Source organism: Artemia franciscana, chromosome 5, assembly GCF_032884065.1.
Source record: "Artemia franciscana chromosome 5, ASM3288406v1, whole genome shotgun sequence".
NCBI lineage: Eukaryota > Metazoa > Arthropoda > Branchiopoda > Anostraca > Artemiidae > Artemia > Artemia franciscana.
This window is the reverse complement of record NC_088867.1, coordinates 33,168,851-33,240,939: the sequence shown is the minus strand read 5'-3', so window position 1 is coordinate 33,240,939 and position 72,089 is coordinate 33,168,851. Positions and strand designations below refer to the sequence as shown.

Below are 72,089 nucleotides of genomic sequence, written 5' to 3'. Positions count from 1 at the left end.
TCTCCGCAAATGAATAATCCGCAAATATATAATGAATCTCCACAAATGAATAATTAAAACAAAATTTGCATATTAATTTTTTTTGTCAATTGCCTGAAATATGGAAGTGCAAAATGAAGTGAGAGAAAAATGGGATGGGGGAGGAGGCCTAGTTGTCCGCCAACTTTTCGGCTACCTGGAAAGGCAACCAGAACTTTTGATTTTTAACGAACGTTTTTATTAGTAAAAATATAAGTAACTTACGAATTAACTTACGTAACGAACTTCTATATTCGTATATTTTATCATGTACACGAGGGGGTTTGCCTTCTCGTTACTACATCGCTCTTTACACTAAAGCTGAAATTGTGTCCCAATTCTTTAAGAATGACCCCTGAATCACAAAGGCCGTAGAATAAATAATTGAAGTTACTAAAAATGCTTTAGCGTAAAGAGTGAGGTATTTAAGAGGAAATGAACCCCTCGTATGTGAAATAACCTCTGTTCGTTTTGAGTTTTAATGCTGCTTCTTACTTTCAGTTGAAAAAACTTCTTCATATTTGTTTTTTCATTGTTTTTTTTTTAAATAATGATAAATAATCCTGCGCCCCCTTCATGAAAAATCTTTTTCCCTATGACAAATTCCTCCAAAGAAAGATCCCCTCACTTAACCCCCTCCCCTCAACTCCCCCCCCCACTAAAAAAATCACCCTGAAACGTCTGTACACTTCTCAATAACCATTACTGTATGTAAACACTGGTCAAAGTTTGTAACTTGCAGCCCCTCCCCCGGGGAGGCGGGTAGTAAGTCATCTCCAAAGACATAGGTATTAAGTTTTTGACTATGCTGAACAAAATGGCTATCTCAAAATTTTGATCCGTTGACTTTGGGTAAAAACAAGCGTGGGAGGGGGCTTAGGTGCCCTCCAATCTTTTTGATCACTTAAAAAGAACACTAGAACTTTTAATTTCCGTTAGAATGAGCCGTCTCAAGACATTCTAGGACGACTTGGTCGATACGATCGCCCCTGGTCTTCTGTCAAATCGGTCTTCTGGCAAAAATCGGTCTTCTGGCAAAAATACGAAGTTCCACATGTTCGTCGATAGGAGCTTGAAACTTCTACAATAGGGTTCTCTCATACGCTGAATACGATGGTGTGATTTTTGTTAAGATTCTATGACTTTAGGGGGTGTTTTCCCCTACTTTCTATAATGAGGCAAATTTTCTCAGGCTCGTAACTTTTGATTAGTGAGACTTAGTTTGATGAAACTTATATATTTCAAATCAGTATAAAAATCTGATTCTTTTGATGCATCTATTAGTATAGAAATTCGTTCTTTTAGAGTTTCTTTTACCATTGAGCCGGGTCGCTCTTTACTACTGTTCGTTACCACGAACTGTTTGATTAAGAAAGAAATATCTCGCAGTTCCAAATTAATCTTCAGTTGAGTTTGAATGAAAATTCGTATTTCTAAAATAATGTTACATAGAAAATATTTTCATGTAACTGTTTATTCAGAAATTTGTTTTGAATATAGGCTATCTGGGTCTATACTGGGTTGCAGTTACTGCTGTAACCGTGATATCATTTATGAAGTCTTCACACAAAAAGCAACTGGAAGTTTTACAAGTACCATCTTTCTATGAATTTACAGGGTTTAAACCCTATTTTGTTTTTCATATCTCCCCATAACACAAGAATAGAGATAATACTTTTTATTCACGAATACAATTCACAAGCAGCACTCAAACTTTTGAATTTTTTTATGGATCCCTGTAGATAAATAAAATTAAGTAAATTGGTCACTTCGCTACAAGCAATGATTTAGATTTTATTTGTGTAAATAGGCCTGCATGAAGTAAAAACCTTAAAACATGTTCTTTTTATTTGTGATTTCCACAAGTTTATACCGCACCCTGGCAAGTGATGATGACCAGACCACAGACACGCACGCAGGGGAGGGATTCGCCCCCCCCTAAAAAACTTTGCAAAATGCTTAATTTTCTCTGCAAATGTTTAATTTTCCCATGTTTTCCTGGTATTTCTTGCGTAAGAGTTGAACCCCCCCCCGCGAAAAACATTCTCGAATAATAATTTCTCTAATTTTCTTGTCGTATAACAGTTCTTTTGCAAATAAATCTTTCTATTTACTTGCCAAATTACGAAATGCAATAATCGCATTTTTGACTGAGAAACCCCTTAAGTTCAACCCTTTCATGTTTGTGTAGTTGAAGCGACGAAGAAAACTAACACCTTTGTCTAACGCCCCAGAAAAAGAACTGACTAGAGAGTAAAATGCTTGGACTTCGGCTAGGCCTTAACGCAAAAATTTAAAATTGTCTGGAATTGGAAGTCTGGCGTATTCCTCCCACACGTAAGTCCCAGTTGGGCGTAAGTCCCTCCTGGAAGTGTACTCCTGGGCAAGTTATCTCCCCTCTTCGCAAAATTCCCTGCAGAAAATTCCTACCTGGAAAATTCTCTCTGCATGTTAAATTAATTGAGCAGCCAAATGGAAATTAAGACACATAGAAGGAATTACGGATAGAAGGGATCCAAGAGAACAACGAATAGAAGGGATATTCCAAAATACATGCAGAACATATGGGGTAGATTCAAACATTTTTGTATCAAACTGTAAATAAGGAGCAACATGGACAAATAGTAAACAACACTCTAAAAAAAGAAGTTTTGGTAACAATTATTACATCTAAAATAATTGACGTTTTATGCTGACTCTGAATATATAAAGCTGAAAAAGTTTAATATTACACATCAACGGCTATGGCAAGTTATCTTAACGAGTGATCCAACACTGACTTCTAGCTTCTATCTACGAAAACGTGGAAATTCACATTTTTTCTCCCAGACGAAAGAACACAGATGCGTTTTTATTTATTTTTTCCCTAGTTAAATCATATCGAAACCATGATGCTAGAAGATCAGAGAGGCTCATTTGAACGCAAATTAAAAGTTCTAGAGTCCCTTATAGTGATGGACAAAATTGTGCCACAGAAAGCGGCATTTTTTACCATTTTGTGGCACCAATCTACGATTTTGGTCCCATGGAGGACCAAGTAGCTATTGATAAAAAACAAAAACAAAAAAGCTCTGAAATAGCAGTTCGACTTAAAAATATTAAAAACCACATATTGAGCTTCCTACTTGCGGAGGAAGTAACGCCTCAAGATTACACATTTGCTCCTGAAAATTCACATAGTCAAAACAAGTAAAATGACTTCAGACGGGAAAATCTTCTGATATACGCCTGGTGGATGATACCCAAAACTTTTTTATGCGCAGGGATTGATGGAGTTTTGAAAACTTGTCTACTTAAACTGGTGCTTTCTTATTTGGAATAAGGATCTCTTTCAGCAAAATTACTTTATCTTCTTTAAATTTTTTTGTCAATTTTGTCGAAAATACATTCTAAGACCATACTGGCTATACATGGCGTGTAAAACCAAGAAAGGAAAGGATGCAATAAATGAAAAATAAAATCAAATAGGTGAGAAAGGATTTTGTCAGCTAGTAGCAAAAATCCTCGTTTTCTCATCTATTTGATTTTTCATTTATTATAAAATTTTCTTTCTTGGTTTCAAATTTTCCGAAGGAAAGAAATGAATAATTTAACTCAATGAGGTAAAAAATCGAAAGTGGGGCTTAAAAGCTGCGGAAGAAACTAAAACAAAATAATCAAACAACTACTGACAGCCTTTCCCGGAAGCACTTTAAGTAAGAAGCGGAAGCCAAGTTTTCTTTGCATTTAGCCACCCATTTCCACACAGTAGTTCATCTGAGCATGACAAGGTGTATTAAAACTGTTTATTCACTTTCAATATCACATAATGTAGTGTTTACACTTCCTGGTTGCCTGTCCATTATGACACAATATAATCACTAATTGTAGAGCTCTTTTAAGATTTCAGAGAATAAAACCCCGACAATCCGGTGTTGACAAATTGGTTATGATTCTGCTAAAAAAAAAAAGATTATTTCCTCTTTTATTCGTCGATAGCATGTACCTATTCAGAGCAGATACGATATACAATTAATTGAAAATAAATGATAACGTGCTACATGATAGATTAAATAAAAAAAAAACAGTATAATCTCTATACCCCTCTGGGCTAGAAACAAAAGACTAGTGTTTGTCTACGGGTTAACTGAGCCACTAACCGTGGCTGAGGAGCTCCCGGTCACTATTTTTCTAAGCTTGATAGGAAAGACAGCTTCCATCCTGTAATGTGTTCGTAAAAATAAAGTGAATATATTCTTTGTCTTAGATATTTCTTTGTGAGTGTGTTCTTCTTCCATTTGTTTTGTTTTTTGCTTTTTGTGTCTTCTCATCCACTCTATATTGAACCCTTGTTTGGTTTTTGGGCAATAAAGATATTGATTGATTGATTACCAAAATCTTGTCAGATATTATCAAACAACTTACGCTGTGTTTTCAAAATCTCGCCTCATATAAGGAGAATCCTCTATTGCATTATCGAAACCATACGTGGCATTATCAAAATCACCACACATACACACAAAGACATACATAACAAGCAAGCGCCCTTTCAAACAAATACACACAAAGTAAGAGAGACAAGCAGAAATGGGGACTAGCAAATGCCTGCTCAGACACATAGACAGAGGTAGAGAGAGGGAGGGAGAGAGAAAGAGAGAGAGAGAGAGAGAGAGAGAGAGAGAGAGAGAGAGAGAGAGAGAGAGAGAGAGAGAGAGAGAGAGAGAGAGAGAGAGAGAGAGAGAGGGGGAGAGAGAGAGAGAGAGAAGAGAGAGAGAGAGAGAGAGAGAGAGAGAGAGAGAGAGAGAGAGAGAGAGAGAGAGAGAGACGTTTGCTTGTCTCTCCTATTCTCTGAGCTAGCGACATTGAAACTTAAAGGGGGCTGTTCCCTCCTCAAAGCCCCGCTCTTTGCGCCAAAGTTTGACTCTTTCTCTCAAATCTACTTTTTAAAACAGTGAAAAGCTTTAGCGTAAAGAGCGGGGCATTGAAGAGGAAACAGCCCCTTTCATATACGGAGTAATTTCTATTCGTTTTAAGTTTCAATGTCACTCCTTACTTTCAGTTAAAAAAAACTTGTTTTTTTATCTAATTTCTGAACGCTTTTTTATTAATGCATGTTTTGATTTTGGCTCTCCGCACATGAATATTTAGAACGAAATTTGCATATTTTTTTTGGCTAAATGACTTTTTCTTAGTTTTGATCGGACGATTTTGAGAAAAAAGGAGTGGGGGAGGAGGCTTAGTTACCCTTCACTCTTTTGGTTACTTAAATTACAACTAGGACTTTTAACTTTTACAAACGTTTTTATTAATAAAAAATATGCATAACTTTCGAATTAACTTTCGTAACGAACTTCTATATTCGTATATTTTTATTACGTATATGAAAGGGTTTGCCTCCTATTTAATACCTTGCTCTTAACACTAAAGCTTAAATTTTGTCCCAATTCTTTAAGAATAACCCCTGGATCACAAAGGCCGTAGAAGAAATAGTTGAAGTTACTAAAAATACTTTAGTGTAAAGAGTAGGTAATTAGGAGGAGATGAACCCTTCTTATGCTTAATAATTTTGTTCGTTTTGTTTTAATGCTTTTAATGTTTCGTTTTGTTTTAGTACTCCTTACTTTCAGTTGAAATTTTTTTTCATATTTATCTTTTCATTGTTTTTTGTTTTAAATAATTAGAAAATCCTGCACCCCCTTCATGGAAATTCTATCCTCCCATGATAAATTCCTCCATGGAAAGATCCTCCCACGTAACTCCCTCCCTATCCAAGAAAGAAATTCCCCAGAAAACGTCTTTACACTTCCCAATAACCATTACTGTATGTAAACACTGGTCTAAGTTTGTAACTTGTAGCCCCTCCCCCGGGGACTGATAGGGAGTAAGTCGTCCCCAAAGACATACTTATTAGGTTTTTCGATTATGCTGAACAAAATGGCTGTCTCAGAATTTTGACCCGTTGACTTTGGGAAAAAATGAGTATGGGAGGGGGTCTAGGTGCCCTCCAATATTTTTGGTCACTTAAAAAGGGCACTACAACTTTTATTTCCCATTAGAATGAGCCCTCTCGCTACAATCTAGGACCATTGGGTCGATACGATTACCTATGAAAAAAAAAAAAAAAAAAAAAAACACGCACCCGTGATCGGTCTTCTGGCAAAAAATATGAAATTCCACAATTTTATAGATAAGAACTTGAAAATTCTACAGTAGTGTTCTCTGATACGCTAAATGCAATGGTGTGGTTTTTGCCAAAATAAGGCAAATTTTCTCAGGCTCGAAACTTTTGATAAGTAAGACTAAATCCGATGAAACTTATCCATTTTAAATCAACATAAAAATCCGATTCTTTTGATATATCTATTAGTATCAAAATCCAATTTTTTAAAGTTTCGTTTACTATTGAGCCGGGTTGCTCCTTACTACAGTTCGTTACCACGAACTGTTTGATGCTGCCTATATGTGAACAATGGATATGTATTTTTCATTATTGTTTCTGGGGTCGTGGGGGTGATGTTTGCCCTAAAAGCATTTTCATTAGACTTTTCAACTTTTTAACTAAGTAGCTACGGCAAAATTGCGACCTGATACTATAGGGGCTAACAAGGTAGGTTAGCAGAAAAGATCACGAAAGGTGGCCCTGCAATTGGACTAGGCTAAAAAAAAAGGAACCAGGACTTTCAATTTCCAACTGAGTGTTCTCCTACGACAGCCCTTCCCCTACTAAGTATCCGACAAAAATAATCCTACATTGAAGGCACGTGGTTCTTTACGATTGGCAAAGCCGTTACCTCTGATATCATGTATGTGTTGTCTGAATTAAATAAGAAAGTTTGCTCTGTAAATAACTATGGAATTTGTGGAGAGACCAACCGTGGAGCCAAAGGAATAAAAGAAATGATTCTATTCCGCTTTGGAACGTATCTGAATCCCATTTGCTCCCAGTAACGCTTGGCCCCATTATTCTTCACAGCAGGAATCAACAATCTTCATGTCATTTCCCAGCCAAGATATCAAACTGATTTCTGATCAACAAAGAGAATACACGGCATTCCACTCATCTCCGGTTTCGAACTGTAATCAAGGAACCTTAAGCTAGCCCACTGACCGTTGTCTATATTTACAAAAGACTATACAATAAGCAATGAACAAACCAAAATTTGAGTCCTCCTTGACTTGTAAATTCCATTGAAAATTCCTGGGCCTAAATTAGATTTTTATGGGCCTTGAAAAGCAGTCTGTCTTTTGTCAAATCTCTAAATGAGGATTTTTATACACTTTTTAGCAATATTCTCAAAACAGCCTTTATTTCAACAAAGAATGAGATACAATAATATATAATAGATACTACTAAAAATGAAACATTTTCTTAAAAGTAACATTTTAAGTTTATTTTCTAATGGTAATTGTTATGTGTTTAACTTACGTTTTTATTCTAGGAATTTGAAGTCTGAACTTCACTTTTTGTACAGAAATATTACAACAATTGTGAACTGTAAAAATTTTCGGTAGTTTTCCAGAAAAAAATCGTTATTTCCGACAGGCTGTACATGGCGCCAAAACCAAGTAAACTTTTTCAGAACAATTTTATGTCTCAATCCTGCACACCATTTAATTATTTCTCTTTGAACAACATAATAAAATTCTGTATCTCTTCTAGATTTTTTTGTAAATAATTTTGGAGAAGTCACTCGAATGTCAAATTCTTAGTTTAGGGTTATTTTCAGAGTTGTTTTTTTAATTGATGCGCTTTTGTATTTTAATCAGGTAATACTATGAAAAGTCCACAAGACGACATGAACTTTCCTACATACGTTTTTGCTTCGTTCACTAGTAAATACTTTCTAAAGTTGTCATGACGCACCAAATTTTTTGATAACCTAGAAGTAACTTTTTTTCTAAACACGGTAGAATTTTTTTCGACGGGGATTGACAAATCTTAATCAAACAGTTTGTGGTAATGAAATTCAAGCAAGAAGCGACGCGAGACCTAAACTCTGTAACATAGAATTTTGACTTCAACAGATATATCGGAAGATTCGGCTAATTATGCCAATTCCAAACATATAGGATTCATTGATTTTAGCGCTACCCATCAAAGCTACAGGCCTAGGATTATTAGACTGATTTTTGGAAAAGGGGGAAACACCCCCTAAGTCAAGGAATCTTAATGAAAATCCTACCGTCAGACTTGGCGTATCCATGAATCCTATTGTAGAAATTTCAAACTCCCATCTACGAAAATACATCGGGAAAAAGGCTCATTGGAAGGGCCGACTGAAGCAGCGTACTTGAAAAGTCTAGTAACTATGCCTTTGGGGATAACTTGACCCCCCATAGCCACTAGAGAAAGGTCTATAAGTGATGAAATTTACCTATTGCTTACGTATAGTATTTGTTATCGGGAAGTATACACACATTTATGGGGGAAGGGCTGATTTCCCTTTGCTGGTGGTATTTTTCACAGACAGAATATTCCATGGGGAGTTACGTTTCCGGGAGGTGATTTTTCCAAGGGAAATTTTACACTTGGGGAATTCGCCAGAATTCGTATACAAAATTATTTTTATTTGTCTTGCTCTCTCTTTCCCGGTTCAATTTAATTTTACAAGTGGAGATGCTAAGGGAATTGTCCCGGGAAAATTTCTAACGGGTTGGAATTGCTAAAGTATCTCCCAATATGGGTGGAGGGGGTTCAAGGCAAAATTTTTCCGTTGGAGAGTTTTCCACGGGATACATTTTCCAGAGAGAATTTGTCTCTGGGAGTAAATAGTAAATTTTTAGTAAGGGGGGGGGGGGGGTAATAGCGTAAAAACTTTTCCACGTGGTAGAGGATTTCCGGCATAATTTAAAAATAATCAGAAGTTGAAGTTATTTCCAAATGAAACTGAGCTAAGAGAAATCTTTCATCCTGAATCATCCGCAAAAAAATTTCCGGCTGTAATTTTCAGCTAGAACAGCTTAAAATTACTAACTGAATTGGGGAATTATCCTGGCAGGGGGGTATTTTAATTGGGAAGAAATTTACACGGCGGTATTTTCCGCAGGGGAAGGAATTTTCCATGGAGGGGGCCGGATTTCCCAGCCTAATTTAAAAATGAACCGAAATCATTATATATTTGTGAGGGGTTTCCCCCTCCTAATTATCTCGTTCTTTACGCTAAAGTTTGACTTTTTGTCCCGTTTTTTTTTTAGAACGACTCATAGGTTTTGATGTTACTCCTTACTTTCAGTTGAAAAAAAATTGTTTTCTAATTTAATATTCTAAGAACTGGACCTTATGTTGTTTTAAAACTATAAAAATAAAACTTATCCTGAGACAATTCTATTTTGAAGTTTTGATTGAACGAATTCCCTTCATTTTGTCTAAGTATGTAATGCCGTAGCTTCGAAGCAAAGCGTTTGAGAAATTTAATAACTCTGAATACTAGTTTAACTTCATTTTATCTCTTCGAAAGAGTAAGCAAAATTTCTAAGTCTCTCACAAATTTTTGGGAAACAACACCGTTAATACTGACTTTTATACACAGAAGTTCTCTGCACTAAGTTGTTATCACGCATCGGTTTCCTTGTCATCCTTGAGGTAGCCTTTTTTTTGATAAGACAGGGTTTTTTTCCCCAGCGCATATAGTCAGATCTTGCTCTTTTAAGAACTAGAGCATACATTGATTTTGCGTAAATATAATCCCTTTTAAGCATAATTCCCCACGTTTTGTTCCAGTAAAACACCAAAGCTTAGCTTCTTAGAAAACAAATAACTTTCAATATAGAGCTTTATATTATATCTTTTGCAACCTAAGCAAATTTTTTGCTAACTTTTAGGAAATAATACCAGAAATCGGTTCTCATTAAAAATCCGGCCACCGGCACCCAGTCGGTTCTATATTTGATCTAAAATCGCGACCTAAACTTGCTTGCAAATTCTGGTGCCCTAGGAAAAGGAAAAAAAAAATTAAATATATTTCGTCTCTCTTTATGTAGCTCATTCAAAAAACGTTTTCCACAAAGCAAGTTTTTCAAGGAGCCAAAAATGAGCGGAAATAAAGTCAAATAATCTTCCAAGCGTAAAACTACCACAAATTACTATCAATAAATAAATGAAACTCAAAACGAACAGAAATTACAATAAATAGCCAATTCAAACCCAAAACAAGCAAAAATTAACATTAGCAGGGCTGATAACCCCTATGCCTTCTCAAGACCAGAACATAATATTGCGCTTTAGTGAAAGAAGAAAAAAAAAGAATGACCATGGAATGTCAGTTTAATTGACATACACTAGCCTAATATTTATTCCTTATAGTTTTGATAATTTTTTATTTGTGAAGGTAAAAAAAGTGAAAAGATTTAAAACTTGTTTTGTTTTCAGTAAAGCGCAGACTGTTTTCAGTTATCAGTTTTTTGTCTGATGCATTTGTGGAAAATACGGCGTAGGGGGTGGGGGCTGCCCCCGATCACCTTGACTCTTAAACAAGGAACTAGAACCTCTGATTTCCCATCCAATGAGCCCTCTAACAGAGTTTATGCAATCATCCTTTCTATAAGAACCTAATGTACCCTCGGGGCATAACTTACACCCATTGTGCTGAGGGCTGAGGAGGTGAGCGTGTGATTCTCAAAGACATAATTTCCAGAACTACGCTGAACAAACTGGCTATTAAAAATTTTGATTAGATATGACCTGGGAATTGCTGGATGTGTTTGTGGGGGGCTCAATGACCTCCAATCACTTTTGACAACCGAAAAAGGCCCTTCAAAGTTTCTACTACAACAAACAGCCATCTCAAAATTTCTAGCATGCATTTAGGGAAAATACGGGCTGTGGAGGAGGGTATCCGACCTCCGATCACTTTGAAAATTAAAAAGAGTGTTAGGAAATCTGATTACTAATTCAATGAGCCCCCTGTGAAATTTATACGACCGCCTTTTCCATAAAAACCTTATATGCCTCTAGGGCATAACTTATAACCCTTGCCTTGGAGGCTCTGGGGGGGAGGAGGGTTCAACCCCAAAGACATAATTTCCGGACCTTTTAACTACACTGAACAAAATGGCTCTCTCAAAATTTTGGTTGGATGTGTTTGGGGAAATGGTGGGGATGAGAGGGTGATTAGTTGCCCTCTGATCCCTTTCGACACCTAAAAGGGGCACTTGCACCTTCAATTTCCAATCAAATAAGCCTTTTTCAAAGTTACTACGACAACAAATGGCCGTCTCAGAATATCTATCTAACGAATTAGCACCAATAACCACTAACCACTAGAACCAATTACCAATAGGCACTGATTGCCAATCCAGAGCCCCCTCCGAGCCCCCTCCAAATTTTGTACGATCACTATCTCTATATGAGCCTTATGTGTCCCCAGGGCATAGCTTAAAACCCTTACTCTGAGGGTTGTTTGGTGGGGGGGTTGTCATTCTCAAATATATAATTTTCAGACCTTTCAAATATCGTGAACCAAATGGCTATCTAAAAGTTTGATTGGATGTGTTTGGGGAATGCTGGACTTGGGAGGGGGGTTAGTTGACCTCCGATCACTGTCGACTATTAAAAAGAGCACTAGCTATTTCAATGTCCATTTGAATGAGCTCTTCAATGTCGAAAAAACATTGTGCCCACATTGCTCTTTACTTATGCAGATTTGTTATTGGGGGCAAACTTTGTTGTTTCTGAATGAATACCCACAAACTGCAAAAGATCGAGATTTATACGTGAAAACTGTATGTTACTCACTATTAGTATTAAAGCTGGCAAGACCAAAATTTCACCTAGTAAATCAGTCCAATATATCTGTATGGTGTTCAATGGCTACGGTTAATAAAAAAAATCAATTATTTTTATGCTTATATTTTTAAGATAATTTTAATTGTGTACTGTAGCAACTGATATCATAACTAATGTATGACTATGAAAAGCTTTTAAGACTAGATTGTTGTTGTCAGGCTAAGTACTCACTTTTGACTCCTAAATTAATATTCTTGTTTTTTATACTTGGCTTTTGTCTTTTCAATAAAGCACTAGTTTTTCCTTATCCTACAAGCATCGGTAAATTTAATTGTTGGTTTATTTGTACTAGTTTTATTGATACATCTTAGATAGACTGTGAAGCAATAATTTTTGTTCGTTTTAAGTTTCAATTTCTCTCTTTATTTCCCTCAGAAAAACTCGTTTTTTTTAATTAATAAGGCTCAGAATACATACCTTTCTCAATAGCATATACTGTATATAAGCAATGAACGAACTGCCCTTAGAACTGTGAAGGGGTGGAAATCCGGCGGAGGGGACAACCCCTTTCATTTATGGAGTAATTTCCGTTCGTTTTAAGTTTTATTGTCGCTCCTTACTTGCAGTTAAAAAAAAACATGTTTTTTTTTTTATTTAATTCGCTAGCAAAGACCACAGTACGACTTAAGCAGTGTTTATAACTCAGTTCATTACAGCAAGTTGTTTCTCAAAAGTTTTTTGGCATAAGCGACAGAATATTTCAGACGTAACAAAACTTTACCAACCAAGAAACGAAATTGGATTTCGGATTAGAAATTATAGCGAAAATAACGCTCACAGTTAAAATAACAAATGAAAAATTGCGTCACGAATACAAATTAACTTATAAATTGGCTCTTTGCACCACTGGAATGCATAACAAGCTTAATGGTAAGTAATAAGGCTTATATCATGCAAAGAAATTGTGTATACGGGGAAATCCAACAAGTCGAGCCCATTTTCAAAGTTAATTTGAACTTTTCTCATAGAAGCAATGGGCTATAATTATCCATTGTATGAAGTAGCCGAACGGTTGACAAACCCACAACATCCGACCCTTTTTGTTTTACAAACGTGTGTACAAGCACGTACGCAGCTTTTTTTTAGTTTCGTCTGAGCAGTAAATGAAATGTGATGACTCTAAGAATTTAAAATAAAATAATATTTTTGCTTATGATAAAAAGTAAGGAGCACAACAAAACAGTATAAATATAATTATTTGGGCATTGACATGATTTTGAAGTTCCAACTTAATACCCTTAGTCATTCCTTAGATGTTGCTATTGTACCCTTTTGACAGCCCACCTGCTAGTAGTGTGTTTTGATTTTGTTTGAAAAGAAATTTGCGTATTAATTTTTTTGCTAAATGGCTTTCTCTTAGTTTTGATCAGACGATTTTGAGAAAAAAGGTGGGAGAGGAGGTCTAGTTGCCCTCCAATTTTTCGGTTAGTTAAAAACGCAACTAGAATTTATAATTTTTAACGAACGTTTTTATTAGTAAAAAATATACGTAAATTACAATGTAACGTACGTAACGAATTTCTATATTTGAATATTTTGATTAGGTATATGAGGGGTTCGCCCCCTCGTTAATACCTCGCTCTTTACACCAAAGCATTAATTTTGTCCCAATTCTTTAAGAATGACCCCTGAGTCACAAAGGCTGTAGAATAAATAGTTTAAATTACTAAAAATACTTTAGCGTAAAGATCGAGGTATTTAGGAGGAGATGGACCTCCCCCATATGCGTAATAATCTCTGTTCGTTCTAAGTTTTAATGCTAGTCCTTACTTTCAGTTGAAAAAACTTTTTCATATTTATTTTTTCATTGTTTTTTCCAAAAAATAATGCTAGAAAATCCTGCACCCCCCTTTATGGAATTTCTCTTCTCCCATGACAAATTCCTCCAAGGGAAGATCCTCCCACGTAGACCCCTCCCCATCCAAAATTTTCCCTGAAAAGGTCTGTGCACTTCCCAATAACCAGTACTGTATGTAAACACTGGTCAAAGTGTGTAACTTGCAGCCCCTCCCCCAGGGACTGTGTGGAGTAAGTCAGCCCCAAAGACGTAGTTATTATGTTTTTCGACTATGTTGAACAAAATGGTTGTCTCAAAATTTTGATCCGTTGTCTTTGGGATAAAAATGAGTGTGGGAAGGGGCCTAGGTGCCCTTCAATTTTATGGTCACTTAAATGGGCACTAGAACTTTTATTTTCCGTTAGAATGAGCCCTCTGGCGACATTCTAGGACCACTTGGTCGATAAGATCAGCCCTGGGGAAAAAACAAAACAAACAACAAACAAGTAAACACATACCCGTGATCGGTCTTCTGGCAAAAAATACTAAGTTTCACATTTTTGTAGATAGGAGCTATAAAATTCTAGAGCAGGGTTCTCTGATACGCTGAATGCAATTGTGTGATTTTCGTTAAGATTCTATATATTTTTTTTTTTTTTTTGGGGGGGGTTGTTTCTCCCTATTTTCTAAAATTAGGCAAATTTTCTCAGGCTCGTAACTTTTGATGAGCAAGACTAAATTTGACGAAACTTATATTTTTAAAATCAGCATAAGAATACAATTCTTTTGATGTATCTATTAGTATCAAAATCCTGTTTTTTAGAGTTTCGTTTACTATTGAGCAGGGTCGCTCCTTACTACAGTCTATTACCCCAAACTGTTTAAAAAAAATGCCCAAAAAGAGAAATTTTTCAAAGAAAAGCAAGGGCCATATTAAACTTGAATCAGTAGATCAGTATAAATATCATTAGAAATAACAACCTATAGTAAATCAAATTAAAAATGACAGGTATTGCTATTCAAGAATAAATGAAACCCAAAACAAACAGAAATTAAATAAATAACCATTAAAAAAAACAAGTCAACAACAGATACTTACATAAATGAATAAAGAAGTAAAAATTAAATTGAATATACGAATCAAGCTAAAAACGAACAAAAGTCCTTTGGCATGGTAGCATAAATGAAACCCAATACGAACAGATTTAAAAAAAAACAGTCATAGCGAACAAATAAACAACAGTTACTAATATAAATGAATAAATATATCTTATAATGAGTAAAACTTAACTTAAATATTCAAACCGAGCTGAAAACGAACAAAAATCACTACAAAGAGAAATTAAGTACTGCCTTTTCCCCTAATTGTAAAAGTATAAAACATGCTACGTCATTGGCGCTTTACTGAAAATCAATCATATTACAATTATTTTCTTTTACACTTTTTACAGCATTGAAAATAAAGATAAAAATTACATCAAAATTAAAATTAGAACTGACGAGCTTTCAGCAATTAATATTATTATCTATCACATGTTCGGTTTAATTAATTATTTCTTTCCAAGATCAAAAGACCTGAAGTTTTCAGTAAAGCGCCAGTATGACATAGTGGGTTTTAGAATTTAACAGTTAGGAAAGGCGGTACACAAACTCTTGTTTGTAGTGATTTTGTTTGTTTTAACATTGATTGGTATATTTAAATTAAATTTTACTCATTCTAAGATTTATTTATTCATTAATGTTAATATATGTTGTATGTTTGTTTGCTATGATTGTTTATTTAATTACTGCTTGTTTCGGATTTCATTTATGCTTCAATAGCAAGGATTTTGTTTACTTTTAGATTGATTTGCATATCCAATTTAATTTTACTCGTTTATTCATTTATATAAGTAGCTGTTGTGTGTTAGTTTTATATAATTGTTTATTTGATTTCTGTTCGTTTCAGATTTCATTTATTCTTAAATAGTAATTTCTGGTCTTTTTAAGTTTGAAATATAATGGGTTTTTATTTCTTGCCATAGTTTCAAGTTTTTCAACATTCCCCATTTCAAAATATATTTTTTTTAACGTCAAAGTTTCATCAAATTATCAAAACTAGTATCACAATAACAGTACCAAAGTAATTAGGTATCAAGGTAAACAAAGTATCAAAGTAAAATAATTATCAAACTTATATAGCTTACAATGTTTACCTCTGGAACTTGAAGGGGGGCTTTAATCCCGGAAAAATAATTATTTAGCCTTTGGACTATTTCAACAAAGATAAGATAAGATAAGGTTTATTCATCATGAAATACAAATACAATGTTACATTTTACTATTCACCCAAAGGCTCTTTGGTCTCTAAAGATGGCTATCTTTACAGATAGCCATGGTTATCTTTACAAAATGGCTATCTAAAAATTTTAACCGGGAATACTTAAGGAAACGGGGAGGGGCTGGAGACTCTTTGATCACTTGACTCTTGCAAAAAGATCTGGAACCTTGAGTCTAGTATGGAATGAGCCCCCTCCAAAGTGAATACGACCACCCTTTCCAAAAAGACCTTACATATTAAGAATGAACAACTTGAATCACTTCTAACCCTTTCTTCGGGGCGAAAAAGGCATGGGTTGGGGACTGGTTACTCTCTGATCATTTTCGACTCTTAAAGGGAGCACACAAGTTTCAATTTCCAATCAAATGAGCCTCCTCCAAAGTTTATACGATTAGGCCTTCCATGTGAACCTCATATGTAAATGATGGGAAACTAGCATGACCTATGACGCTTTCCCAGATGGCTGGAGGCTTCCAAACCAGGAACCATAGTTGTTTAACATTTTGTCAAACATAGTTGTCAAACATATGTGTTTAACATTTGGACTATTTTAAACAAATTTTATTTGAAAACTAATCATAAGAAGGGACAAATCGTGATTAAAAAAAAAAAATCCAAGCTGGAATCGAACGTAAGATAATCTAATTTGAAGTACAGTGTTGTACTAACAGAACCACGCATCTAATAATCATTAAATAAAAAACAATTTTTTTTTAACTGAAAGTAAGGAGCGACATCAAAACTTAAAACGAACAGAAACTATTTCGTATATGAAAGGGGCTGTTCCCTCCTCAACGCCCCGCTCTTTACGCTAAAGTTTGACTCTTTCTCTCAACTCTACTTTTAAAACAATAAAAAACTTTAGCGTAAAGAGCGGGGCTTTAAGAAGGGAAAAGCCTCTTTCATATACGGAATAATTTCTGTTCGTTTTGAGTTTTGATGTCGCTCCTTACTTTCAGTTAAAAAAAACTTGTTTTTTATATTTAATTTCTGAATTTTTTGAATTAAGCATGTTTTGATTTTGGCTCTCTGCACATGAATAATTAAAAGAAAATTTACATATTAGTTTATTTTTTTTGGCTAAATGGCTTTCTCATAGTTTTGGTCGGATGATTTTGAGAGAAAAAGGAGCAGGAGAGTAGGCCTAGTTACCCTCCGATGTTTTGGCTACTTAAAAAGGCAACTAGAACTTTTAATTTTACGAACGTTTTTATTATTAAAAATATGAGTAACTTACGAATTAACTTACTTTACAAACATCTTAATTCGTATGTTTTTATTACGTATATGAGGGGGTTCACCCCCCCGTCAATATCTCGCTCTTTACACTAAAGCTTGAATTTTCTCCCAATTCGTTAAGAATGGCCCCTGAATCACAAAGGCCGTAGAATAAATAATTGAAAGTAATAAAATTACTTTAGCGTAAAGAGTGAGGTATTAGGAGGTGAACCCATCATGTACATAATAATTTCTATTCGTTTCTGGTTTTGATGCTGCTCCTTACTTTCAGTCGAAGAAACTTTTTCATATTTGTTTTTTCATTGCTCCTTAAAAAAATGCTAAAAATCCTGCGCCCCATTCATGGAAATTCTCCTTCCCCATGACAAATTCCTCGATAGAAAGTTTTCCCCACATAACTCCCTATCCTAAACTCATCCCCCCAACCAAAGAAACCCCCTGAAAGTGTCTGTATAATTCCCAATAACCATGGTCAAAGTTTGTAACTTCCAGCCCCTCCCACGGGGACTGTGGTGTATTATTTCGTCCCCAAAGACATAGTTTTTAGATTTTATGACTATGCTGAATTAAATGGCTATCTCAGAATTTTGATCCAGTGATTTTGGGAAAAAATGAGCGTGGGAGGGTGCCTAGGTGCCCTCTAACTTTTTATGTCACTTAAAAAGGGCACTAGGACTTTTAATTTCAGTTAGAATTAGCCCTCTTGCGACATTCTAGGACCACTTGGTCGATACGATCACCCCAAGGGGTAAAAAAAACAAAAAAAAACAAAAAAAAACAAATAAACACGTATCCATGATCTGTCTTTTGGCAAAAAATACAAAATTCTACTTTTTTGTTGATAGGAGCTTGAAGCTTCTACAATGGGGTTCTCTGATACGTCGAATGCGATGGTGTGGTTTTCGTTTAGATTCTATGACTTTTAAGGGGTGTTTCTTCCTATTTTCTAAAATAAAGCAAATTTTCTCAGGTTCGTAACTTTTGATGGGTAAGACTAAACTTGATTAAACTTGTATATTTCAAATCAGCATTAAAATGCGATTCTTTTGATGTAACTATTGGTATCAAAATTTCGTCTTTAAGAGTTTCGGTTACTCTTGAGCCGGGTTGCTCCTTACTACAGTTCGTTACCACGAACTGTTTGATATATAATATACTAGCTGTTGGGGTGGCGCTTCGCGCCACCCCAACACCTAGTTGGTGGGGGCGCTTCGCACCCCCCCAAGCCCCCCCGCGCGCGTAAGTCGTTACGCGCCATATTAGTTACGCGCCATTGTAGTTGTGTCCCTATGTCCCACCTGTGAATATAGATATATATATATATATATATATATATATATATATATATATATATATATATATATATGTTTTTAACTACGTAAAACTTGCGAATATACAACATTCTTTGATGTCCCATTGTCTGTGCATATAAATAGATTGTCAGGTTTACCGACTCTTGAACATGCAACATATAATGGTCCATGGGAAAACAATCCGTATTCAGATCTATACCTCATGATTCTAATGATTGCCCTTGAGCTTTGTTGATGGTGATTGCTAATCGACCATTCCCTGAGTCGCCATCGTCATTTATATATCCCCCTGTGCACCCCGGCGTCCCCTTTGTAGTTATGTCCCTGTGTCCCGGTCGTCATTTATATTCCCTGTGTCCCGGTCGTCATTTGTGTCCCGGTGTTCCAGTCTGTGATTTCTCTTTGAGTGTCCCGGGCGTCATTTATATTCCTTGTGTCCCGGTGTCCCGGTCGTCATTTATATCCCCCTGTGCCCCCCGGCGTCCCCATTGTAGTTGTGTCCCTGTGTCCCGGTCGTCATTTATATTCCCTGTGTCCCGGTCGTCATTTGTATCCCGGTGTCCCGGTCTGTATATACATTCGTTTTTTAGTTTTGTTTTTCTCCTTTATTTTTTTCCTTTTTTCTTTTTTTTCTTTTTTAGTTTATTTAGATTTTTAGATTTTTTAGTTTTTTTATTAGTTTTTAGTTTTTTTGTAGTTTTTACCATTTTTTTAGTTTTTTTAGTTTTTTTTTTTACTTATGTCCTGGTCGTCATTTATACTCCCTGTGTCCCGGTCGTCATTTGTGTCTCGGTGCTTTGTTGATTCCTAATTTATATTATATTTATATTTATATTTTTCATATTTATTAATATTTTTTTAGTTTTCTTTTTCTCTTATTTTTCAGTTTTTTCCTTTTTTTTAGTTTTTTCTTTTTTAGTTTTTAGTTTTTTTTTGTTTTTTACCTTTTTTTAGTTTTTTTAGTTTTTTTAGTTTTTTTAGTTTTTTAGCTTTTTTAGTTTTTTTATTAGTTTTTGGTTTTTTTTCAGTTTTTGCCTTTTTTTAGTTTTTTCAGTTTTTTTAGTTTTTATTTTTTTACCTTTTTTTAGTTTTTTTTAGTTTTTTAGCTTTTTTAGTTTTTTTTTATAGTTTTTTTTTGTAGTTTTTACCTTTTTTAGTTTTTTTTCTTCTTTTGTATTAGTGTGAAATAATTCAGACGTCATATGCGGACAAACACGACGTCACTCGACAGACAGACAGACAGACATAACCCACAAACAACTTATTTTTATATATATTTATTCATATTTTTTTAGTTTTCTTTTTCTCTTTTATTTTTCAGTTTTTTCCTTTTTTTTAGTTTTTTTCTTTTTTAGTTTTTAGTTTTTTTTAGTTTTTTACCTTTTTTTAGTTTTTTTTAGTTTTTTTAGTTTTTTAGCTTTTTTAGTTTTTTTATTAGTTTTTATTTTTTTTTGTAGTTTTTGCCTTTTTTTATTTTTTTCAGTTTTTTTTTTAGTTATTAGATTTTTACCTTTTTTTAGTTTTTTTTTAGTTTTTTAGCTTTTTTAGTTTTTTTTTTCTTTTTAGTTTTTTTTGTAGTTTTTACCTTTTTTAGTTTTTTTCTTCTTTTGTATTAGTGTGAAATAATTCAGACGTCATATTCGAACAAACATGACGTCACTTGATCCACAGATCCACACACAGACAACTTATTTTTATATATATAGATTGGTGTTTGTAGGACTTTAATTGCGTAGCTTATTAGGAGGGTCCCGAGGAAAAACATGTGGGAGTTGTTCTTTCAAGCCTCCAGTTAAGGGTTTTGGACCATAATTAATACAATGATACAGTTTTTTACCTCCGAGATTTTCTAATTAGGAAGTACCACCAAAAATGTTTTTTTTCAGGGCTGTATTTTACTTGCGAATGGTGGAATTGATAAAAAGCTCGTAGATAAGAGGTGAAATTTTCAAATTAGCCATTAAATATCACTCTAAAAAGTTCAGGTGGCCCAATAACTCCAGCTTTTTTACTTGAGACATGGCACCAAAAGTACCATTTTTAGTGCCATTTAAAACTTGCAGATGGTGGAATTTATAAGGAGAACGTAGAAATGAGCAATATTTTTTATGATCTATCAAAAATCTATCCAAGTCTTTCTGGTAGCCTGCTATCCCACCTATTACGAAACGGCATGAAAAGTCCCTTTTTCGTGCCATATGACACTTAAAGATTGCTGGATTTATATACACCACGTATACATGAAAAATAGCTTTTGAATGAACTCTTAAGCATCTCTTTATGATGTTCTAGTAACCCGTTAGGCCTATAAAAAAGAAGAAAAAAAAGACCGCTTTAACGTTTTTTAACTTTTAGTTAGTATAGGCTGTGGCTCGCTCTTTACTAGACTGCAGGTAAAGCTTCAACCATGACAAAAAGTTCATTGCAAATTCTCCACAGAATCTAGTTCACATTAAAATCTATGAAATCTAATGGATGATAGATTTGTACAAACCTAGTAAATGTAAGCAAAAGCTTTTAATTGAACCATCAAACATCTATCTACGACGGTGTAGTAGCCTGCTAATGTTTCAGTAGCTTACTGATGAGCCTACGATTTATTAAATTTATTAAGGGGGCTCGGAAGGGGAATTTACGAGAAGGACTCTTGACTCCAGTTAAGGGTTCTGAAACATAAGAATTACATTAGTGCCTGTTTTGTAATTCAGAGCTTTTCCACTTAAGAAGTGGCACCAAAAGTGTGGTTTTCAGTGCTATATCACACTTATGAATGGTAGGATTGAAAAAAAAAAATATGCACGTAAATATGAGGAATAGCTTTCAAATCAGCTGATAAACATAACTCTTTTAAGTTCTGCTAGCCCAACAGCCCCAGATTTTCCACTTCAGACATGGTACCAAAAGTGTCGTTTTTAGTGCCACTTTGAACTCGCAGATTGTAAAGTTACAGGAGGTAGGTAGGTAGGTAGGTAGGTATGCGTTTATTTCATCAAAAAAATTACTAAAATTTCACTTACAATCAATAATATACTGCTCAATTTAGGGACCTAAAATGTCCCTGTTCAGCAGCAAAACTGCAACAAATAAATGATAACTATTCATTCTAAATCAAAGAAATACGCAAAAAAGAAAAAAAAAGAAAAAGACGAAACACTATACAATCTCTAAACAGCCATCTCTCATCATAAAAAAAAGAGAAAAAAAGGGATAAAAATCTTAATTTATAATTTATTCAAAAAATAATTTTTTATTCTTACTTTAAATAACATAAGGTTTTCAGAACACCTAACACTCTCTGGAATTGAGTTCCAAAAAACAACACCTACATGTTTAATCATAAACCCAGATCGCGTTGTATGCCTGATTTCACTAGTCAGCTGATCAGAGCTCCTAGTAGAATAATCGTGATAATTTGAATTATATCGATAAAAACTTCTAAAATATTGAGGAGACAATCCTCAATATTGGATTTGAGCATTCGTCAAAAATATGAATAATATTTTTTGTATGAGCTGTACAAAATCTGTCTATAATGTTCTGGCAGCCTGCTAGTACCACTCCCTGAGAAATAGCACAAAAAGTGCCATTTTAGTGCCATGTAGCTCTTGCAAGTGGCGGAATTTATAAAAAGCACATAGATATTAGAAATAGCTGTTGAAAGGGCCATTAAGGATATCTCTATGGTGTTCTGGTAGTCCTTTAGGCCTGGAAAAAAAAGGGGAGGGGGCAGATCAGTGCTACCGATGCAAAAAAGGGATTTTACTTGTTTTTGAAGGAAAGGGACTGTAATTTCCTGTGCAAGGTTTTCTAAGATGGTGATTCTGATTTTACGCTTTTCATTTTGATCTGACGCCATTTTCAAGGGGTTTCAGGCTTGTTTTTCGAAATCACCATAAATCTCTTTTCGCAAAAAACTTTTAGTTTTTAAACGAATAAAAATATTAGTTACTATACCTGGATCAGTGTCTAACGGCATTTTTTTTCACTAGGCAGTTTTTTTTTTTCACAACGCGTTTTTTCAACTTTTGGTTACTATGGTTTTTTTTTCGCTCTTTACTAGGTTGCAGCTACCACTGGAAAAATGAAACACAAGCAAATTTTAGTTTTTTACTGTTTTAAAAAGTAGAGTTGAGAGAAAGTGTCAAACTTTAGCGTAAAGAGTTGGGCATTGAGGAGGGAGCAGCCCCTTTTATATACGAAGCAATTTCTGTTCGTTTTAAGTTTTAATGTCCCTCCTTACTTTCAGTTAAAAAACTTGTTTTTAAATTTAATTTTACTAGAATCGAAATCCCGTGAAAAGCGAGCAAAAGTTCTGGAAAACCTTGAAAATAGTTTATTTCAGTTTAACTTATTCTGTATCATCGTACGCTAGAGAAGTTTTTATGCAAAATTAAGAAAATTAAGTTTTTCTGATGAAAGTAAAGAACGAACTTAAAACTTTAGCGAACTAATTGCTTCCTAGTTTTCTCTACACGTATATAAAAACTAGCATATACAAACTGAATCATGAATTTCACTTTATTTGTAGAATTGTGAATTTAGTATGCTACTTAAACACTAAAAGAAATCAAGTAATGTCAGTTATTGCAAATATACTAGTTTAAAAAAATACAAAATTTAGTAAAATTTGTTTGAGTTGATTTTGTATATAAATCTATATATATAAAAATAAGTTGTTTGTCTGTGTGTCTGTCGAGTGACGTCATGTCATCAGGTCGTCATGAAGTAAGTTGTCGTCATGTTTGTTATGACGATGACGTCATTAAAGGTATTTAAGAAAATTGTTCAGAGACAAATTTTTAATTGTAAGAAGATCGTGGACGGAAAAATGTTTAATTGTAAAATGACTGAAGAACCTACAATGGCAACAGCCGAGGAAGCTGCTCAAAGAGTCTATGCCAAAAAACTTGCGGCTGATAGAGAAAGTAAGAAAAGAAAGCGTGCCGAGGAAAAACTACAAAAAAAAACTAAAAAGAAAATACTAAAAAACTAAAAAAAAAGACGTCATTAAAGGTATTTAAGAAAATTGTTCAAAGACAAATTTTTAATTGTAAGAAGATCGTGGACGGAAAAATGTTTAATTGTAAAATGACTGAAGAACCTACAATGGCAACAGCCGAGGAAGCTGACGACCGGGACACTCAAAGAGAAATTACAGACTGGGACTCTGGGACACAAATAACGACCGGGAGATATAAATGACGACCGGGACACTCAAAGATAAGTTACAGACCGGGACACTGGGACACAAATGACGACCAGGACAACGGGACACAGGGAATATAAATGACGACTGGGACGCTCAAACAGAAATTACAGACTGGGACACTGGGACACAAATGACGACCGGGATACTGGGAATATAAATGACGACCGGTACACAGGGACACAACTACAAGGGGGATGCCGGGCGCACAGGGAGATATATAAATGACGACGGGGACACAGGGAATGTTCGATTAGCAATCACCATCAAAAAGCTCAAGGGCAATTCATTAGAATAATCAGGTATAGATCTGAATACGGATTGTTTTTCCCATGGACAATTTTATGTTGCATGTTCAAGAGTCGGTAAACCTGACAATCTATTTATATGCACAGACAATGGGACATCGAAGAATGTTATATATTCGCAAGTTTTACGTAGTTAAAAACATATATATACTTACGCGCGCGGGGGGGGCTGGGGGGAGGCGTTTGCATATGACATCATTATAAGTACATAAGGCTTTGTATATGCACAGACAATGGAAAAACCAAGAATGTTGTTTATTCGCAAGTTTTATGTAGTTCAAAACACATATATAAATCTATCTATATTCATAGGTGGTACACAGGGACACAACTACAATGGCGCGTAACTAATATGGCGCATAACGACTTACGCGCGCGGGGGGGGGGCTTGGGGGGTGCGAAGCGCCCGCACCAACTAGGTGTTGGGGTGGCGCGAAGTGCCACCCCAACAGCTAGTGTTCCATAAAATGCAAGTACATAATCTTTGTTGGTTTTAGTCTTTAACTTCGCTCTTTATTTCTAGCTGAAAAACTGCGGCTATTTAGATTAATTTTTGTTCATTTTTAGTTTTTGGAGTTGGCGAAATTAAATAATTCAAAATAACTTTTGGTCAAAATATAGCAGTAAATAAAGATTTTGCTTTGTAACTCTCCGACAAAATAGTTGCATCTTTGTCACATTAGATAAGATTAACAAGGGGTATATTGGCGCCATTGTCTTTGAAAAGTTGTGGATCAAATTCGGTTTTCTACGAAGTTTTACATTTTAGTAACATTGAATTTTCTGCAGCGTTTAAGTATTACTTAGTTAATGTATAGTATTAGTAATTTGCACAAAAAGTGGTGCTTATGCTTATGTTTGCGTTATTGAATTCTGCATAGGGACTCTAATTAAAATTTGTACTTCAGTTCTTTTAAAAAGTAGTCTAATTTCGTTCTTTAGGGCTATGAAATAAAATAAACAAGTTTTTTAAAACTGAAAATAAGGAGCGAGATTAAAACTTAAAATGAACAGAAATTATTCCGTATATGAAAGGGGCTGTTCCCTCCTTAACGTCCCGCTCCTTACGCAAAAGTTTGACTCTTTCTCTCAACTGGGGCATTGAGGGGGGAACATCCCCGTTCATCTACGGAATAATTTCTGTTCATTTTAAGTTTTAATTTCGCTCCTTACTTTCAGTTAAAAAAACCTTTTTTTTTTATTTAATTTCTGAACGTTTTTGAAATAATGCATGTTTTGATTTTGGCTCACCCCACATGAATAATTAAAACGAAATTTGCATGTTAATTTATTTTTATGGCTAAATGGCTTTCTCATATTTTTGATCGGACGATTTAGAGGAAAAAGTAGCGGGAGAGTAGGCCTAGTTACCCTCCAATTTTTTGGTTATTTAAAAAGACAACTAGAACTTTTAATTTTTTACGAATGTTTTTATTAGTAAAAATATTCGTGACTTCCGAATTAACTTTTGCAACAAACTTCTATATTCGTATGTTTTAATTACGTATATGAGGGGGTTCACCCCCTCGTCAATACCTTGCTGTTTACACTAAAGTTTAAAATTTTGTCCCAATTCCATAAGAATGACCCCTGAATCACAAAGGCCGTAGAATAAATGGTTGAAATTAATAAAATTACTTTAGCGTAAAGAGCGAGGTATTAGGAGGAGGTAAACCCCTTATATGCGTAATAATTTCTGTCCACTTTAAGTTCTAGTGGTGCTCCTTACTTTCAGTAGAAAAAACTTTCAGTAGTAGGGGTCATAAAAATGACCCCTGAATCACAAAGGCCGTAGAATAAATAGTTGAAATTAATAAAATTACTTTAGCGTAAAGAGCGACGTATTAGGAGGAGGTAAACCCCTTATATGCGAAATAATTTCTGTCCACTTTAAGTTTTAGTGGTGCTCCTTACTTTCAGTAGAAAAAACTTTTTCATGCTGAATAAAATGGTTATCTCAGAATTTTGATCCGGTGACTTTGGGAAAAAATGAGCGTGGGAGGGGGCCTAGATGCCCTTCAATTTTCGGTCACTAAAAAGGGCACTAGAACTTTTAATTTTCTTTAGAATGAGCCCTCATATGACATTCTAGGACCACTGGATCGATACGATCGCCCCTGGAAAAAAAAAACAACAAATAAACACGCATCCGTGATCTGTCTTGTGGCAAAAAATGCAAAATCCCACATTTTTGCTGATAGGATCCTAAAACTTCTAGTGTCAGGTTCTCTGATACGCTGAATCTGATGGTGTGATTTTCGTTAAGATCCTATGACTCTTAAGGGGTGTTTCCCCTATTTTCTAAAACAAGGCAAATTTTCTCCGGTTCGTAACTTCTGATGGGTAAGTCTAAATTTAATTAAGCTTATATATTTAAAATCAGCATTACAATTCTTTTTATGTAACTATTGTTATAAAAATTCCGTTTTCAGAGTTTCGGTTACTATTGAGCCGGGTCGCTCCTTACTACAGTTCGTTACCACGAACTGTTTGAAGAGATGTCTTTTTGTCAGAGACACGTACATTGAAAGCGGGAAGAAAATCTGTCAAAATGGAAAAAAAGCATAGTTGATAAAAAAAAGAGTGAAAAAAAGATATTTTGCTCCCTGTATGTGAAGTATATGCCCGTTATTTAAGCAATTGTTTCTCAGAAAAGCTTCCTTCTGCATTTTAAATAAGGTAATGGAGAATTCTTGGGATGAAGGAAAATTTTGGGAGGAACTAATCCAAGTATCAAATACCGAAAATTTCTGAAAGTTTTAGTTACCTAGCTCAACGGCTTTTCCTGAAGCTAAAAAAAGGTTTGTCCGGAAAGCGATTTATTTACCCTATTTATTTATACAAAGCGTTTATTTTGAATAAATAATATTTTCATTCATTTTATCAGAGAAGTATTCGGCCCAGACTTAGCCATTGACAGTTGTGACAAAAAGGAGTGTTATCTTTAGATAGAGGATCAAATGGCTAACGAAACGGAGTATTTATTTCTTGGTTGTCTCTTCGCCGAACTTTACCATCTAACAGCCTCTCCCAAGAGCTGCATCTTGGTGTACATAGATTATTACTAAAAGGAATCTAATTTATTAAACATGAAAATTTATGAAGCACGTGAAGCTTGTCGAATTTTCTCGAAAGATCAGTACCGTTTCGAGGTTGAGATAGGTACTTTAGGATACTTTTGGAGGATTGTCTTCAGCGGACATAGGAGGAAAAATAATTGGAATAGCTGTGAACAAAATCTGATATTCCAGCTGTATATAGCGGACTAGTGGATTTGATAAATAACTTAAGATATTTTTTGATCGATAATTTTGGATTGTTTTTCCTTACTAGTATTTCGGCCCTGTTTCGCCGAATTGCTGTTGAATGTTTGTTTAACGGCTAAATTGCACTGGAAAGCCATTAGATCGACTGTTTCGCAATATATCCTCTTGTTTGTGCGTTGGAAGCTGATTCACAAGATGAACTATAAACATAAGAAAAAGTTAAAGTCAATTATCTTTAAGCTAAAAGATATTAAGCCATGTTTTTTTACTTTATCTATTGAGCTGGAAATCAAGAATTTAAAGATTTATGCCTGAAATGCATTTACAACGGTCTGATTTTCAAAGTCATTGACTGTTAGCGACCCCTCTTGTTTGCTGTCTGTCTCACAGATGGGGCCAAAATCGGCACAATCAGGATTCGTGGAAGTTCTTAAAAGTTTTTTATCTTAAAATAATTACAAGTTAAAATACAAATTAAAGTGAGGAAAAAACAAATTAAAAACTTCGTAGAGGACTCATAAAATTAACTCATTAGATTAAAAAATACTGGAAGCTGTAGTGTCCTATTATAAGGGCCAAATATGGTTTGAGGGCACCATCTATCTTTGCCCTTGGGTGTATCGTATCACATTTTAATGTATCGCATCAAATTTCTAGATTAGCATTTTTCCCAAAAAAAACTTCGAATAAATATAATTCTGGGGATGACACGTAGAATGATATAAAGAACTGACTTAAGATTCAAAAAAGGCGGGTGTGTTTGATCTCGGCTATCCGATAGACTTAAAACTTTGAGAGATCGTGTCCTAAGCCAAGTCGGTATCAAATTTGGTGGGATCTGAAGGATGTTAGGGGGCCAGAAAACATGCCAATGTATGTAAGTCCAAGGGCCCTGTAAATTTTAATGCGAAAAAATAATAGATTGGGACACGTGTCTCTCTAAATTGGTCCTAAACGGGCAAAAACTTCTATTTTGTATTGCTCGAAACTTATATCCTTTCCCTCTCTTGCCAAAGAAGCCCTAACGCATAGGAAATATCTATCTGGGTTGGTCTGGTTCAACGAAGTATTGGTTTGGTAGACAAAAAAGGACCAACAGATTACGCCTTTCTCAAGCGGATTAGCACTTGATTCTGGAAGCCTTTGCGCCAAGAACGCCCTAATACACCAAAAGTGTAGGCTTGGGGCGTGCCCCCTTAAAAAGAAGTGCAAAGTGGGCAAAATAACTGTTACTTCTTTATCTGATTGAAACTTATATCTGTCAAACCTTGGGCCAAGGGAAACTCGGTGCAAAAGGAAAGAAAAAAATTGGTTTCAAACAGTGCGTAGCAACAAACTGTAGTAAGGAGCGAACCGGCTCGATAGTAAATGAAACTCTAAAAAACGGAATTTCGATACTAATATATACATCAAAAGAACTGGATTTTTATGGTGATTTTCAATATATAAGTTTAATCAAATTCAATCTCGCCCATCAAAAGTTACGGGCCTCAGAAAATTTGGCTTATTTTGGAAAATACGGGGAAACACCTTCCAAAAGTAACGAATCACACCAGTGCATTCAGCGTACCAGAGAACTCTACAGCAGAAGTTCCAAACTTCTATCTACAAAAATGTGGAATTTCGTATTTTTTGCAAGAAGACCGATCACGGGTGCATGTTTATTTCTTTTTTTTCCAGAGGTGATCGTGTCGACCCAGTGGTGCTAATATGTCGCGAGGGGGGCTCGATTCTAACGCAAATTAAAAGGTCTAGCGTCCTTAATAAGTGACTGAAAAAATTGGAGGGCACCTAGGCCCCCTCCCACGCTCAATTTTTTCCTAAAGTCAACGGATCAAAATTTTGAGATAGCCATATAGTAAAAAACAAGAGCTAAGAGCTCATGTGGCACTTGTGACGAGGCGAGAAGAGCTAAAACCCAAGAGATCATATGGTATGAGCTCTAACAAAATTCTATGAATCAATAGATTGATTTAAAAAGGAAAATATGAGGCTTAATGCCGGTCAGGATTTAAAATAAGAGCTCTGAATCACGATGTCCTAAATATCAAAATTCATTAAGATCCGATCACCCAATCGTAAGTTATAAATTCCTAATTTTTTTCTAATTTTTCCTCTCTCTTTAGCCCCTCAGATGGTCGAATCTGGGAAAACGACTTTATCAAGTCAAATTGTGCAGCTCCCTGACACGCCTATCAATTTTCATCGTCCTAGCACGTCCAGAAGCACCAAACTAGCCAAATCACTGAATCCCTCCCCCCAACTCCCCCAAAGAGAGCAAATCCAGTACGATTCTGTCAATCACGTATCAAGAACATTTGTTTATTCTATCCACCAAGCTTCATCCCGATTCCTACACTCCAAGTATTTTTCCAAGATTTCCCCCTCCAACTCCCCCCAATGTCAAACGATCTGGTCGGGATTTGAAATAAGAGCTCTGAGACATGAATTCTTTCTAAAAAACAAATTTCATTAAGATCCGATCATCTATTCGTAAGATAAAAATACCCCAATTTTCAAATTTTCGAAGAATTCCGGTTTCCCCCTCCAACTCCCCCCAACGTCACAGGATATGGTCGAAATTTAAAATAAGAACTTTGAAGCACAAGGTCCTTTTAAATATCAAATTTCATTAAGATCTGGTCACCCTTTCGTAAGTTACAAATACCTCAATTTTCAAAATTACCCCCCCCCCTCCAATTCCACCAAAGAGAGCAGATCCGGTCCAGTTATGTCAGTCACGTATCTTAGACAGGTTTTTATTCTTCCCATCCAGTTTCATCCTGATCTCACCGCTTTAAGTATTTTCTAAGATTTCCGGTCCCCCAACTGCCCCCCCCCAATTACGCTTGATCCGGTTGAGATTTAAAATAAGAGATCTGAGTTATGAGGTCCTTCTAAATATGAAGTTTCTTGAAGATCCGATCACTTTTTTCTTGTTTTTCAGAATTAACCCCCCCCCCCCAATAGATCGGATCCGTTCCAATTATGTAAATCACGTATGTAAGACTTCTGCTTATTTTTCCCACCAAGTTTCATCCCGATCCCTCCAATCTAAGCGTTTTCCATGATTTTAGGTTCCCCCACCCCAAACTTCCCCCAACGTCACCAGATCCAGTCAGGATCTAAAATAAGAGCTTTGAGACACAATATCCTTCTAAATATCAAATTTCATTGAGATCCGATCACCCGTTCGTAAGTTAAAAATACCTCATTTTTTCTAATTTTTCAGAAATAACCCCCCCCCCCCAACTATCCCAAAGAGAGCGGATCCGTTCCGTTTATGTCAATCATGTATCTAGCACTTGTGTTAATTTTTCCCACCAAGTTTCATCCCGATCCCTCCACTCTAAGTGTTTTCCAAGTTTTAGGTTTTCCCCTCGCAACTCCCCCCCCCCCAATGTCATCAGATCTGGTCAGGATTTAAAATAAGAGCTCTAAGACACGATATCCTTCTAAACATCAAATTTCATTGAGATCCGATCACTTCTTCATAAGTTAAAAATACCTCAATTTTTCTAATTTTTCAGAATTACCCCCCCCCCCCCAACTACCCCAAAGAGAGCGGATCCTTTCCGATTATGTCAATCATGTATCTGGGACTTATGCTTATTTTTCCCATCAAGTTTCATCCCAATCCCTCCACTCTAAGTGTTTTCCAAGATTTTAGGTTTCCCCCCTCCAACTCCCCCCAATGTCATCAGATCCAGTCGGAATTTAAAATAAGAGCTTTGAGACACAATATCATTCCAAACATCAAATTTCATTAAGATCCCATCACCTATTCATAAGTTAAAAATACTTCATTTTTTCTATTTTTTCCGAATTAACCGGCCCCCCACTCCCTCCAGATGATCAAATTGGGGAAACAACTATTTTTAATTTAAGCTGGTCCTGTCCCTGATACGCCTGCCAAATTTCATCGTCCTAGCTTACCTGGAAGCGCCTAAAGTAGCAAAACCGGGACCGACAGACAGACCGACAGACAGACCGACAGAATTGGCGATTACTATATGTCACTTGGTTAATACCAAGTGCTATAAAAACTGGATAACAATGTCTTTGGGGACGACTTACTCCCTGACAGTCCAAGGGGGAGGGGCTCAAAGTTACAAAATTTGACCAGTGCTTACGCATAGTAATGGTTATTGGGAAGTGTACAGACGTTTCCAGGGGGATTTTTCGGCAATGAGGGGGGGGGTTAGGGGAGAGGGTTACGTGGGAGGATCTTTCCATGGAGGAATTTGCCATGGGAGAAGATAATTTCCATGAAAGGGGCGCAGGATATTCTAGCACTATTAAAAAAAACAATGAAAAAATAAATATGGAAAAGTTTTTTAACTCAAAGTAAGGAGTAGCATTAAGACTTAAAACGAATAGGATTTATTACGCTTATGTGGGACTCATCTCCTCCTAAATACCTCGCTTTTTAAGCTAAAGTATTTTTTGTAATTTCAACTATCTATTCTACGGCCTTTGTGATTCAGGGGTCATTCTTAGAGAATATGGACAAAATTTAGACTTTCTTGTAAAGAGCGAGGCATTAACAAGGGGGAAAACACCCTCATATTACGTAATAAAAATATACAAATATAGAAGTTCGTTACGTAAGTTATGTATATTTTCTACTTACAAAAACGTTCGTAAAAAATTAGAAGTTCTAGTTGCCTTTTTGTGTAACCAAAAGATTGGAGGGCAACAAGGCCTCCTCCCTCATCCCTTCTTTCCTCAAAATCTTCCGATCAAAACTAAGAGAAAGCCATTTAGCAAAAAAAATAATTAACATGCAAATTTTATTTTAATTATTCATTTTGCGAACGACCAAAATCAAAAAAATGTATTAATTCAAAAATATTCAGAAATAAAATGAAAAAACTAGTTTTTTAGGTGAAAGTAAGGAGCGACATTAAAACTTGAAACGAACAGAAATTAGGCCTATTCCGTATATTCAAGGGCTTTTCCCTCCTCAACGTCCCGCTCTTTACACTAAAGTTTTTTACTGTTTCAAAAAGTAAAGTTGAGAGAAGAGTCAAACTTTAGCGTAAAGAGCGGGGCCTTTTGGAGGGAAAAACCCTTTCAATATTCGGAGTAATTTCTGTTCGTTTTAAGTTTTAATGTCGCTCCTTACTTTCAGTTAAAAAACTTGTTTTTTTTTCATTTTATCCCGAAAAGGGACTAAAAACTTTTTTCTGGATGGCTTGAAACTCGTATAAATAGTTTCCAGGGCCAAAAGAACGCTAATATGCAAAAAAAAAAAAAAAAAAAAAATCACGAGAAAATTGAAACAATGCCGCGATGCTCCACACACTAGAATTCGAATGCTTCGGTTTTTATAAGATTTGGCACAAGGGGTCAGACACATTGGTCACTAATTTGAGCTTCCAACAGAGGCACCATTTGGACCAAATCTTGGGGTGGGCATAAACTCCATCTTGGGCCCCCCGACTCACTTCGTGTCGCGTAATCATCTAGGAAATGGGCATTTGACAGAACTCGAGAATTTTATTATGTATCTTACCTACTTTCAAAGTTTACAATAATTAATAGCAAATAGCGTAATTACCCCAAGGGTCGTCAAGCAATTACGCTCTTTGGTTAATAGGCATCCAGTAATTTCAAATCAATTGGACAGAATGGATTATGATGACAATAATGGATTATTATGCCGGTAAAGGGCCCTTTATGGTGGAAGCTTGGGCCCCCTGGAAAATTTGGGGTGGGCATTAGCCCACCCCTGACCCCCCCCCCCCCCAAATGGCGCCTCTGGCTTCCAAGTCTATCCTTGGCTTTAAACCTGTGAATTTAAGCCTGTTATGTACAATTAGTAACTTAGGGACGTTCGACATTGATGGGAAATTACTAGAGCACCCTGAAATTGTTGAGGTCTAGCATTTTAAATGAACTAAGGAGTTATTTCTTATAAATAGCTTCACAAGAAAATTCGCTTAATCCTGGCTCCCCAAAGAACACATTTTTCTTTTCAACCTACCCTCCCCCCCTACAAAAAAGAAAGAATGTCTATGTACGGTGCAGTAAGTGACATTAGTTTAGGAGTATTATTGCCTACGTCTTGACTCGGCCGAACAATCTAAAATCTAGATTGTTATTTATTTAATAGTTGTAGCCTACTGGTAAGAATATTATGTTCAAGTTGTTTGGACAAAGAAAAACAGATTAATGCCCTTGCTGTGTTTATTATATATAAAAGACAGGGAAGTGGAGAAGAAGAGGGAACAAATTTCTGGAATATTCTTTTTTTATTTTTTAATAAATTTAAAATTTTCCAAATTTTTGGAATCTTTATCTTAATACATTAAATGGTTTAGAGATAACGTTCGAGGTTCTAAAAAAACAAGCGAGTTTGGTAGGGAGTTTTTGTGAACATCAGGGAGTTGTGTAAGACAAGAGTTTTAAATACTGGAGTATCTCAATACAGATTGGAGATCCTTGATATGACTTGAACCATACGGAACGAATTTTTGTAATAAAATAATCTTTATTTTAATACATTTAAAGGTCTTGAGATAACGTTCAAGATTCTAAAATACAAGCGAGCTTAGTTGGGAATTTTTGTGAACATCAGGGGGTTGTGTGAGCCAGGAGCTTTAGATACTGGAGTATCTCAATACAGATTGGAGATCCTTGATATGACTTGAACCATACTTAGCCCACTCCATGTGGTACTTTTGAAATTCAAAATCTCAAAGAGTAATTTTCACGAATGGATAGTTTCAAGCTATTCGAACTAGCAAAGCTTGTGTATATCATGAGCCCCTTCTTATCTTTTATCTTTAAATTGAAACTGAGTATTGCTTCTATAGGGGTTAGTTTATGGGGAGATTGACAGAGTTCTCTGGACTGAAGCAGCCTAGATAAATAGAGTCGTAGGGGAACCTCTGTCAAAGGGAAGCGATTTAGGTTTACCCCCTGTGGATAGCCAGTTATCTACTGACAAATATGGAAGGGTGGGATGAATTTCCGGATCGGATTCAAACCACTTGGCCAAATATTTAATCTGATACCGTGGAAATCATAATACCTTAAAAAGTTTACACTTTTGGAGACATTGAGACTGGACTTAAGCCACGCTTAAATCAAACCCTCTATTATTAAGCCTTTGGGTGATGCTGATGAAAGCTTCTTAATTCTGATAACGGTAAGGATAATCCTAGAAAATTTCGAATGGTGCATTCAAAATATATTTAGGTTAGGTATTTGGTTCTTACGGCTGTATTTTGAATTGGTGAGTTTAGTAAATGTATATCGCAAGACAGCGTTGCAATTAGCATATCCCACTGAAACAGACACAAAAAAAAATTTTTTATAACTTTTCCAGTCATTTGTGTCACAAAACATATATTATAACCTGTGGCTGGAATAGAGCTCAACTGAGTGAAAATTCTGAAATAGCAAGTCTGTTCCAAATTAACAAAAATGTTTTGTGAAGTATCTCAAATTCTAGGGATATACCATGGTGTACGGGAAGCCACCAGGAAATTTTGTGGGAGGAGGTGGTGCAATTAGTCAATAAATATGTATGATGATCAAACAGTTCGTGGTAACAAACAGTAAAAAGAAGCGACACGGCTCAGTAGTAACCGAAACTCTAAAAAACGGAATTTTTATATTAGTATATATATCAAAATAATTGGTTCGTTTTGCTGATTCCTTAATGAACATATAACACTCATGAAGTTTAGTTTTACCCATTAAAGGCTACGAGCCTGATAAAAACTTGCTGTATTTCTATAGAAGGGGGAAACACCCCCTAAAAGTCAAAAAGCCTTAATGAAAATTCCACCATCAGATTCAGCGTACCAGATAACCCTGGTTTAAAGATTTCAAGCTCCTATTTAGAAAAACTGTAGAATTTTGTAATTTTGCCAGAAGGAAGATTTCGGATCCGTATAAATTTATTACTTTTTTTTGTATGGGTGATCATATTAAACCAATTTTCCTAGAATATCACGAGAAGGCTCATTCGAACGGAAATTAAATGTTCTAGTACCTTTTCTAAGTGACTAAGAAATTGGAGGGCCACTAGCCTTTAGTATAGTTAAAAGGTACAATAACTATGTCTTGGGAGATAACATAACCCCCCACAACCTCCGGAGGAAACACAAGAAGTTATGAAATGTGCCCATTCCTGACATATAGTATTTATCATTGGGAAGTAAGCCAACGTTTTTCAAGGTGGGGGGGGATTTTCTGGGGATAGATTTTATACGGGGAGAAGTTCCATGGGGATGGCAGTTTTCGGGAGTGAAACTTCCAGGGGAAATTTTACACGGGGGTACTTTCCCAGAATTCGTATACACAATTTGCTTTATCTGTCTTAACTTCTGGTTGGCCACCCCATTTTACATGTGGAGATGGTTTGGGGGAAATATCCAGGGAAATTTTCAGCGGAGTTGGATTTCTCTGGGAAATTTTTACGCGGCGGGAAGGATTTGACACGGAAGAAAACCTTTATGGGTGGATAACCACCAGGCTAAATTCTCCATAGGAAACATTTCCACGGGAAAAACTTTGCGTTGGGGGGGATTTCCGCGAAATATTTTCCAAGGAGAGGGGATTCCTCCATGACCATGAAAAGGTTTAGAGATTAAATAAAAACAAGTGTTTCTTCAAATGAAAGTATATTAAGGAGTATTTTTCAGGCGGAATCGTAAGCAAGAAATTTTGTGGGAGGAATTCGCAGCGAGGATGACATTGCCCGGGGGTGATTTCTCGGCGGAAGAATATTACGTCGGAGGAACATTTTACGGATGATTTTTTCGTGGGGGATTTTCCTCGGAGGGGTGGATTTTCTGGGTCTATTTAAAAAACGACCAGAAATTCAGTAAAAATGAGTTTTTCTTCTATTAAAAGTAAGGACCCACATTAAAATTTTAAACGAACTGAGATTATTCTGTATATGAATAGCGCTGCCCCCCCCCCTCAATACCCAACTTTGTACATTAAAGTTCGAGCTTTGTCTTCATTATTTACAATACGATACTTTATTAATAAACACAATTATAACTCTTTACATTACACATCTACTGCACTGATGGAAAAACATACGTTTTTATTGGCGTGCAGTAAGTTTGAAGTTTTAATGGCTCCATAATTTCGAAAGATTTTTTTTTTACTTATTAGTAACTTAAAGCCCTTGATTTTATCTGATGGGTAGTAATATTCTTAATTAAATGAAAATGTCATTATTCTGAATAGATTTGAAGACAAACGGGAATAAATACATCGAATAGGGGCTTATACAGAAGGGAATGCGTGGGGAGAGGTTCGGGGGCTCATCCCAAAAGAGTGCTTAACTTTTTTCAAATTTCTGCGTATTGCGAATTTGTTTTTTTATATTGCCCCTTCTAATGAAAAAATTTTTGTCCAGCATAAGGGTTTAGATTTAAAAGTCAAGTTTAAATAGCGACCGCCTACAACAGCGCAAAGATGGTATCACCAAAGCTCTAAATTATAATATTGCTTCTGTTTCTTTTGATTCTGCTTTAAGCACCCATGTGTTTGAAAATCCTAGCCACGAAATACTTTTAGAAGATTCCGCCCTTATTAGCAATGAACTAAGCATAAAGCAAGTAGTTTGAGAAGCATTGAAATCAGACTTAAGATTAATAATAATATTTCCTTAAATAGGGACTTCGAAGAATATTCACTAAATACTGTATAGACAAATTTAATTAAAAACAATCTTACAAAATATTATAAAAAAAACAATAGATGCTAACACAGAACCTGTCACAAATAGACCTACGAGATCAGCAGCCAAAAAAGCAAGATTAGCATTAAAAACGTTTTTAAATCACTCTCTTTCATTTCAAAGCAATTGCCTCGTCTCATAACAATTCATTTATCAGTCCGAGTTGAACTTCGCTGACGTGAGGATGTCGGGACTGTTTTTAAAAAATTTTCATTTTAGTTGTATTGATTGTATCCTGTTGTAAGTTTTTCTTCTTATATATCTATGTCTTGTTAAGGACGGCCCTTGGACATAGGGCAGAAGTATTCATTCTAATTTGTTTCCACCGTCTTACGAAAAGAATTCCCTATTGTTTTTTGGTGTTTGTGAAAGTAAAGTTTTGTATTTTCTTAGGTTCAGAGGAAGGGATATTTGTCCTCTTCCTGGCTTTTCGCATGTAGTTATTATGTTCGTTTGGATCTACCACAAGTCAGATGATAATATGAATTTTACTTCCATTTTCCTATTACAATTTTATCCTATATTGAACATAAGATAAAATTTATTTCGTAATATTTTCTAGTATGTCACACAATTGAAAAAATAAGCATGTATATTCATATTCCACCTGAATTTACTTATTTGAACCTTTTAAACGTAGGGGTACACATAGTTCAACAGTAGGCTTATTTGTTTTCTGCGTATATTTGCTAATTACCAACTACCATTACTGAACTTATAAGCCCTACCAGTGAATTTACCATTGGAGACAAGTGCTACCAGCAACTTTGATCTGCTACCAGCATTTAAATGAGAGTGTACCTTATATTCTCATTTTGAACTTTTTAATGTTTTCTTGTTTCCTTGGGAGAGAAAGGTTGCATTAATAGCTTTCCTCTTGCTTCAGACACATATTGAACAGAAAATAGAAGATTGCATTCATATGCACGCTTGAAGATAGGAGAGGGATATACAAAATTATAGTCAGCACTGGCAGATCCAGGGGGCGGGGGCGGCCCCCGAGATTTCTTCTGTCACCTTCATATCGTCTTTTTTTCTTATTTTACTCTCTTTTTTAATAAATTTGCCAATTTGGTCAGTTATTAGCACCTTTGTCACATTGACCCCCCCCAGATTTTGCTCATTGGCACCCCTGTCACACTGGGCCTTCCCCAAGATTTTGCTCTAGATTAGATTATCAGATTATCTAGATTATTATCAGAGCAAACTTTGTTAAAAGAACTTCATAGAAAAATTGGAAATAATTACCTGAAAAGTATCTTTCATGAGATTTAAAGTTATTGTGAACAGATTTGTTCTTCCCACTATTTCTCATGCATTTCTACCTCCAATTCGACTCATCCTTCCTTTTCTCTGAGGTTAGTTCATTTTTACTTCTATTCCTCTGATTCTGGTCTTTTAACTTCAGCTAATCCAGTAGCCTTTATAGTCTCTGTGTGTGATCATTTATGAACCCAGAGAACGAATCTCCTAAGAAAAGTTAGGATGTATAGCCTACAATGTTAGATTTAGTCGGGTAAATATTTTTCAGTTAACCGCTTATGATCCTAGCATTGCTCAAACATGCGCTAAAACTACATGAGTGTTCTTCCACTTATTACAATAATAAAATTAATTGAATTTATTATTTTATAATAATTCAGGATTTCACAATTGATAAGCATGCAACATTTTCCCCATAGAAAAGTAAAATTATAGCAAAACTTTGAAGGATAAAAGAATAATGACGAAACTTTCCAGTCCTGCTATAGCGACACCTCGGAAAAAGTACCAGTCTACAGGAATAATGGGACATTGCCTGCAATTACGAGATATATTTAACACACTTACGCTTCAACTGTCACCATCAAGGTATAAAATTAAAATTGTTCCCCCTATTGATGGAATACTTGTTATATAAATTTCTACTGCGATAAGCTGTCAATCAAATTCTTGCCACTCTATTGTCGTGCTCATGTTATATGAAGGGTCTTCATTGTGCGATACAGTTATAATTATCCAAATTGTTCGTTGGAAGGATCACACTCTGCTAGGCTAATAGACTGAAGCATCGTGTTGCCAACTTTGATGAGAATCAAACGCTATTTTGAAATACTATAATACATTATTTTAACATTGAACGACGTCTGTTTAGCAACATTAGCCTCATATTTTTAATCAGCAAGATCAACAATCCTTAGAGACTGCTTTTGGTAGAAATCTAAGATCATTTGTATAATACCTTGTGTATTATATGCATATAATATGCATAATACCTTGTGTTTTTATTTACGGCAACCATATTACGATCTTGAAATAGCAATCACGCGTTGAAAGAGGCAACATTCGTCTATATGTGGACATTTGGCGCGAGGGATGTCGGGGCATAGGGCGTCTGGAATATGGGATGGATATTGCTTGATTTTGGATGTCTATATTTCAATATTACCCTCAGATGTGCAATTTGTGAGACAAGAGAGATATAACCTGTGTGTAGGCTTGAGAAACGGTTCTAATGGAGAGAGCATTGACAAAATGATCGTGGCTATAGTCGTAGATGGAAAATCTTTGCACGAATTGGATTTCAAAATGAAATGACATGATTACCATTTGTGAAATATTCTGTAATTGATGTGCTATGACTTGAACGTCGGTATTTTAATATTAGCTACATTTGTAGTCACTGACATCAGGAATCCTTATAGATCAGTTTTAGTAAAAATAATCCCTTTTATACTCGAAGAATGTTTCTCCTTTGAGTAGTTGTCAAGATAACTCACGTGGGCTAAGCTTATTGTCCTATTTCTTACCAATTTACAAAGTTTCACTCTTTTGGGTTTCATTTATTTATTGATAGGAATGTGCTTTCGTTTTAAGATTGAATTATTACATGCAGTGACATCGTTTAAAGGGGGTGGCAAGGGGGGCAGTCGCCGCTAATAATTTAAAGAAAAAACTAGTATATAGCCCATGCCCCTCGACTCTTCGGGTTTCCCTCTTACACCCACAATAAGAATGCTGGAGCTACATCCCTGATTATATGGTTTTATTTCTGCTCATTTTAGGCTTCAATGAGGCTATGTACTTTTCTACAGGAAGTTCTATTTTTTTGTTATTGTTACTTGTTTTTAATTTAAACTAATAACCAAGCCAAGACAAAGATAAAAAGAAACTACCAAAAATAGGAGTGAGACGTCCGGCCCCTTATACCACTAAGGCTTAAGTTTTATTTTCACTTTTTTGGAAATAATAAATATTTTGAGAAAGGGCAGTACACAGGATTTTTTTTTGGGGGAGGATCCGTTTTCTAATGTTTACATTTTTACGAGTGAGACAAACATTTCCGGGGGAGGTGTCTGAACCCCCTAATCCTAACCCTCCCCCTGCCCTGGACATGGGCTTGATTTTGAGCAGTATTTTTTTTTATCAGAACACACAACTAAAGAAAATAGTAATTGAATCTGTAGGAAAAAACAAACACACTCATAAACTAAAAAATCTGCGGCTTCCAATTTAATTTTACTATTTCAAAAGGATACTTTTTTGTCACTATTGTAAAGGCGCAGAAAACTGTTATATCTAAATAAACCTTACAAATGTTAATATGTCATCTTTGAAGCAATCTCGTTAGGTTGCCGAAGCAATTTTTTGAACTGGTGAGCCAATGAATGATTCAACAACTGACTTTCTATGCATTTTACATTAATGCATTAAAATTTTTTGCATTGCAAACTAAAAGAAATCAATAGACTGTTTATAATATTTTGACGTAAAAAAATAATTCTTTTTGTTCGAACAGTATATAATTTTTCAATACAAAAAATTGTCCAAAACATATTTTGTTTTTAGTCAAGCACAAATAACGCCCTAGCCCGTAAAGGTTTTGAGAGATTGGGAGCCCCCTCTTACCTATGTCAATTTCCGCTATGTCAAGTCAATTAAGTTTGACTTGATTATTCAGTTTGAAATCTAGTCGTTTTAGGTTATTTTATTTTCCGTTCGAAGTAACTTTTGTTTTCTTGTTAATTAGAATACTCAATAAAAACCAAGGCAGGATTTGAATTTTTAGACACAATTTTCGAACAGGTGTAATTTCGCAGAACACTTTTTAAAATTTAAAATAGATTTCGGGTGGATTGGAAAAGAGCTTCTTGATCATCTCCACTCATACGAATAAAGAATCTTTGCATGATTCTGATTGAAACAGGATTTAAATATGCCTTCGGTTTTACAAAAAAAAAGAAAAGCTGGGTGTTGTGGAGGAAGGAGGGATGTCCATCGGTACTTGAGTGTTATTGAGTATTATACAGACAGTAATAGGTACTTTGACTCTAAAAATCTTAGAATTCCCCCTGACTCACCCCTTTGTCATTACGAAAATTCATTGCGGGAGATTGAGGGACTTTTTGAATATTAATGATTTTTAGAATGATCTTGTCCTGCTTGACAGGTTTGTAAGGCTTTTCAATGACCATTTTGTAACTAGAATTTTTTTTCTTACTCAAGAGATTTGTGTAAATACAAACAAAACCGTACTCAAGGCAGAAAGATGATGGTAGTCACTTAATGGTGAACAGATTCAAATAAATTTAAGTAAAATCAAAAGTTAAAATGCATTTAATCCAGTTGGATGTCCCCAGCTCTCCCTCGCATCTGCCGATGATTTTGCATTTTCATTAGATTCGTTGATGTCTATTTGTTGTTAGCAAACAACCTATTAACAATTCTTTCCCATAATAACCCATGTTCCATAAAATTCAAAATTCTATTCGCACATTGTGTTAAACAGGATACGATTCTATTACGGACAGCTGCTTGTAGATGAACATTAATTAACAATGAATAAAATTAGTCAAAATCGTCCCTAAGAATTATAATGTCGTTTCCCCCCAGTTACCTTATGTTTTCTGAAAACTGTCAAAATTTTCGAGATCCCGTTAGGAACACTACTTTGGCATGCTTTTAAAACAGACGGGGATTCCTCAAACCAACTATGATTGAAAATTTTGAAATACACATTTTGCGTGAATTCAAAAATCTGCAGTGTGTGCATGGCAAGAATTAAAGCTTTGACGCTTCTAGGCCCGAGTGTGTGCTTCTTTAAAATCACTTTTCCATGAATAGGCAGCGCAGCAAAGGAGTGGACCTGGCACTTGAACGATAAATCAAAACAGTTCAGTTTTTGTTAAGAAGAAAATCACTCCCATAGGCCCGGGCCTATTGGTCAATCTGGGTCGATGTGTGTGATAAATTTATATGAAGTTGAGGTAATTTTTACAAATCTGTGCAAAGGTGACATTTCAATTTTAGATTTAAACTTAGTGAGAATCAAGCTTCTCTTATTCTTTTAACGTGTGAAAAATGTCTGACAAATATACATTCAATTTCTATGTAGCTCATAAAATGCTTTGTGAGTAAATATGATTGATCTAATGAGATGTTGTGATCTTTCGATAACTAGGTAATAAAATAAAACATAGACTGCGTCACAAAAAATAAAGCATTGCCAAAATTAAATATCAAGATTGGCAGTACTATTACGATAATTCAAAATTTCCTTTTTCCGTTAGGAGTCTTCCATCATCCATTTTGATTAGAAACAATTTTATTCAGTGTCATTTGGTTTCCTGGTTAGAGCAGCGTCAAATGTCAGTTAGGACCGTCTCTTGGGTAATTGCTTCCTCCGTTCCTGACAGTTTTCTAGAATAACATTTGCCGACTACTGGATATGGAATAATCAACTCGCTAAGTTTCCTCTCCGAAATCAATCACCGTCTCCGTGTCAATAGTCTTCCATAATACTCTTCTCTCATTGGCTCGGTCACTCAAGCGTCATAGGTTCTGGCCAATGGGAGTTGAGAAAAGTTAAAATGACTGGAATCGATCATAGATTGAGCCAGGCTTCTGACACCCTGGTGTTTATATGGTGATATGCTGGAAGCGTCCAACTCCGCCCAGTAGGCTAAATTTAATCTATTCGCTATTTGATGCCTATAGCTTGCATTCTAAGACTATGAGATCATTGTTCATCGTGGTTTGATACAAATAGGTGCTAGTTTTGGATATCTATCGATTTGTGTGAAAATAAACTTTGTTAAACTGGACGGCCCGACACGACAGAAGCTGGCCGCGGCCACGTTGTTACAATTAGACAGGGCCGCTGCACTGAATTCTGGAATGGCACTAAGCCTTGGCTCTTTGGCTTTCGGGATGCAAAATCCGGCAACCGGACAATCTCCAAATTTTCCTCTTATTCCTACTTCCGCGTTTGGACTACCGTCGCTTAGTTTTAGTGTGGCCCAAGTGGCAGCTGTTTGTGAAACTCTTGAGGATAGTGGAGATATAGAAAGACTTGGGAGATTTCTTTGGTCCCTACCCGTCGCTCATCCAAACCTAGGAGAATTAAGCTCAAATGAGTCCGTTCTACGAGCTAGGGCCCTTGTTGCTTTTCATATGGGCAGTTACCGTGAATTATACCATATTGTTGAAAGCCACCGGTTTACCAAAGACTCACATTCAAAATTACAAGCCCTGTGGTTAGAAGCTCATTATTTAGAGGCAGAAAAACTGCGAGGAAGGCCGTTAGGTCCTGTTGATAAATATCGCGTACGAAAGAAGTTCCCTCTGCCCCGAACAATATGGGATGGGGAACAAAAGACACATTGTTTTAAAGAAAGGACTCGCTCTCTTTTACGAGAATGGTACCTTCAAGATCCTTATCCTAACCCAACTAAGAAAAGAGAACTTGCCCAAGCAACAGGTTTAACGCCTACCCAGGTTGGGAATTGGTTTAAAAATCGGCGTCAGAGGGATCGTGCAGCTGCAGCGAAAAATCGGTAAGTTAATATCGGATATTAGCAATTGTCCTTTAGATTTAGTACCGTTTAGTTGCATTCTACCACGTAATTACGAATATGTTTGTTTCTTAGTTTTTCATATAGTGTTCCTTATGTCATAGTTTATAGTTCATCATATACAGATTATGGAGTAGATTTTAGTTCTATTAGCCCAAATAATATTCTCGCAGTGGCGCCAATTGGGGAATGGGGTATTGTTCTTCAGGTTTTGTGTCCCTTCTGAATATTGAAAATACCGTTTTTTCCTCTTTTCGCTGAAGATGACTTATTTTTTGGGTATCTTCATTAGAGAAATTTAAAAAAGTCGCTCCCTTCACCGTTGATTAAAAAAAAAAAAATTGTTGCCATCGAGTTCTCTACTTTGAAAGCTAACACTTGGTCGTATTCAATCATTATTGATTTAGCTAATTCAAAATTTGCAGCGAGAAGACTATCAAAATTGGCAATTATTACCTGATTGGATATCTTTTGTTGGTCTAGCGTGAAGGGGCGAATCCCCAGCATTTTTTTGGTGGGGGGGGGGGGAGAAAAAAGGGTCTAATATCTTTCACTCTCCATACCGACGGCAATTTTTACGCACTGTGGGCTTAATAAAATATAAAAATATCACAAACTTAACGCAATTTTCCAGGGGTTATGCTTTTTAAAAAAGAAGACAAATGTTGCATAATATAGAAGGTGTAAAATAATTAGAATATTTGAGGGAACCCCTTCCCTGCTTTGGTTAGACGTCTAGTTGGTTAGACTGTATTAGAACCTCAATAAATATCCAAGCTAACAATAACTTGAACGAGTCTATTTGATATATAGATTTTTATACAATTGAATATATTTTTAGTTGTATTTAATGAAACTGAACTGTATCCAACCCGAGTCTGTAAAACTAAGATTGTTTTTTTCGACTGATATTTAATATTTACTTTTTGCGAAAGTTACATTAAAGATTTAGAACCCCGTAAATAAGGATTTTCCATCAATCTTAACAGTTTGTTTCGAATAGGAGTTTATTGGCTTTACAATAAACATATTCTTATTTGCCTAACCATTATTGTTGATTTGGGGGGGGGGGTGCATCTGAAACAATTAGTATATCAGAAAGAGGATAAAAAGACGCATTGAGCGGTGCTTTCAACTTAAAAAAAAAATTCAACTTTATTTATATCAAACAATCAATATATCAAATAATCAGCCTGTGAACGTAGGGAAAAACACTACAATCGTATCTACCAAAATTCATAACATAAAATAAGGGAAATAAACGCGGAGAGGAGAAAAAGAAAAATGTAAATATTTATTATCAAACCTTTTTTTTATTATTTATACTCAATTGAACTGGCAATGTATAATACCATTATTACTTATAACTAAGAGAGAGAGGATAAAAGAATACGAAAAAAAAAAAACAAATGACAATTAACCCAGTGACGCCTTGTTTTTACCTTAGTAATGTACAAAATTCAACGTTCACTATTACTGTTACTTTATGCATGAGGCCAACACTATTTGCGTGCTCACAAAGGTATTATAAAAAATAATACTTGATATTATTTGCTCAAGTTCTTTTTCTATCAATTTTATTTGTACCTTAAATAATAAGTTCCATAAGTTTATCAAATTACAAAAACAAATAAATACTTCACTATGAACGAGGCAACAATATATCACTCTAAAGTCACACTTGCTGCGGTTCCATATACTGTCTTTTGTAAAAAGAAATTCCAACCAAAGCTGTATTAAAAGCTGCAGTATTATTTGTTGTAACGGCATGGTAAGGCAGCATTTTCCATGATTTAGCGAAACGACTTATAAAAGAACCCTGTCTAACTTTTCTTACAACCCCTAGCTGGTGCAATTTTAATGAGTTATCCGTGTGTAATAGCCGTAATAATAGCTGAACTGAAAGAAATCAATACCTTCAACCAGGAGCGCAGCTAGGGTTTAGATTTTGGACATAAAGAATGTGCCAGCAAACTGTCCACTGTGCCGAAAATTGCGGACCCATCAGCTAAGTTTCCAAAGTGTCGGCGCACAGGGTCGACACCTTAGAACTATGATGGGGAGTCCTCCCTCCTTAGCTGCATCCCTGCCTTTAACGTTTTGAAAATGTTAACCAAATCTAATCTATCCCTTTCTGGATTTTGGAGATGGTAGGCTTAGGTTAGTTAGCCTTTCTAGTGGCTCTAAGATCATCTTCTGAGCTTTTTAGATTTTTATCATCCTAAAACTACTGTCTCACTTTGAAACTGTTTACCAACCAGGGCTAATCTAGGTTATATTATTCTTTTTGTGTGCTTCTTCAAGTCTTTCCCAAGTTGTTGTTTTTTTTCAAATTGTAGCATAGTTCCTTGCATGCGGTCAGTTTGCATATCTCCTGTCTCTCAATATCCTCCTCTTTTTCTTCCAAGCCTTAATATCTTTTTCTCTCCTCTGTAGTTTATTCCATGCCCCCCAATTCTCTTTAGTTTCAATTTCCTAAGTATCTTTTATGACATTAACGGTTTTTGTATTTCTGTCTCCAATTGTTTCTGCAGAGAATTAATATGATTTCCAATTGCAATTAAGCATGTAATTATCATATTAAACAAAAAAGAAAAATTCAAACTGTGACTAAGTGATAAGAGAAAGTGTAAAATTCGGTTATATTTTCCGACTTGGAAATTTTTTTTCTACCTAGCACGGAAACCAGAAAAGAAAACACAGGTTAAATATAAAACCTTTGCTATTAAAAACAAATTAAAGAGGAGCTGGACTTAAAGCGACGCAAAAATTAATCCTTAGTGGAGGAAATGCATTGTACTACTTTCATAATTTTTCTTTAACGCACTCGATTATCTGGGGTTTAAAAATTTTTGGGTTCCATTGTTTTATCATGTGTGGGTCAAAATTGAGCAATTTGCTATCTAAAACTCACATAAAAAGCATGTAGATAATTAAAACAGTTTTTTGTCATCCAAGATTAATTAGGATTGAGTTCACTTTGAATTTGAAATTTATGAATAACTTATTCCACATTGATTTCACATCAACTAAATAGTTTATTCAAATATCTTCAGGAAAGCTGACCATTTCAGGACAATTTTGTGGACTTCTACTAATGACTTATTGATTACATATTAAAATTTATGAATAAACTATGCATCTGCGTTTTTGGATACAAGTGAAGAAGAGCGGCTTTTCAGTAACTCAAAAGTTGCTGGCTTGGGAAGGGTATTACAAGCTATTGCCCCACCTAACCCCCTACAGAATCACTCTATCTCATTAACCCAAATATTTTTGTGTTATGCAAATGAATATCAGAAATGAATCTGCAGCCAATATTAGGGTCCAGGCTGCTTTTTATATGGTTTTACCTATCTCAAGGCCGTATCCAGGTAGAGGGCTAAGGGGTTTGAACCTCCCCGAAATGTTTGTCCGACTCGTAATAAACGTAACAAAAGTGAATATAAACACATTTTTTAGCTGTTTTTTTTGTACCCCCCCCCCCCCCGAAAAAAATATTTTGTAATCTCCCGGGTCAGTGGTGTAGCTCTGTAAAGCTCAGCCGGAGTCGAACTATCTCTAAATGGGTATCTGGAGAAATCTAGGGAAGGTAGACAGTTAGGGTGTGCAAAAACACAAGATGGTGGGCCAATATTCCCCCATGACACTGCCTGGCTGAAGACCCATGAAACGGAGTTCAGTACCGCCATTAGGGACTGTAAATTTCAGCTCGGTATTCCTTACTTTTTTTCTATCGAAATATCATAGCATCTTCATAATAAATTGGCAGACGATTAGCTCGAAGCTGGATGAATGTCATAACGTACTTAATAGGTTACCCCAATTTAAAATAAACTGTTGTCCAAAAATTTCATTTACGAATTCCCTATACGAAGCAATAATCGAAAGTTTGTGCAGAGTTCATTACGATATTTACATTTCTTGGTTCTTCGCGTGCTGAATTTTTGGAGAATGTTTCATGGTCACCTTGTCCTTTTCCAATGTTCCATGAACTAGAAAATCCCTTATCGTCAAATATCCTTTGGTTTGTGCCGTCCGTGAGCTTTTGTTACCATTAAAAGAAGATGTTCATATGAATGGGATAGTATGAATCTGAATGAAAAATGAGCCGAATTAGACACTTCCTTCTCGCAGGTCGGTTAGCGAGATGAAGAAGGTGTAAAATTCCAAATTGTGCGCCCACCTGTTGTATGTGGGATTATAGGACTGAGTTATTTTATAATAGTTACTATGGGTAAGGCTTGTTAGCTCAGGTAGTTGGGGGTTCATTCTAATACTGTTTACCATCAGTGATGTTTCGTAAAAAATAGCAATCAATTAAAAAGTGACGTTCCCCATGTAAATTTGAACTCTTTCTGGGCAGGCTAAATTTAAATTCGACTAACCATGTGGCGAAGTGAGGCTAAATCTCTTACTGGGTCATATAAGTGTCTGGTTATGGTTGGTTTCAATGGTAAAAAGAACAAATAAAGAACGATTTTTCTAGTGAGAGATATTGGCAGGATTCGATGCCTAAACAAAGTATTATCTACATAAAAATTTTTGAAACTTTTCCAACTCAACCCAATGAAACTCGACAGCCCATCGTTTGTCACAGATGTCCTTTGAAATAAATCGCAATTCATTCAATAGCTAATTGTAATGCACATTTTTCACATGTTGCCTTATTTTAATACATTTTTTTCTTTTCTGATAAAATTAAAAACATTTCCTTCGCTATGACAAGCACTTCATGTATCTAAAGCCACTCGCATAAAGCCACTAATACGACCATTATTTTGATGACCCCCCCGGCTTTGTTTGGGGGAGATCCCAAAACTGTTGAAATACATGGATTCGTAGTTTTGTTTGGCCATAAAGAAAGATTGGATTTTTGGAAGTAAGTTTTTTCTTTCTGGCTTATTTTGACTTAGATCTACTGCCGAGCCCTGCTCAGCGTAGAGACTGAGGTATGTCTCCTCCATCCACTCCAGTCCGTGAAAAGTGTTTGGGCTTCGCTTGGTCCGATGTTTGCCATCGTTGGGAACTAAGAAAGTTCGTCAAATCGCCGTTTGCTCGGTCGGCCGCGAAGTCACTTCCAACCGCTTCCAATATATTTCTTTCTTTTTAAACATTTCTTAAACACAGCTGGAATTTTTGAGGGAACATAGAAGATAATTCTTTTGTTCTTAAAAATCACATCCAGAGGAGCAACAACCCATATTGATTATGATATGAGAAGTTCCAAGAATGTTGATAACATTCTTATAGATGCTGAGCTTTTGTAGAATAAACTTAATATATATACGAACTCTCTTTATTAACTACTAAATTAAAAAAAAACAAACTATAAATACACACAACCGCCCTGGGGTTGTGGATGTTTACATGTATATTATATTTATAGATATATCATATATATGGAAAACAAAATGTATCTTTCCGCTTTCATAAAAAAAAAATCAGTAATAGCCTACGGGAAAGTTATCATGGTGAACGATTCTCGGATTCGCAATTCGTACGTATGTACATAGCCATAGTTCAGGGTCTAACGCTCCCAGGAAGGTGTAGTCAGAATTATCTTCGGAAGGATGGCTTAAGTAACGGGGGGGGGGGGAGATATTTAAAGTCCAAAAAACCGCTCTGTTCAGTCAGCCCATCAAGTTAAGCTACCGATTCGTTTCTCGTTTAATGTCTGCCCTTGTTTGACCCGTCCGCGTTATAGTAAGGAATTCGTTGAAGGTGTTATAAATTGTCGTTTGTTTCATTTCTAATTTATTAATGCATTAAAATTGTCATTTCTGAAATGAAAACATTTAATCTAGTACAACACTTCCCGGACGATAAATCGTTGACTGTTTTGCAAGTTCACTTTGAGCCGACGGTAAATGTGAAAAAGTTGTTTTTACGCATAAAATAAATTTATGAGAAAATATTCCATTATCATGTATATATAGTCATCAGAGAAATTGCAAACATTTTGGAATTGGTTTGATTCTGATGTACGATGAGAAGTTTATATGAATGTAACTTCATTTTAGCCTGCAAAAGGTGGCTTTACTATCTTTGCCTGAAATTTGGGGATAATGACATGTGAGCTGTTGAATTTACAAGAGTCGTTTTCTAAAACTAATCCACATAGTACCTTATTTTGAAGAATTCTGAATCATTCTGGGTAGTTTCTTAGACTCAAGCGTGTCTTTAAAAAGTTATTTTGGGTTGACCCAATGTTTCAGAGGAGACTCGGAATAATGTAGGGGGACTTTTTATAGGAAATTATTGGAAAAATCGGTGATATCAAGAGATTTAAAGGGGAAAAGGCAACCACGAATTTTAAAACTACCTTTTGAAGAGTTGAAAGATTATAAAATTTATATGCCAGTGATGATCAACAGCTGTTTTGGTGAAAGTATTTATAACAATTTCTTGCGACACAATTCTGTCTGTGGCCATTACAGTGGTAAGCGGTGTCAGTTACTTAGCTATGTTTACTTTCAAGACCACAACTCCATGAAGAAAAAGGCGATGCTTCTTTCTGCAAGTCAGTTGTGTCACCCTGAAGAAGGGGGCATGTGTGCCATAGAGTTGTTGCCTCTCCCACATTTGAAAATAGGTTTTTGTTCTGGGGGAGGGGTTATCTTCATTGGAAAAAAACTTTTTTTGGTATTTTCATTGAAAAGATAAGCAAATCTAAAAATTTACCCCGTTAATATTTAAAAAATACACTTTAACCCCCTCCCAACTTTCTCAAATTTATGTCACTTCTACAAGTAGGTTTGAAACGGATTCAAAATACCAGTCAAAATACTTGTCAAAAGGTGCCATACCACCTTCCCTAAGGAACTAAATTCGTAAAATATGGGTAAAAAGTGGGGCTCCTAACTAGGAGCCCCACCTATTTGTTGTATTTTGCCTCTGAATAATAAGTCTGAAACTCTGAATAATATTAATGTAAACCATTTCGCTCCTTTATTTTCTATTTATTTAATAAAATAGTAAGCCACACATAAACTATATTCCATATATTTTCAACAGTCATGAACGCACATGGGAAGAAGCTGGTTAAATCTAAAATATAAACCTAAAATAAAATCTAAAAATATCTTCTTTCCTTAGTGGGTTTCAATTTTATTTTCCACGTTACTTACTGTTTTTCAAGTTCTTCATTCTTCAAAAAATTTTATACAAATATCTTTTTTCCCCATGAAATTTCCCAATCCAGAAATGAATTCACGCATGCGCACCTAATCTTTAACGGCCCTTGCTTAGTATTTATGTCTGAACTTAGCTACATATTTATGAATGATTTAATGAAAAAAAAGTATTTTTAAATAAAAGTTAAGAGTGACGTTAAACATTAAAACAAAATGAGTTATTCAATATATAGCATGAATATATGTCGCTCCTAACCCTCCTTTCACTCCGTTCTCTAACGGTTAACTCACAGTTTATTGAAAGTAGAATCAACATCTTTAACGTGTTGAAACTTTCAAACAGTTCGAGATAACCAACTGTAAATAAGTAGCGACTTGGGCCAGTAGTAACCAAAACTCTAAAAAATGAATTTTTATAGGAATTAATATACAAAAAAATATTTTCATGCTGAGTCCAAACCTAGAAAATTCAGTAATTTCAAAGTTACCCATCAAAAATACGAGGCTGAAAAATTTGCCTGATGTTTTAAGGAAAGGGGAAATATCCCCCAAAAAGAAAATTGATCTTTTTGAAACTTACATCATTGGATTCAGAAAATCAGAAAATACTAATGAAGAAGTTTGAAGCTCATGTCTAAGAAAAAAAATACATTCTTTTCCCAGGAGAAATATCATGGATGTGTTGCTTATTTCCCCCTCCAGGGGCTATTGTACCGAACCAATTTTTCTAGAAGATCAGGAGATTGCTCTTTCGAACGATTATTAAAAAGTTTTAGGGCTCTTTTTCAATGACTAAAAAGACTATGCCACAGGAATACGGCTTTTTTGCCATTTTGTGGCACCAAACTACAATTCTGCTCCAAAAAGAACCAAGATGTCATCGATTAACAATTCTGAATTAGTCAATCAATTTAAAATTATCAAAAAGTATACATTAGTATAAGCAGAGGAAGTAATGCTACACGGCGTCGACTCACCTGATTTTTCATGAATTTGAGTTGAGTGAAATAAAATTCCGCATCAGCTGTTATTAAGAAGAAATTGACTTATAATTCCTATCCATTCCCGCAAATATTTTTGGTCTACGCCTTTATAATTGGTGCGAATGGAAGGGGGTGGTGGTGGTGGTAATTGTGCTCCTTGCAACAACCTTTATCTACGTAGGATAAAATATTACATTCACATGCCTACTGGCACAGAGACGGAAAAGGTGAAGCTTGCCAAGAAGTTTCTTAGGGGTGGTGGGAAACACTACATGGAGCTCAATTTTTGCTAATTTTAAATGGTACTATTTTTCATTTCCTATTTTTAAACAACGTCTCATTTTCTCTAAACTCATGTATGCAATGTATTTAAACATCGGAGAACAATATTGTAGAGGTTTGAAACTGTCATCTACACAAATGTGAAATTTTGCATTTTCTTTTTGAGAAGCAAGGTCATGGATTCTTATTTGTTCGTTTGTTTGTTGTTGTTTTTTCCCCAGATGTGATCTTATTGAACCAATAGTCTTGAATGTTTGGGAGACGGCTCCTTCTATTAGGGTTTAAACATTCTAGTGCTCTTTTTAGGCAACCAAGGAGATCGTGCCACTTCAAAGTGACGTTCTATGACATTTCATAGTAGCGAGTTACAATTTTGACCCAAATAAGGCCAAAATCCAATTAATTCTAAGTTAACCTAATGGCTTGAAATTATTGAGGAAAAACTATATAGTCTAATAAGTTTCCCATTTTCAAGGCAGTAAAGCCGCAAGATGGTGCATTAGTTCCTGAAGAGTCATGTTCTTCATACAAAATAAACAGTTAATATACGCTTATTTCAAAGCTTCAGGTAACCAAATTGATTCAGATTGTGTTTTATAAAATTATTTACAGTAAGCTATAATTTGGCATCAAATATTACTTAGGCATAGGCGCCAGCAGGGGGAGGCAGCACCCCCTCTGGAAATTTGGGACTATAAAGTAATTATATAGAAAACCAAAGGAAAGAGAGCAGAATAGGCAAAAAACCATAGGAAATAATTATGTTGCCCTATTGTTGGCTGCCTGCCAATAGATCTTGACCATAAATATGGAAAATAAAAGCTCTAATTTTTGACTGAGTAACCCCTTTCTTGCTTTCCACAATTTTTTTTCTATATGAAATGGTTGGAGCAAAAAAAAGTTCAAATTCTTCATAGCAATGAATGTTAAGTAAATAACGATCCTTGTCAATAACGAAAGTATAAGAGCCTAACTATTGTTAACATTCAATCAAAGAATCAGCTTTTTATGGTGATCTTAAATATGTGTTTATTTATTATTAATCAGTGCAGTTATTAGTATACTAAAAAGTTCATATAATTACAGAAAACACAAGGAAAACAACTTAATAAGGGGCAATTTTGGTAAAAATATGCCGTCAACTTTTGCTTGCATTGCAAGAGTACCCAAGAGCTGATATAATGAAACCACCTTAATTAGAAATGTTTCCCCTGAACAGAATGCTGGGAATTTCAATATTTTCCCCCTGGACAGACACGTTTTTGTGTTTTATTATCATTTTTTTTTTCAGGAGTGAATATATTTATCTAGCTGTCGCATTGGAACAGATTTAATGTTTTACTATTAAGAAGAATAAAGGTGTCCAATATATTGGTTTTGGTATCAAAAATTAAATTGAGAATTTTGAATTAGAACTTTCTAATTGATTTTCTTAATCTTAGCCTTAATATTTTACTTTGAACAACTTTTGATAATATGTATACTACTTTGATAATATGTTACTTTTTACAAACACTAAATCTAAAGGCATTCAATATTTTGGTGTTTGATGGTCAAGTTCAAAACTATCGATGTTGTTAAAAAATATCCGTCCCATGGTTCGGCATTGCTGAACAGAACTGAATGCTGAGAATTTATATCTTAGTTTTTGTAAGTAGGCTATTGTTTTGTCTTTTTTTTGTAATTACTTACTTTTTTCATTTTTATATACTTCCAATTTAACTGACATACTTTTTCTATTGCCTTTAGAAATATGTTAGTCTCTAAACTTTATTAAATAAAAAAATAAGTTTTTTAAACTGAAAATGAGGAGCAACATTAAGACTTAAAACGAACAGAAATTATTACGTATATGACGGAGGTTGCCCCCTCCGCAACACCTCGCTCTTTGCGCTGCAGTTTTTCGGCAATTTTAAAAAAGGTTACTTATTGCTCTAGATAAATCACCCTTGTGTTTCAGGAGTCGTTTTTAAAGAATTGGGACAAAATTTTAAAATTTAGCGTGAAGAGCAAGGTGTTAAGGAGGGGGTAACCCCCTCATATACGTAATAACTTCTGCTCGTTTTAATTTTTAATGTTGCTCCTTGCTTTCAGTTGAAAAAATTCGTTTTTTCTTGTTTAATTTCTCATTGCTTTTTAAATAACGCCAGGATACCTGACTCCATCTTCGCTGAAAAATCCCCCTGCCCATAGAAATATCCTATGGACAATTCAATTCTTGTGAAAATTTACCCCGGACAATTGCCCTTAACATCTCTATGCGTAAAATTGAATCGGTAAAGAGAAATTAATACATAAAAAGAACTTTCGTATAGGATTTTTGGCAAATTCACCCAGTGTAAAATGTCCCCCAGCAGAAGTTCTCCCAGTAGAAAATTCATCCTCCCATCTCATCTGAAAAATATGAACATACTTCCCAATAACAAATAAAACAATGGGCAAATCTTATAACTTAAAAACATCTCCCCAGGGATTTTAAGGGGTCATTTTATGTCCAAAGACATAGTTATTGGGCCTTTCAACTATGCTGAACAAAAAAGCTACCTCAAGATTTTGGTCAGAAGCTTTGGGAAGAAATGGTGTGAGAGAACGCTCAGTTGCCCTCCAGTTTTTTGGTCACTTAAAAAGGGCACTGCAACTAGAATGAGATCACTCCCAGCGTTCTAGGCCCACTGGGTCGATACAATGACCCCTGAGGAAAAAAGAAAAAAAAAAAAATAAACTCGCATCTTTCTTCTGGCAAAAATCACAAAATTCCACATTTTCGCAGTTATGAGCTTGAAACCTCTACAGTAGGGTTCATTGATACGCTGAATCTGATTACGTATTTTTTTATTAGAATTGTATTGCTTCTAGGGGTCTTTACCCCTTTTCTAAAAAATCAGTAAACTTTTCTCAGGATCTTAGCTTTTGATGGGTAAGACTAAACTTAATAAAACTTATTATTTGGAATCAGCATTGTAAGTATATTATATATATATATATATATATATATATATATATATATTTATTGTTGTCAAAATAACAAGCTTTGGCTACTATTGAGCCACGTTGCTCCTTACTTACAGTTCATTACCACTAACTGTTTGATCACCCATCAAAATCCAAATAGAGATCATTGAGATATTGATAATTTTCTCTACGCTACCAAAAGAATTGCATTCACAAAACTTCACAGTTTCACGAAATGCAATTAAACAAATAGAAAAGTTTTATCAACTAAAGTAAGTGGCAAGTTTAAAACTTAAAATAAATATAAATTACTCTGTATATAAGGGACCCTTCTCAATTGCCCCTTCTCAACGCTTTGTTCATTAAACAAAACTTTTAAAGTGCATTAAAAGTCCTTTTTTTCAATTGTTTATTTTCTCGAAAATTTGGAAAAAAGCCAAAGTTCACAGTAAAGAGTAAGAAGCAAAGTATCAAACTCATACAAAGAATACTTTGTTCAAATCTGCTCCTTGTTTTCAGTTGAAAAGCTCTTTTTTTTATTTAATTTCTGATTGTTTTCCAATTCATACCCAGGCCCAACCAAGATATAATTTGTAGTTCCGGTCCCTTAAATCCCTGGTTAATTGCTTTTAAAATGTGTAATTTCAATGCTTGTACGTTATTAGTTCCTTTCTATGTTTAAATTTGCAATTTCAATTTTGGATAAAAATTTGAATATACTTATATCTTCTACGTAACTGAAGCTATTAAAACCTCTACAATAGGTTTTTCTTATCGATAAATACATTACACACATTCGTTTAAATACATTGAAGTAGTTCATACAAATAGAAAAGAAAAATATTACTATTTAAAATTGCTAAAAACTGAGTTCCTAGCAGTACTTGCCACCCCAAAGAAATTTTCTGGCGGGGCTGATGATGACCTGACTTGCCTTTTCCACCTATGTCCTTTTAGATATGGGAATGTGACATTTTATGTGTATAAAGAAACATTTTATTTAATTCCTACTCCCCCTACCTCTTTCAACATTTACATGAAGCCTCAGGAAGAGTAAGCACTTTGTCCATTAAAATGTACTATTGCGGAATCTACCCTACCCCCACCTAAGCAATGACTCACTCTCCCCTCATTAAGCTTAATTTCATTACAAATATGGCGAATCAACTTGGTTGAATCCAGTATATAGCTATTGACACTTTTAATTCAATTAGCTTCTCAGAATTTTAAATTGATTTCAAATTCGTCTTCTTCGGAGTAAAGTCGTAGTTTGGTGCCCTAAACCACCTAAACTGTCACCAAATCACCACTGCTATTTTGGCGTCTGCCCTCTGGAAAATTTTCTGCCGGCACCCCTGTATTTCGGATAGTCGGGGGGCTATTGCAGGAGGAGGGGGGCCTGATGTCTCAAAACCATATATTTAAACCAAAATTGCTTAGCCTCTTACGTGACTTCAGGTAAATTTAGAAGAAGATCTGGGAAGGGGTGAAATGAAACTTAATCTATACCCTCCCATCATTTTGATTAGGCGCTACGGGATGATAGATTTCTTTATATTTCAGAAAGTGTCTTTTTTCTTGAAGTGTTGCTGTGAAAAAGTTAAATTTTAATTTGATGAGTCGGGTTTGAGGAGTGGCGCCACTCTTCGCCCTTAAAGTAACACTGGGTATACTGGGTATACTTTTGATAGTTCTAAATCAGCTGACCATCACATGATTTTAAATTGATATCATTATTGCCCTCGACCGAATTATTTGTTTTACACCACAAAATGTCTTAAATAACCCCTTTACTGTGACATGATCCGTTTTATCAGTTGAAAAGGGCTCTTAAAATTTAATTTCCTTTTTAATTCACCCTTTCTAATATTGTAAAGCAGCTTCTCTGATACGACCACCGTTGAGAGAAAACCTCCAGAATCTTAAGATTAAAAATTTGTATTATATTTGGAATAAGGATGAAGAAAGGACTCTTTTGATTCATTTATTATTATTATTGAATTCTCCTTGATTTGAGTCTCAGGTTCTATTGATAACATTCACTCGCAGTTTGCTACCAAAAGGTGTTTGTTCTATTTCAACAAAATGTATGATATTGAAGAAGCAAAGCTGCCGGAATTAATTTCAAAACTCATGCATTATTCTATCACAAGTTCTCATTCTAGTTTCATAACATTAAATTCAGCTTTGAAGTCAATTTGTCCCCACTGCATAATTGGATAGTCGATTGATAATAACATGATAATTACCAATTTATAATCAAAAAGCCACACATCACCCCTTCTCCCTTGGGATGCAACAATTTTCAAATCGAAACAAACCACCTCTGTCGCATGGCTGCACCCCGATTGTAGCCTGTATTCAATTACGAGGTCCCCGTTCAGTTTTCTAGAACGAGGGAACCGTTCCCATGTAATAGCAATCCCAAGATTATTGAGAGCAAGTAATTTGATATTGATAATCTTTTTGCCAACGTACCAATCTGATAGGAGCAACAAGCATTAGATTTTCATTAGATGGAAAAAGACAGAGCAAAGCCTTTTTTCTGGAAGAGCTTCTAGGGGATTCACTGGAAGATTAGTTGAGCCTTCCTTTTTATGCTTGTCAATTTAGTCATTTATCAATAGAGTCTTTATCTTCGTGGATCAATAAATTTTAGTTTTTCAAAAGTTTATGGGACAGGTCTATCCACATTTACAATCCAATAGAATCCAAATAGATATTTGCCATTTATCAATAGAGTCTTTATTTTGGACAGTAAATAAGTTTTAGTTAGGTTTTTAAAATTATGTGGGAGAGGTCTATCTACATTTACACCAAGTCACAAAAAAAGAAAGAAAAAAGGAATAAAAGTCCACAAAAAACCCGACACTTAATTAATTAAGAAAAATGCAAATTTGCAATGTATGGACATTTTCTTTGCCAAAAATCGAAAGAGATATTTGCCATTTATCAATAGAGAATTTTAGAGTCTTTATCTTGGTAATATAATTTTAGTCTTCAAAAGTGTACGGGTGAAGTCCATCTACAGTTACAACTAGTCACCAAAAAAAAAAAAAAAAAAAAAAAAAAAAAAAAAAAAAAAAAAAAAAACCGTACAAAAGACCAGTATATATTAAGTTAAGGATTAATTACAGGATTAATAAATTAATTAAGAAAAATTAGAATTTGCAATTTATGGATATTTCTTTTGCACAAAATCGAAATGGATATTTGTCACTTATCAATTGAGTCTTTATCTTGGTAAATAAATAAATTCCGGGTTTTTCAAAAGTTTATGGGAGAGGTCTATCTACATTTACAACGAGTCACAAAAAAAGCAAGAAAATTAAAAGTGCTTAATTAATAAAGAAAAATACGAATTTGCAATTTATGAACATTTTCGGCCAAAAATCAAAATGGATATTTGCCATTTATCAATGGTCTTTATCTTGGTGAATAAATAAATTTTAGCTTTTCGAAAGTTTATGGGAGAGGCCTATCTACATTTACACTAAGTCACAAAAAAAGAATAAAAAGCACACAGACCCAGCACTGAATTAATATAAGAAAATACGAATTTGTAATGCATGGACATTTTCTTTGCCAAAAATCAAAATGGATATTTGCCATTTATCAATAGTCTTTATCTTGGCAAATAAATAGATTTTAGTTTTTCGAAAGTTTATGGGAGAGGTCTATCTACATTTACACCAAGTCACCAGAAAAAAAGAAAAGAAAGAATAAAAAAGTGTACAAAAGCCGCACTAAATTATAAAAGAAAACACAAATTTGCAGTGCATGGACATTTTCTTTCCCAAAAATTTAAATGGATAGTTGCCATTTATCAATAGAGTCTGTCTACATTTTAGTTTTTTCTAAAGTTTATGGGGAGGTTTATCTACATTTTAACAAGTTAAGAAAAAAGGACAAAAAAGGAAGAAAAGCCTACGAAAGATTAAACACTTAATTAATTAAGAAAAATGCGAATATGCAATTTATGGATATTTAATTGGCCAAAAATCGGAATTGATGTTTGCCATTTATCAATAGAGTTTTTATCTTCGTGAATACATAAATATTAGTTTTTTAGAAGTTTATGGTAGAGTTCTATCTACATTTACACCAAGTCACAAAAAAAGAAAGAAAAACCTGCAAAAGACCCAAGATTTGAGTAATTAAGAAAAATGTGAATTTGCAATTTATGGGCATTTTCTTTGCCAAAAATACAAATGTATATTAGTAATACCAACTTTTTAGGACTCCGGCCTGCGGCAAAAGGTATCTCTGAGTGTAATGTCCTTAAATATAATCCCTATGTCATGGGCGCACACAGGATGGCCTCTGAATATGGCCCAACCTCCTGAAATTCTGGCTTTTCCCGAATTTCCTTGGAATTCCTATTCAAATTATCATAAAAATGTTTTTTCTTGTTTGTGCCTCCGGCCCCCCTCTAGAAAAAATCACTCTTGCGTGCGCATATGCCATAAACATGAAGCTAATAATTTACACGAACATCTTTCAGAAATTAAAACACATGTGGGAAACCCGTCACCTAACTTTGTACATCGCTCTGCATGTCCTTAATAACACCGATAATGGGACTTTTGAATACGAGTTCTTAAAAAAAATTACACGTTGTGAAAACATAGTTCTAGTGAAATAGTTCCGATGTCCCCCCCACCATAAAGTATGTGCCAAAATTTACATACTTGCCACAGCATTAAGATGCCGGAAGTCAACACATTGGTGATTTTTTTTTCTAGGCCAACCATCACGTGTCATATGACTAAATTGAAGGTTTAGACTGACACACTGACAGACTTCTGACTTGGATTAGCACTGTTCCGGTTGTATGCACTTGTTTCAGGATTAACCTTAAATATAAAATATTGTTTGCAGTACACCTGACAGTCCCCAACAATCTTTAAGATCCGTTTAATGCCCAAATACATAGAACAGTCTTTTTGACTAGAACTGTTATTTAAAGAAATTCTAATTGTTGCAACCATGGCATCATTTTATTGGATCGTTAAACCCAATTAGTTGTTTCTCCGGTTGGATCATATGAGATACTTTAAATAACTGACAAATTTTATTACCAACAAAACCGAAAAGGTGTGAAAACCCACAGTTGCAACAAATAGCCGTTAGAAGATAAAAAAGCAACTCACATATATTTTTACTTTTTTAAACCGCAGACATGTGTATTTGAACGTCTGTGCATGGAAAAATAACTTGTTTGATTGATGTGTTAACACACAACATAAGTATTCTGTTACTTATGAACTAAGTCGAATGTTGTAATTAGAGGTGATATTTTCTTTTAAAAAACTTGTTTTACAAAATTAGACTAGACATGGAGTGTGTGCTCTATAATTAAACTTACAAGTTCTTTTATGTTACTTTTTCTTATCATGAGATTATTAATTGAACCGCAAACCCTTACGACCACTCTCTGCTATTATATTATTTAGACGAGCTGGGTTACTTGATGGATAAGGTTTCATGATTTGGAGGTTTCAAATTCTGATAGTTAAATGGATAAATTTGTATTTTTAGTTTAGAGGTTATCTTTTCAACAATCATACTCTAAATAATTCAGCTTGTTGGCCGATCTTACCTTACGAAATCAAATTTGCTTAGGCACCTCATGAACATTTAATACCAAATTTGCTTGAAAGAAATTATAACTGACCCCCATCACGTATCCAAGATTTTTTTAGGGGGGGGGGAGGCTACAAAAAACTTTTAAAATGTATCGAAATTTTGTTTATATTCATTGTTACGTTTTTATGGGTCGGACGAACCCATTGTCCCCTCCTGGATATGGCCTTGGCTGAACCCAATACGACCAGGAATCATACCTTATGCATGTTTTTGTGTGTCTGCATTAATCTAAAGCTTTACTTGAAAAAGAGGTTTGCTACGACAGGAATAATTGCACACAGGAACGTTAATTTAAGACTTTTCATCTTTTCTTTTTGTCTAGCTTTATGCGATAACTAGTTTTATTCGCCTTTGTTTACTATAATCTCCTTACAGTTTAACAGTACCGTGCTGTAGGCCTTTCGCTCATACCCTTGAAGGAAAAATGCAAACGTATCGTCTTGACTCCTAACTGCAATTAAATAAAAAAAAAACAAGTTTTTTCAACTGAAAGTAAGGAGTGACATCAAAACTTAAAACGCACAGAAATTACTTCGTATATGAAAGAGGCTGCTTCCTCATCAACGCCCCGCTCTTTACGCTAAAGTTTGACTCTTTCTCTCAATTCTTCTTTTTAAAACAGTAAAAAACTTTAGCGTAAAGAGCGGGGCGTTGATGAGGAAGCAGCCTCTTTCATATACGAAGTAATTTCTGTGCGTTTTAAGTTTTGATGTCACTCCTTACTTTCAGTTGAAAAAACTTGTTTTTTTTATTTAATTTCTGAACGTTTTTGAATCAATGCATGTTTTGATTTTGGCTCTCCGCAGAGGAATAATCAAAACGAAATTTGCAGATTTTTTTTTTTGGCTCAGTGGCTTTCTCATAATTTTGATCGAATGATTTTGAGAAAAAAAGAGCGGGGGACGAAGCCTAGTTGCCCCCCGATTTTTTGGTTAATTAAAAAGGCAACTAGAACTTTTAATTTTTTACGAATCTTTTCATTGGTAAAAGATTTACGTAACTTATAAATTAGCTTACGTAAAGAACTTTTGTATTCTCATGTTTTTATTACATACTAGCTGTTGGGGTGGCGCTTCGCGCCACCCCAACACCTAGTTGGTGGGGGCGCTTCGCGCCCCCCCAAGCCCCCCCGCGCGCGTAAGTCGTTACGCGCCATATTAGTTACGCGCCATTGTAGTTGTGTCCCTATGTCCCACCTGTGAATATAGATATATATATATATGTTTTTAACTACGTAAAACTTGCGAATATACAACATTCTTTGCTGTCCCATTGTCTGTGCATATAAATAGATTGTTTACCGACTCTTGAAAATGCAACATATAATGGTCCATGGGAAAACAATCCGTATTCAGATCTATACCTCATGATTCTAATGATTGCCCTTGAGCTTTGTTGATGGTGATTGCTAATCTACCATTCCCTGTGTCGCCATCGTCATTTATATATCCCCTTGTGCCCCCCGGCATCCCCTTTGTAGTTTTGTCCCTGTGTCCCGGTCGTCATTTGTGTCCCGGTGTCCCAGTCTGTGATTTCTCTTTGAGTGTCCCGGGCGTCATTTATATTCCATGTGTCCCGGTGTCTCGGTCGTCATTTATATCCCCCTGTGCCCCCCCGGCGTCCCCGTTGTAGTTGTGTCCCTGTGTCCCGGTCGTCATTTATATTCCCTGTGTCCCGGTCGTCATTTGTATCCCGGTGTCCCGGTCTGTATATACATTCGTTTTTTAGTTTTGTTTTTCTCCTTTATTTTTTTCCTTTTTTATTTGTGTCCCGATGTCCCGGTCTGTAATTTCGTCAGTTGAAAACTTATGATGAAATAAATTTTTAATTTTTTCCCTTTTTATGTTTTTAGTTTTTTTTATTGGTTTTTACCTTTTTTTAGGTTTTTTAGTTTTTTTCTTTTTTCTTTTTAGTTTTTTTGAAGTTTTATCTTTTTAGTTTTTTTATTTTTATTTATATTTTTTTAGTTTTCTTTTTCTCCTTTATTTTTCAGTTTTTTCCTTTTTTTAGTTTTTTTTCTTTTTTAGTTCTTTTAGTTTTTACCTTTTTTAGTTTTTTTTAGTTTTTTTAGTTTTTTAGCTTTTTTTATTTTTGTTATTAGTTTTTAGTTTATTTTATGGTTTTTTCCTTTTTTTAGTTTTTTTTTTAGTTTTTATCTTTTTTTAGTTTTTTTTTAGTTTTTAAGCTTTTTTAGATTTTTTTATTTTTTCTTTTTTTTTTGTAGTTTTTACCTTCTTTAGATTTTTGCTTCTTTTATTTTTTTAGCTTTTTTAGTTTTTTTTCGTTTTTTCTTTTTAGTTTTTTTGTAGTTTTTATCTTTTTTATTTTTTTGTATTTTTATTCATATTTTTTTAGTTTTCTTTTTCTCTTTTATTTTTCAGTCTTTTCCTTTTTTTAGTTTTTTTCTTTTTTAGTTTTTAGTTTTTTTTTAGTTTTTTACCTTTTTTAGTTTTTTTAGTTTTTTTAGTTTTTTAGATTTTTTAGTTTTTTTATTAGTTTTTAGTTTTTTTTTGTAGTTTTTGCCTTTTTTTAGTTTTTTCAGTTTTTTTAGTTTTTAGTTTTTTACCTTTTTTTAGTTTTTTTAGTTTTTTAGCTTTTTTAGTTTTTTTTTCTTTTTAGTTTTTTTTGTAGTTTTTACCTTTTTTAGTTTTTTTTCTTATTTTGTATTAGTGTGAAATAATTCAGACGTCATATGCGGACAAACATGACGTCACCTGATCCACAGATCCACAGATCCACACACAGACAACTTATTTTTATATATATAGATATGAGGGGATTCGCCCCATCGTCAGTACCTCGCTCTTTACACTAAAGCTTAAATTTTATCCCAATTCATTAAGAATGATCCCCTGAATCACAAAAGCCGTAGAATAAGTAGTTGAAATTACCGAAAATACTTTAGCGTAAAGAGCAAGGTATTAGAAGGAGGTGAGCCCCTCATATGGGTAATAATTTCTGTTTGTTTTAAGTTTTATTGCTGTTCCTTACTTCCAGCTGAAAAAGCTTTTTCACTTTTATTTTTTAATTGTTTTTTTTTTTTTAAATAATGCTAGTAAATCCTGCTCTCCCTTCATGGAAATTTTCTTCTCCCATTACAAATTCTCGAAGGAAAGTTCCCCCAGCATATCCCCCTCTTCTCAACCCCTCCCCCAAACCAAAAAAATCCTCCTGAAAACGCCTGTATACTTCCTAATAACCATTACTATATGTAAGCACAGGTCAAAGTTTGTAACTTGTTGCCCCTCCCACGGGGACTGTGGAGGAGTAAGTCGTCCCCAAAGACATAGTTATAAGGTTTTTCGACTACGCTGAATAAAATGGCTATCTCAGAATTTTGATCAGTTGACTTTGGGAAAATAATTAGCGTGGGAGGGGGCCTAGGTGCCCTCCAATTTTTTTGGTCACTTAAAAAGGGCACTAGAACTTTTCATTTCCGTTAGAATGAGCCCTCTTGCAACATTCTAGGACAACTGGGTCGATACGATCACCCCTGGGAAAAAAAAACAAAAAAAAAAACAAAAAAAAAAATAAACACGCATCCGTGATCTGCCTTCTGGCAAAAAATGCAAAATTCCATATTTTTGTAGATAGGAGCTCGAAACTTCTACAGTAGGGTTCTCTGATACGCTGAATCTGATGGTGTGATTTTCGTTAAGATTCTATGACTTTTAGGGGGCGTTTCCCCCTATTTTATAAAATAACGCAAATTTTCTCAGGCTTGTAACTTTTGATGGGTAAGACTAAACTTGATGAAACTTATATATTTAAAACCAGCATTAAAATGCGATTCTTTTGATGTAGCTATTGGTATCAAAATTCCATTTTTTAGAGTTTTGGTTACTATTGAGCCGGGTCGCTCCTTACTACAGTTCGTTACCACGAACTGTTTGATTAAAATAAACTGAATAGCGGAGACGCAATTTAATTTCTTTTTCGTTTGGAGGGGATTGTGAATTTCATAGGGAGAGGGGACTGAAAGATAGGACTGTTGCCCATGTTATTATGAAAATTTCCTTGTTGGTCTACCTTTCGGAATGTTTGAAAATTGGGTTTTTCTACCAGTGTGAAAAGACACTGTTATTCTTACAACTATATTAGCTTATAATCATTCCTTTAATTTACCTGTTAAAACTATCACAATAAAAAACAGAGTGCCTCAAGACATCCTAATTTGCTACACTAAAGGATATTTCTACAGGTTACTACTTTCAAGGTTGAAAACAACAGCACAAAAAACATATAAAAAGAGCTGTTAACTTTTATAAAGTCGTAAATTCAGGCTAATACGGAAATTAGCAAATGCTTCTTGAAAAAAATGGCCAGTCATATATTGAGACTAAGTACTATGTCTCCGTCAGTTTAATAAATTATAGGTTAGTTATAGTATATGAACAAGCTTCTACATCAAGATTCCGTTTTCCTAGGATAAAATTTACTGAATACTTTTGCTTAAAACTCATCAATGCAAAAAGAGTTTAGCAAACAACATCAACATTAACCAAAAGAGTCGTAACAAAAGAATTCCTTTAACTAGCACCAAAGAATTAAAAAATTGCCAAATTTCATCCTCATAAGTATGAACCTTTTGTTAGGACTGGCTGCACTCTTCTTATAGGATTATAAGTCTCTTTGGATCTTCTTTGGTCGGGAAAGAATTCACTGAATCACTTCTATTTCAAATTTTGCAAATGGCGTATCAGACCCTTGATTGGATACGATTACCCTTTTAGGGGGTGGCGGGAGAGCAGATATTTTTTGTCTCCACTCAAGCATCGTGTACATTAAAGTTTGTCTTTAGGGTATCAAATTTTCTATTAATAAGCGTCTTGGCGTTGTAGCTATGTACCGATATAGCCATTCTGTTATCCTCCTTCTGAGGAATATCTCAATGGGATCCATCCTAGAGTTATGTAACTCATCACACGTACACTGATTAAATGCGCCGGGGAGTTGACAGCTCACGATCAGTTGACCCGTGAGTGAAGCTCCAAGAAGAAACAATCCCTGGAGGCTACCTGAAATTTTCTCAAGGAGTTTCATCCATGGAAAATAATAAATATCAAAACCAGTGGTTTATCTTTGTTATTTCAGGTGTTGCACATCTTGCATAATAAGCACCTGATATTTAATAAAAAGCAATAGAAATTGAGTTTTCATGTTTGAATATGAAAGCGTGATGAAGCTGCAAGTGTTCTGCTTTGAGTGCATTTGTGGCTAATGTTGATAGTGAATGCTTTTCTAAAAAAAGACTTTAAACCGATGCTATACAATATCATAGAGAGATTACGAATTCGATCTCAAATGGCTGATTGTGCAGTTTTGTTTATGCACATAAACAGGTACACTTCAAGGGCGTAGCCAAGATTTACTTTTTACAAATGCTGCCCTACCAATTACGGCTGAGTATGTCCGACTATAAGAAAGATCTAATGTAGCCATTACAAGAGCAGAAACTACATGTCTCCGCAAAACTATGGATTTTTGGGGATGGGAGTCTAAACACACTGGATCCTATGGTTATACCACTGAAAACACACAACTCGGTCTTTGCTTCTTTATTTGAAATTCACCGGGACATATTTCTAATTTTCTGACTTTCCAAACATAAGAAAAGAAAGAGCAATCCGCTTTCCTGTTGTTTCTTATATCTTCAGCACGTGTTCTGCCTCGGCAATATAGTTTTAACTTATTACATTACAATTCTAAGATATACTACATTTGAAAATAAACCATAATGGCGTGGATGTATTCCTTAGAAATTTTAATAGTTTTTATTAATACAAAAAAGCAAAAAAAACAACCAAGCAATCTAATTTTTCAGTTAATACCGCAATTGCGGTAAATACTTCGATTCGAGATTCAGGCAAACATAAAATTGTCATACTTAATGAGGGAATTATTATAGAATATATAAGTAATAAATTTTTGATTATTCTTCGTTGCAAGGTTTGGGTACAAATTTCAACGTACGCTGTGTAAAATGTAATTCGATTTCTCCATTTGAAGGAGCTTAGAACTTTAGCTTTTATTCTCCATTGGATAAAGGGAAGCAAGTCTTAAGTTCTTGTTTAAACATGAGAGACTTTGGCCTAATATTTCTTAATCAGATAAGCCAAGGGGAGTGAAAGACAGGCATTCAGTGAATATGAAAGTGCTTCTCTCAAAATATTGGATTAGCCTTAGACTGTGTCAAGAACTCGTCGCTGTTATCCACAAAGTAAACTTGAACCTTATTATTTTAACAGAGGAATGCCGCCGGAAGTGAGAGACTACTCTTGATTAGGTCATATACATCGGATTATATTGTATGGGAACAAATCACCCCCGGCTTTAATATGTCAGGAATTCTTGTTTGTTACACCTTTAGGAATAGTGATTCCCTAGCTGATATTTTTAATACTTGTGTAAGAGTGGGAAAATAATGCACAGAACATTTTTTCTTAGTACTTAGAAATAAAACATTTTGAGGAATCCGAACTGGAAGTTGTGCTTACTGTGGCGTCATTGAGTGCATCTTGCGCCAAATCATGAGACACAAAATTTTGATCTAAAAGTGATGACATAGCTACACGCAAGAGCGGGTGAAATCCTAATGAATGACCTAAGAAAAGTAACTTAGAAATACACTTATTGTGCGTTTAGATCCCACATACAATTGAAACTCTTGCCCCACCCCGAATAAAATCGGACCTATATTGACCTATGGATAACCTACTCAAATGTTTTGTCGCAATGGCTGCAAAAGTTTCAAAATAACTATATAAGAAAATATAATTTAATTAGAAGGTTAAAAGTTTCGTTTAAAACTTAATACTCATTTAAAACTTTAGTAAATGAGGTGAATTTTTTTCCTCTATTTTCCCCGGTGAAGAAAACACAGGTGATAAACTTAAGCCTTAGTCGTTTCACGTAATTTGTCGATAGACAAAGAATTTGTGTCGTCGATCCGTATTTATGTCAACAGTACAGCATTTGACCCAGTTTCCAAACCTGCAGAAACTGGGTCACCCTTACAAGATACACCCTTAATTTCTGGGACGACTTTTAAACATCTTTCACTTGCGCTATGTGTTGTTTTGCTTTCCAAAATTAGTTAACACCGTGCAAATCTCTTGCAGTTTCATTTAGATGCACTATATATGATCCTCAGTCCTGCTCCGAAACGTTAGTAGGGGGACCTTAATCCCCTCCACTTACCGAAGCTAAGCAACATGGTAGTTTATATGTGTATTTTTAGTATTTTTCGTATGACTGCCTCTTTTCCATAGATATATCCCAAAAAATAAAATTCAGTGTACGTGTCTTGTTTAACCGAATCGATGTGAGAAATGTTGGAGGTCGTTAAGTACCTTCTCTATTGATTGTGTTGGTAGTCATAGTTCAGTCAATATCTTGCGCTGTAATCTTCTCTATGACTTTATCTTTTTATTTCTTTTCCTCTGAACGGTCCTACCTAGCGTTACCGACGCTTAGAAATAAACTGTGCCAGTTTTCCTATAATAATCGTACCCAAAGATATTAATTCGTACCATCAGAACAACAGGTAAAAATTTGCCGTAACAAAAATGAAATTCGATAAACTAAAACAAGGAACAGATATCTGAGTAAAAAAAGGAGCAAGTATAACCAAGTGTATCGGAAAGTTAGAGCGTACCTAAAATTTTCCAAATGTATTGCATTGTACCTGGGCCTCTATATTGTACCAAAATTGGTATAATTTTAGCGAGCTGGCAACGCTGGTCCTGTCGACTGAAAATAACGAATGAGCAAATATATATATATATATATATATATATATATATATATATATATATATATATATATATATATATATATATATATATATATATATATATATATATATATATATATATATATATATATATATATATATATATATATATATATATAAAGGGTGGCTTTGGAAAACACTAACAACAATTAATTTTCAGTGAGGATAGCGAAAATGAAGGAGACAAACCAAGTTTAAAGTAGCAAAATAAATGAGCATCTTAAAAAGATTCGGAAATGACTGCCAATGACACACTTTCTGCATACCAACAGAATCAAAAATCTAACTCAAACAAAAAAAGAGAAGGAAAGTATATGATTTTTCAAGCTAATTACTAAATATATATATATATATATATATATATATATATATATATATATATATATATATATATATATATATATATATATATATATATATATATATATATATATATTTAAATTCATTTAATTCGTCTCTTATTAACAGTCACACTAATTGGACTATCTGGTATGTTTTCATTTGTTGCAACTTTCGCTTACATCTCGCTAATTGGTAAAAAGTTTTGGTCTTTCCTCCTCTGACATCTTAGAGAGATACTGTCATTTTACTGGTCACCAGTTGAAAAGAAGCTAATTGTATGCATTTTCAGGTTAAACAACCACCTTCCTGGAACGCATGTATCATTGAGCAGCTCGAAACGTGCCGAATCAAGTAGCCCTGGAGGGTCGGACGACGACCTTGGATCTCGAGACGAAGGAAGGATATCACCTGGTGACATTAGCATTGACTCAGACGACGATATATCACTAGATGGACCCCCTTCTTCAGCCTCTCCCCAAAGACCTATTTCACCATCCGAAAAATCTATTGAAAAGGATGAACCAAAGCCTTCATTACCAAAACCTAATCCTATTCCCTCATTTGCGTCTAACTTATCCCCATTTGCCTTTGGGATGTCTAACTTTCCATACCCGAGTCTTGCCCAGCCTCTTTCTGCATACCAAGGGATACCATTTAATCCGTTTCCTTTCCACCCAAGTCACTTGTCACACTTAAGGTTCCCCCGAGATTTTGCAGGGTTTGACTTTACATCACCGTTCGCTGCAATGTTTCCACATATTAATGAACCACCCCATGTTAGAGCTGCTATTACAGTTGATCATGTTCACAGCGCTGCAACGTCATCTGACGAAGCAAAAGTGAATCAACCTGAATCCGGAAGCAACTGTTGATATACTACAAATAATAAACCAATTTCTTGTGGGAGAAGCAAACAACTACAGAAAAAGTTAATAAAAAGTTCCATAAAATTTATGCTGTTTCTAGCTAAAAAAAGTTATTTTTAATAGCTAATAAATTGAATTGCTGCTTAAAGAATGTCTAAGTTTTTCTCCAATTTTTTCACCTTGTTAATTATGAACTGGTAATAATTATGAAACTTGGGCCTGGGGTGCAACTGTAAACGCAAATAACCTGAAAAATAAACATAAAGACCTAAGAACAGAAACGACTGGCTCCCTCAAATGCAAGACTCACCTTTCAATTTGAATAGTTTATTTTTATAGAAAATATTGGGTTGAAAGAAAATAAATAACATTTAACAATAGCTTGGTCCTGTTTTATATATCGCATGTACATGGGAGGGGGTAGGGGTGTTGACTGATTGAGTTCGTCTTCCAGAAACATTAGGGTTTTTATAATTTACATATATAATGTAGATTACCTGTTTCGACCAACATCGGTTAGATCTTGGGAGCCAGAATAAACCATAGATGGCAAAAGCAATATTGTGCTGCTTCATGGGCGCATAGGCATAAACTATTAATCTGAAACTTGTTCTTTGCGCAAGTAAGGTTTTTAAATTGCCAGTACAGTGTCCAAAATTTTGTATCATGTTGGTTAAGTTTCACCGGTCAGTAAAAATTTAATATTGCTAAAGGAAGCAGCAGCTTGCTGCCCTATAGGCCCGGGTTAAAGAACTTGTGACCAAAGTTCTGACTCATTGAAGCTATGGATTTTTATTGACTTTTTCTTTTAACTGTTTTTGAGAATGTTTTTGCAATTCCTAGTCGTTGTTTTAGAATATTCTGTTTCGAATAAAAACCTGAAACTACTGCAAAGTGTAATTGGAGTATAATATTGCATTACAGGGGTGGCCAAACTTAGTTAATGCAAGAACTCAGGCGCACAGGCAAGTTTTTTTTGGCGAATGTCGACACGGAGAAAAAGATTTAAACTAAATAAAAAAAATCACATAAAATATGATTTTCCGTGGGGGAGGGAGCCAAACGAAAGACCTCATGAATGTACTTGTCTGATAGAGCTACATAAATTGGAGCTTGTATGTTCCACACAAGTTCCAAAACTGTATTTTTTATCTTTTGAATTATCTGTGATGAATTGGCTCAATATTTTACAACGAGCTAAATATTAAAGGTCGAAGAGTAGGCCTCGTGCCGTGATTTGTCCACCCCTCCTATATTACGTAAAGGTGTTGTTAAATTTGAATCTGGTCAATTGTATAATAACATGTTTGTGCACCGCATTATTTTATGTGTCTCCAGCGATGTTTTTTTGTTCTTTCGCAATTTTGTTTTATATTACACAACGAATAAATATGTGAACATAATACTGGTTATACTTTTAGGTCTTTCATGGCAGAATACCTTCATTGTGAATACAATTTGGCTATATTTCTTTAAAAAAAATGATAATAATTTTGGTTGAATTTCATATTGTTGTACCTCAAGATATATTAATGGTCCTATCCTTAAGCTCCAGCGTAACTGAAAATGTTGGAACTTCGCAAAATTATTCTATAGAACTTGTGGTTTAATAATGGACTAGCCACTTGTGTTGTTTGGTAATGGACCAGTCATATTCAGTTTGTTTTTAGTGTAATCATTTCCTTTTGATATGCCTTTAATGGTTGGCTAACCTCAACTGACCTAGTATGAGAGAGATATTGAAAGATATATCTGCTGTGGAGTAAAAGCACAAGAACTTGCGTTACCGAATTAGGAATTTTCTATAGAGCTTGAAACTAAAAATCTCACATATACACACACACAAAATGAAGAAACTATATGATTTTATACCTAGAAACCTTAGTGGTTAGGCCTGCAAAGTGGGCCTTTTGAATGCCAAGAGACTCGCAAAGTGGACCTTTTTGCTATTGAAGATAAACTGAATTCTACATTATTAAGAATTGTTAACTGATGGAATGTGGAAGCTGGAGAAAGATGTAAAATCAAGATGAAGCTGAATCTGTGCTGACTGACATCAAGACAATTATTGCAATCAGGTCACATTTTTAGTAGATTAAGGTGAATTTAGACGCATCATAAATGATGCGAGGTTGAACTTCCCTAGATCAGCGACCATCTTTGCCGTGCACGTCCAGTATAATGATGGTTATTTATTTGCAAATTAAGCCCGGCCCTTGCGCTGCTTAACTATGGCACAATTAAGAAGAACAGGTCAAACTAACATCACATAGTTGCATGTTTCTTAGATGGAAAGGGGGAAAACGAATTTGAAACACATGTAACACA

At 35.0% G+C, this 72,089-nt stretch overlaps 1 protein-coding gene across 1 annotated transcript; it reads left to right on the top strand.

The window, feature by feature from the left end:
- The first annotated feature begins 42,557 nt into the window (after window positions 1-42,557).
- LOC136027293 (homeobox protein SIX6-like) lies at window positions 42,558-71,164 on the top strand. The gene is made up of 2 exons (XM_065704395.1): window positions 42,558-43,738; window positions 69,185-71,164. Exons 1-2 carry the CDS (start codon window positions 43,080-43,082, stop codon window positions 69,765-69,767), a joined length of 1,242 nt encoding a protein of 413 aa, XP_065560467.1. The 5' UTR covers window positions 42,558-43,079; the 3' UTR covers window positions 69,768-71,164.
- The last annotated feature ends 925 nt before the right edge of the window (window positions 71,165-72,089 follow it).

Coding starts and splice junctions, on each gene's coding strand:
- LOC136027293 (XM_065704395.1), top strand. CDS start 43,080: ATGGCACTAAGCCTTGGCTCTTTGGCTTTCGGGATGCAAAATCCGGCA. Junction 43,739..69,184: donor GCAGCTGCAGCGAAAAATCG/GTAAGTTAATAT, acceptor ATGCATTTTCAG/GTTAAACAACCACCTTCCTG.